Source organism: Helianthus annuus, chromosome 14 (genome assembly GCF_002127325.2).
Source record: "Helianthus annuus cultivar XRQ/B chromosome 14, HanXRQr2.0-SUNRISE, whole genome shotgun sequence".
Classification (NCBI taxonomy): domain Eukaryota; kingdom Viridiplantae; phylum Streptophyta; class Magnoliopsida; order Asterales; family Asteraceae; genus Helianthus; species Helianthus annuus.
The window spans coordinates 94,536,108-94,608,196 of NC_035446.2; the positions used below are offsets into that span (position 1 = coordinate 94,536,108).

General features: G+C 38.0%; 4 protein-coding genes, 2 long non-coding RNA genes and 2 pseudogenes across 28 annotated transcripts; 3 read left to right on the plus strand and 5 right to left on the minus strand.

Moving 5' to 3' along the window:
• Window positions 1-4,178: 4,178 nt before the first annotated feature.
• On the plus strand, window positions 4,179-4,651 carry LOC110906970 (receptor-like protein kinase ANXUR2). The gene is made up of 2 exons (XM_022152018.1): window positions 4,179-4,547; window positions 4,646-4,651. The coding sequence occupies exons 1-2, from the start codon at window positions 4,179-4,181 to the stop codon at window positions 4,649-4,651; spliced, it is 375 nt and encodes a 124-aa protein (XP_022007710.1).
• Window positions 4,652-7,605: 2,954 nt separating this feature from the next.
• On the plus strand, window positions 7,606-7,953 carry LOC110906969 (uncharacterized mitochondrial protein AtMg00820-like). Its single transcript, XM_022152017.1, has one exon. It carries the CDS (start codon window positions 7,606-7,608, stop codon window positions 7,951-7,953), a length of 348 nt encoding a protein of 115 aa, XP_022007709.1.
• Window positions 7,954-11,831: 3,878 nt separating this feature from the next.
• Window positions 11,832-14,988, minus strand: LOC110908712 (protochlorophyllide-dependent translocon component 52, chloroplastic). 2 transcript variants are annotated; one of them, XM_035982591.1, is made up of 7 exons: window positions 14,248-14,988; window positions 13,871-14,058; window positions 13,717-13,800; window positions 13,461-13,635; window positions 13,182-13,379; window positions 13,037-13,101; window positions 11,846-12,419 (listed from the first exon to the last, which is right to left on the minus strand). In XM_035982591.1, the coding sequence occupies exons 1-6, from the start codon at window positions 14,752-14,754 to the stop codon at window positions 13,060-13,062; spliced, it is 1,194 nt and encodes a 397-aa protein (XP_035838484.1). In that variant the 5' UTR covers window positions 14,755-14,988; the 3' UTR covers window positions 11,846-12,419; window positions 13,037-13,059. The 2 variants fall into 2 exon arrangements, with proteins under 2 accessions (XP_022009379.1, XP_035838484.1); XM_022153687.2 differs by lacking the exon at window positions 13,037-13,101 and having other exon boundaries at window positions 11,832-12,419.
• Window positions 14,989-17,331: 2,343 nt separating this feature from the next.
• On the minus strand, window positions 17,332-19,403 carry LOC110908709 (annotated as a pseudogene).
• Window positions 19,404-20,870: 1,467 nt separating this feature from the next.
• LOC110908706 lies at window positions 20,871-28,385 on the minus strand. Of its 21 annotated transcripts, none has more exons than XR_004878186.1 (18): window positions 28,218-28,384; window positions 28,045-28,137; window positions 27,747-27,887; window positions 27,426-27,596; window positions 26,786-26,858; window positions 26,222-26,362; window positions 26,027-26,075; window positions 25,201-25,358; window positions 24,079-24,323; window positions 23,856-24,005; window positions 23,579-23,733; window positions 23,302-23,501; window positions 22,658-22,809; window positions 22,482-22,541; window positions 22,113-22,190; window positions 21,876-21,982; window positions 21,320-21,369; window positions 20,871-21,244 (listed from the first exon to the last, which is right to left on the minus strand). It is a non-coding gene; the product is annotated as an uncharacterized LOC110908706 (long non-coding RNA). The 21 variants fall into 21 exon arrangements; XR_004878185.1 differs by having other exon boundaries at window positions 23,662-23,733; window positions 23,906-24,005; window positions 28,218-28,383; XR_004878187.1 differs by having other exon boundaries at window positions 23,253-23,501; window positions 23,662-23,733; window positions 23,906-24,323; window positions 28,218-28,385.
• A 352-nt stretch (window positions 28,386-28,737) lies between these two features.
• Window positions 28,738-31,463, plus strand: LOC110908710. 2 transcript variants are annotated; one of them, XR_002574816.2, is made up of 3 exons: window positions 28,751-29,030; window positions 29,874-30,019; window positions 30,569-31,463. It is a non-coding gene; the product is annotated as an uncharacterized LOC110908710 (long non-coding RNA). The 2 variants fall into 2 exon arrangements; XR_004878192.1 differs by having other exon boundaries at window positions 28,738-29,030; window positions 29,874-31,463.
• Window positions 31,464-33,873: 2,410 nt separating this feature from the next.
• Window positions 33,874-36,147, minus strand: LOC110908705 (protochlorophyllide-dependent translocon component 52, chloroplastic). The gene is made up of 7 exons (XM_022153684.2): window positions 35,581-36,147; window positions 35,288-35,475; window positions 35,126-35,209; window positions 34,875-35,019; window positions 34,566-34,757; window positions 34,305-34,492; window positions 33,874-34,223 (listed from the first exon to the last, which is right to left on the minus strand). The coding sequence occupies exons 1-7, from the start codon at window positions 36,076-36,078 to the stop codon at window positions 33,968-33,970; spliced, it is 1,551 nt and encodes a 516-aa protein (XP_022009376.1). The 5' UTR covers window positions 36,079-36,147; the 3' UTR covers window positions 33,874-33,967.
• A 29,232-nt stretch (window positions 36,148-65,379) lies between these two features.
• LOC110905611 lies at window positions 65,380-67,320 on the minus strand (annotated as a pseudogene).
• Between the last annotated feature and the right edge of the window lie 4,769 nt (window positions 67,321-72,089).

Here is a 72,089-nt window from a genome sequence, read left to right on the forward strand (position 1 = left end):
TTTTACTGGCCCTCTGGTACGATAGGTGATATCGAAAGCACTGAGTTCTATTGCCCATTTGGTGAGACGTCCGGAGACTTCTGGCTTCCTAAGAATTTGTTGGATCTGAAGATCAGTCTGTACTTCTATATTGAAAGCTTGGAAGTATCTTCGGAGGCGTCTGGAAGCATGTACTAAAGCGAGTGCCAACTTTTCAATCATCGGGTACCGAGTTTCATAGTCTTTCAGGATACGGCTTACATAATAGACCGGGATTTGTGCTTGACTCCGATGCACTATGAGTACTGCACTTATCGCGAAGTGAGAAGCGGAGAGATATACCGTGACGGTTTCTCTGGTAGTTGGAGCAGTTAGGGTGGGCAAGGATCCAAGGCAGACTTTCAGCTCCTGAAATGCCGAATCAGCTTCCGGTGTCCATTCTATTTGGCCTTTTTCCGTTCTTTTTTTCAACACATTCATGAAAGGAACAGAGCGATCTGCCGCCTTTGAGATAAAACGATGAAGGGCGACGAGCTTTCCATTTAGAGACTGAATTTCTTTGACGGTTTTAGGGGGCTGCATGGAGACTACTGCTTTGATTTTATCAGGATGCGCTTGGATTCCGGACTGGGTTATCCATACTCCGAGGAACTTTCCTTCTTCTAAACCAAAAGAGCATTTTTTAGGATTGAGTTTGAGGTTGATACTCCGAAGCCTGGTAAAGGTTTCGAGTATGTCATCTATCATGTCGTGTTCGGCCCGGCTTTTTATGACCAGGTCATCAACATAGATCTCTAGGTTTCTTCCGATTTGATCCTTAAACGCTTTATCCATCAATCTCTGGTACGTGGCTCCGGCGTTTTTTAAGCCGAATGGCATTTTAGTATAACAAAAGAGGCCCTCGTTCGTCACAAATGCGGTCTTGTCTTCGTCTTCCGCGGCCATCTGAATTTGATGGTAACCTTTGTACGCATCTAGGAAGCACTTAAGACGAAAACTAGAGAGGGAGTCGATCTTTAAGTCTATCTCTGGCAAAGGGTAGCAATCTTTTGGGCATGCATTGTTTAGATCGGAAAAATCAACGCACATTCTCCAGGTTTTGTCTTTCTTCGTTACCATTACTGGATCGGAGACCCATGTTTGATATCACACTTCCCTTATAATACCAGCACTCAACAGTTTTCGTACGTCTTCGGAGATTGCCTTGTTACGAGTCGGGGCCATGTTTCTTTTACTTTGGGCTACTGGCTTTATTGAATGTGACACTTTTAATTTGTGTTCGGCCAAACACCGAGGAACTCCAACCATATCGGAGGTCTGCCAAGCGAATACGTCGAGTGAATTGGACAGCAGCTTCCACAACCTCTTCTTGGTGTGTTCGGGAAGTTGAGCCCCAATTGCAATTTTCTGATCAGGGAAGTGTGGGTGTACAGCCCATTCTTCCGTAAGAGCGTTCAGAGGCTCGTCGTCGCCATTACTCTGCCGTATTTCAGCTACGCCGATTGTTGATTCAGAGTACAGCGTCGCTACTCCTGCTTCGGTGGGGAATTTTAATGCTCCATGTATGGTAGAACTGATAATTCCGAAGGCACACATACCGGGTCTTCCTAGTATGACATTGTGGACGGACCTTGCCTCCACCACCAGATAAGTCAAATTGACAGTTCGAACCAGACTTCCTTCTCCCATCGTTGTTGGCAAAGTGATTTGCCCTAAAGGTTGCACCACCTCTCCTGAGAAACTTACCAAAGGCATTGATACTCGGAGCAACTTCGCCTTGGTCTGTGGAGCTAACTGTTGAAAACACTGCTTGTACATGATTTCAGTGGCGCTTCCGCTGTCGACATACACCCTTCGGACCTTGTGACCTGCTATGATTGCAGATACTATGATTGGTCCATCCTTGACTTCTGTCGGACTGATGGGAGGAAAACCGATGGGTTGTTGCATCCAAGCGGCCATGTGCTGACTGGATCGCTTGATGCCTTGACTGTCCGCCCTTCTGATCATGCAAATCGCTGGTTGATTATTCGGATTATCTCCCGAATTCCCCGAAGATTTTCCTTCCTTTACCTCTTTGACCAAATGCGATAGCTTTCCGGATCGCACTACCTTTTCTATTTCTTGTTTTAAGGACCAGCAATCATCTGTATTGTGACCCCGAGCATCATGGTAGTCACAATATTTCTTGGAATTTTTATCTCCCGGGTTTCGGAGTTTTGGTGGAGCGGGGAAGTTCGCACCCTCCGCACTGAGGATTTCACTGGGAGTTTTGGAGAGATCTGATAAGTTATAAAACCTTGACCCAGAGCTTTTTCCACGTGGGGGTCTGTCGTTTCTACTGTAGGGGTGCGGTCGTCCCCGGCTCCCTGATGGGGTTTTATCAAACACCGATCCACCGTTTTTCTTCCACGAAGACATCTTGTGCTCTGACTCCGGAGCTGGGTTGCATGCGTTCTTTCCCCGAGCAAAAGCTCGGGCTCGTTCCATGAGTACCTCCATCGTCTTTGGGAGATTTTCATGTAATTTTTCAACCAGCTGATTGTTCCGGACACCATGACAGAATCCGGAGATACGCAGCTGATCGACTACCCCGCTGATCTGCATACTTTCTCGGTTAAATCGATCAATGAAACTGTCCAAAGATTCTCCATCCCTTCTCCGGATGTTGTGGACTTCGGTAATTTCTTTAGAGTAGTGCCTTTGCTGGCTGAAGTTTTGGAGAAATAATCTTCGGAGCTCTTCAAAGTCGTTGATCTCACCTTCATTCAACGCATCAAACCATACTCGGGCCGCTCCGGTTAGAGTTTGTGCGAACATGAAGCACCATGCCGGCATCGACCACTGTTCAACTCGTGCTGCTTCGTCAAAATCGAACATATGATCATCCGGATCAGTTGTGCCATCATACTTTTTTACTGTAGTTGGCATTTTGAGCTTCGGAGGAAGTTTAGCATGTGTTATACGAGCACTAAACTTTGACTTGGCTGTCATGGAAACTGGATGGTACGGCTTGGTGAGTTCCAGATCGCTAATTACATCCATCTGTGCTTCATTTCGCGTAGTTATTGCCGACGAAGGCCCGGATGAGCCTTGCACATATCCAGTATAGGTTTCCGAAGTGACAACTGTGGAGAAAGTAGGAGGGGTAATCATTGTGGGACCCATAGTCCTTATTGGGGCTTCTTCATGAAAGAGCCTGGTTCGTAAACCGAGGATCTGTTCATCCCTAGCCTGCTGTGCTTTTAACCTTCGTAGAAGGCTTGCATTTTTAGAGAGAAATTCTGCATCAAACTCTGATGCTTGTGAAGTAGGAAGTAAAATAAATGGCAAGGTTATTCCTGGCCCCGAGCTTAAAGTAGCTGAGGTTGCGGAGACAATACTTGCTGGTGCAGTAGTTTGTGTACTAACAGTCGTAGATCCCAGATTCAAAGAACCCGAGGCCGCCATTTGTCAGTTCTTTGCTCAAGAAATTCACTAGAGTGAAGGACTAAGAGCTTTTAGATCGAATGGCGCCAATTGAAGACCCAAAAAACCGTGGTCAGGCCGGAGCCTGTAAACGAGAAGCTGGATCTTGTCAAAGTTTGAAAAGAGGTTCCTGCAAGACAGAAAACCGTTAGGCTCGCCGCAGAGATGGGAGGGCCCCTCTGCGACCACCCTCCGGCGTGAGGATAAGTATTTGTTTTAGAGAGGGAAAATAGAGAGAGAAAGTAAGGACGGAGGTTCAGAAAACTGTACTTGGTTTTGTACTTGGCAGGGTATTTATAGTAGTCAACTGAGATGACATCATCCGTCTGGACGCACTTGAATGGGGGTTCGCCTTCGGAGGTTTTGATACGGAACGGACATGTTTCTGGTGTCCGTCCAAGTGGAGTCCGATCCGTCTCAAGGATCATGTCCGGCCTCGGACATGTATCTTCAGATATTGTTACGAAACGGATGAAAAAATCATCGTTTTCGAGCATAAGTCTCGCGGGAGTCTTGATACATATCTAAAAGATGCTAATCTTACATGGAGGAAATGGATTGAGATATGCATTGATATTGCAAGCGGACTGGAATTCCTTCATCGTGATCTTGTAATGCAAAAGAAGGTGGTACACAGGGACATTAAAAGCGCTAGTATTCTACTGGATGATGATTGGAAGGCAAAAATTTCAAATTTCCAGCCGTCTTCATTGGATTTATTACATCAAGACATGGAGCATGTCAGCGGCAATGCTTACACTGCATTCGGCTACCTTGACCCACAGCAGAAACAAGGTTTCTTAACTACAAGTTCCGATATATATTCGATTGGTGTGGTTTTATTTGAGATTTTATGCGGAAGATTGGCATGGGCAGAGGATTGTAAGGATCACACTGAGTCTTTAGGCCCTTTGGCTAAAAGGGTCTATGAAGAAGGAAAACTTGATGAGACAGTGTTTGAGGGTATAAAAGAACAATTAGGTCCAGAATCATTGTCTGTATATGCAGGTGTTGCCTATCAATGCTTACATGACGAGAGTGAAGAACGTCCAACAGCACGGGAGTTGGTAATACAACTCAAGAAGGCGTTGGATGTCCAAGTAAGTTTCTTTGTTTTGACTAAATATATGGCTATCTTTCAATGCATCTATATTATTAGACAACATTGACCACTGAATTAGTGTTGTAAATTATGCAGCTGTAAATTATGCAATCTGTTCCTCAATTTTCTCTTGGTCAAATATTCTAATTTGTATAGTTATGTCATTTCCTTTTCTGTTGTAACAATTATTTATTATATAAAGTCTGTCATCTAGCCCCATTTGGGCAGAGAAGTATTCTCCTACATGGTATAGAGCCTAAATCGGATCCTCTCTCTCCTTTCTCTGGTTTTCTTTTTCCCTCCCACCACCCTCCTTCCATGGCAACCTCAGATTCCTCTTCTTCTTCCCTTCCAATGGCTACCCTCCTTCACATGATCACTCTCAAGCTTTCACCCTCCAACTACCTTTACTGGAAACATCAGCTTCTCCCTCTTCTTGCATCTCAGAAACTCGTCGGTCATGTCGACGGTTCTCTTCCTACTCCTCCGGCTACCAAATCCGTTGACTCTAAACAGGTCCCAAAACCTGACCATACCACCTGGCTTGAGAATGATCAGAAAGCAATTCTCATCATTAATTCCTCCTTAACCGAGGAGGCTGTTGCAGAGATTCTTGGCCTCACATCGGCACGTCAGATCTGGCGTGCTCTGGAGGCGGCATACAGCAATACATCCCTTGAACGGATGCACCTGCTCCGTGACAGTCTTCGTCAACTGTCAAAGGGCTCTTCTTCTGTTGCTGAGTTCGGCCGGAAGTTTAAAGCAATCTGTGACCAGTTAGCAGCTATAGGGCAACCGGTCACCGAAATTGATAAAACTCATTGGTTTCTCTGCGGTCTCGGACCAACCTTTGAGAGCTGGTCCACTACCATTCGAACCAACCGGGATCCTCTCTCTTTCCGTGACCTTCTGACCAAAGCAGAGAGCCAGGAGCAATTTCTCCAAACCCTTCATCCATCGAATCCTGCCCCTGTTGCCTTTGTTGCTAATCAAACCCACTCTCGAAACACCAGTATGAACAGATCCAAGTCTGCCTCCACCAACCGAAATCCAGCCTCAAACACTTACAATCGGGCTCCTCGCAAACCGCCTCACTACCAACTCTGTAGAACCAACGGACACTATGCAAACAAGTGTCCCAAACTCTCCTCGTTTGCGATTGCCTCTACTGGTGCTGAAAGTATTGCACAGGCCTTCCAGGCTCAGTGCCATGTTACTACGGACGACCCCGATTGGACAGCAGACACCGGTGCCACTTCTCACATGACCGATGATACTGGTAATCTCCATGATTCCTCTTCATACAACGGTAACTCTACTGTTGTCTTTGGTAATGGTTTATCCTTACCAATTTCGCACACGGGTCATGTTACTTTAAACAACCATGTTAAATTAAATGATGTTTTGGTTGTTCCCCAGATAACCAAAAATCTTCTTTCTATTAGCAAATTGACTAATGATTATTCTGTTGACGTTCTTTTCTCAAACTCATTTTTTACTATTCAGGACCAGAAAACAAGCCAACCTCTCGCTCAAGGTCAGTGTGAAAACGGTCTCTACGTGCTTCGGGAAAAGAATCTTGCCGTTGTTGCTTCCATTTCGTCGAATAAAGCCTCTTTTGAATTGTGGCATAATCATTTAGGGCATGTTGCCTTTGATACTATTTCCATTTTAAAAAGACACGGTTGTTTATCTTTTACATCTATTTTGCCTAAACCTAGTGTTTGCTCTCCTTGTCAACTTGCTAAGTCTCATAAATTACCATTTGCATTAAATGATAAACGTGCTTTACATCCGTTAGATCTTGTGCATTGTGATTTATGGGGTCCTTCACTCGTTACTAGTAATGATGGATATAGATTTTATGCGGTTTTTGTGGATGATCATTCACGCTTTTCATGGTTGTATCCTTTAAAAACAAAAAATGGATTTTATTCCGTTTTGCAAACCTTTTTACGGTTTGTCCAAACGCAATTTGCATGCAAGGTCAAAATCTTCCAAAGCGATGGAGGTACGGAATTTGTCAATCAACATGTGCGGAAAATATTTGATGAAAATGGCACTTTTCACCGCCTTTCGTGCCCATAAACCGCCTCTCAGAACGGTCGGGCCGAAAGGAAACATCGTCACATTGTGGAAACGGGTCTCGCAATGTTATTTCAAGCTCACATTCTGGTTACTCATTGGGTAGACGCCTTTAGCATCGCCACTTATATTATTAATCGTTTACCCTCAAAACCTCTTAATGACATGTCCCCGTTTGAGGTTCTTTTTTCCACAACACCCGTTTACAACAACTTTCGTGTTTTTGGGTGTTGTGTTTATCCGTATCTTCGAGACTATGCTCCTCATAAGCTAGCTCCTCGAAGCATTCCATGTATTTTCATGGGTTATGCCCCACAATACAAAGGATACAAATGTTTTGACCCTCAAACATCTCGTATGTATGTGACCCGTCATGCCCGTTTTGACGAAACCGTTTTTCCTTATGTTGGTGACTCTCCCAACACGAATATTACCAATCTGTTCCTCACAACCTATCAAGAGCCTTCCATAACCTCCATTGCTTTGGATCCAACTATACCCAACTCCACCTCTCCACCCGATCCTACTCCTCAACCCTTTTCCCCTGCTCCCACATCCTGTCCATTGTGTAAATCTGACTCTACTCATCTCGTGCCTCACTCGCAGCCCGCTTCTACAGCCTCCGCCGCCCAAAACACTGCTCCAAACAGCCCAAATTCTGTCCAACAAACAGCCCCAAACACTACCACCCAGCCTGTCCCAACTACCTCCGCTTCAGCAGCCCCTACCCTACCCAACCCAATCCACCTCCCATTACTCACACTTACAGTTGAAGACAGCCTGGTAGCACTCAACCCAGTTTTGTCTTCTATCCTGACCATGTTATTACACCCACTGCCTCCACCCTATCTTCTCATTCCTCACCTGATGACAGCAGCCCTTCGCCACCACCTTCCAGCCCTGATTCAGCACCGTCCACTGGTGCTTCTGCTTCTTCTGAGGACTCGGTGTCCCCGGCTGCATCTCCATCCATGACAGCTTCTACACCACCTCCTCAACCCGTTTCATCTCACCCTATGGTCACCCGCTCTAAAGTGGGTTCTTTTAAACCCAATCCCAAGCACAATGCCTCTCTTGCGCACATCATGCAATTTGGCCTTCATGCTGCTTTGCTCAAGTCTCATGATCCTAAAGGGTTCAAAAGTGCCTCAAAACACCCTCACTGGCTCCTTGCAATGCAAGATGAACTTAAGGCCCTTCAACGCAAGCACACATGGACCCTTGTACCCCGACCTCACTCGTCCAATGTTGTTGGTTCCAAATGGGTTTTCCGTACCAAATATCGTTCGGACGGCTCTATTGATCGTCATAAAGCTTGATTAGTAGCCCAAGGCTTTACACAAATACCGGGACTTGACTTCACTCACACCTTTAGTCCGGTTGTCAAAGCCTCTACTATTCGTATCGTTCTTTCCTTAGCCGTTATTAACTCTTGGTCCCTTCATCAACTTGATGTTAATAACGCCTTCCTAAATGGCTCACTTTCCGAAACAGTGTATATGGAACAACCTCCCGGTTTCGTTGACTTAGCCTTTCCGAACCATGTTTGTAAATTGAACAAAGCCCTTTACGGACTCAAACAAGCTCCACGAGCTTGGTTTCAACGCCTTAGCTCGTTCCTTCTCTCCTACGGCTTTACCTGTAGTCGTGCGGATCCCTCTCTCTTTGTCTTCTGTAAAGGCGACAAGATTATGTACCTCTTAGTCTATGTAGACGATCTTATCCTTACGGGCAACGTTCCTAATCTTATCACCAATTTTATAAGTCGTCTTCACAGTGAATTCGCTATCAAAGATTTGGGGAACTTAAGTTATTTCTTGGGTCTTGAAGTAGCTCATCATCAGTCCGGTCTTTTCCTTACTCAAACAAAGTATGCTAATGATATCCTCAATCTGGCTGGGCTTGTCGATGCCAAGCCTGTTCCCACACCTCTTTCTACAACCGACACCTTCACTTCCGATGGCCCACCCTTTTCCGATCCGACCCTATACCGGTCCATTGTGGGGGCACTTCAATATCTTACCATCACGCATCCTGATCTTGCTGGCGTGTCAATTTTTACATGCTCCAACTGACAAACACTTCCAGCTCGTTAAGCGTATTTTACGGTATGTCAAAGGAACCATCTCCCATGGCCTTTTATTTCAACGTCCTCAATCCACGACCATTTTGGGATACTCAGACGCTGACTAGGCTAGGTGTGTTGAAACACGAAGATCCACGTACGGCTACTCTATCTTTTTAGGTGGAAACTTGGTTTCGTGGAGTGCCAAAAAGCAGCCAACCGTCTCAAGATCCAGTTGCGAGTCAGAATATCGTGCCATGGCAAACACCGCAGCTGAGATTGTTTGGATTACTCATTTGCTCAAGGAGTTGCATGCGCTTCCGCCTACTCGGCCTACACTACTTTGTGACAATCGCAATGCTTTGTTCATGAGTCAAAATCCCGTTTCTCACAAACGGGCTAAGCACATCGACTTGGATTATCACTTTGTTCGTGAATTAGTAATGTCCGGTAAACTACACACACAGTTCGTTCCTACCAAGCTTCAACTAGCGGATATCTTCACCAAAGTTTACCACAGCCTCAGTTCGAGAATTTTCGGGACTTACTTCGGGTTCGTGCACCGCCGTTTCGCTTGCCGGGGGATATTAGACAACATTGACCATTGAATTAGTGCTGTAAATTATGCAATCTGTTCCTCAATTTTCTCTTGGTCAAATATTCTAATTTGTATAGTTATGTCATTTCCTTTTCTGTTGTAACAATTATTTATTATATAAAGTCTGTCCTCTAGCCCCATTTGGGCAGAGAAGTATTCTCCCACATATACCAACTATTATTTGTATATGTTAAAAAGATCAAAATATATAAAAAAATAAACAAAAAAGATGTGGAATGTTAACAATATCAACACGGTGTCACGGAATATATGTTTCATGAAATAATATTTCACAAAGTATATATGAAACGTTAAGTCATTATGTAATATAACTATGTTGATTTACTTGAAATCCACTTTTTGTTGGATATATAGAAATATTATGAAATATGGGAGACCCAACTGCCTGAAGACTATAAAGAAATAATCCAGATGTCAAAAGACCCTGAAATCTCCTCTACCACAAATAGAAAGGATATTTATGACATTCTCTCCAAAGGAATCCTCATTCAAGAGGACAAAGTGGTAAATATCTTGATCCCCTAAGTCTTGTCTCATATTTTACACATGATAGAAACCTGCTTTGATTTGTTTGTCTTGTTTTAATAGTGGTTTTCACTCGGAAGTAATGGAGAAAGAAACAAAATGGTATCAGCAAGCCAATTTTCATACGAAAATCATCGGTCACGTAAGTGGCGTTCCGTTCCAGAATCAAGGTCCTCTCTTTTGCTTTGTGTTTGTTTTTGTGTTCGTGTTATATATATATATATATATCTTATAGCTCACATGTATGTGCAGATTTGACAAAGTGGCCGAGTTGTTAGATAATTCCTATGGTATCAATTATGGTGTTCATCTTGTCTTCAAATTTCACGGTGCAAGAAAAAATGTAGCTAAACGGATGTATGTGAACCTAACTTACAAAATGGGAAATGAAACTTTGCATGCATATTTTGCAACATGGAGAGAAGATGAGTGGATGACTATTGAATTGTATCGTTTCTTGAATCACAAGGAATCAGATACTACAGACTTTGAGTTTCTAATAAAGAGCTTTTCACGATGCTATTGTGGAAACCGTGCAATTTATGTTGAAGGCATCGAGTTGCGAGCCATTGACAATGCAAGTTTTACAATACTTTCAAATTTGTTCTTTTGTTAATCATATAAGATGTTGTGCATTACATATTTAGTTATAACGTGGTTTTATTTTATTTCTACAGGTAAAACCTGAAGAAAACACCTTAATGGAAGTCCCGCAGCCAACTAATGATATTCCTTTTGATAAATGTTGCATATTCACTCAATCTCTTTTGAAGTTGTTCAAGCGGAGGAACAAGGGGAAACAATACTACATGCTTTCAGCAAATGAGGCCTTTTGTGACTCTTTTAACGAGAAGCTTTTTGATTGGAAGCCCACAACCAAGTCAAGATCTCAAAAGGTGGGGGAGCTTTTATCAACACAAGTGTTTCGTATCAAGTGCAAGATTGATAGTAAAATGTTGTTGCAAGATACAGAACATAGTTGTTACCTTGTGTTCAAGCTTTCGGAGAAGTGTTCTGGGTTGCATTGTCCAGTGATAGTGCGAGATCTGCGTCAGCAGAAAAATAAACAGATTGAAGTTGTTTACTTTAGATCCCCGAAGCCGTGGAATGTAGATGATGTTAATCGGATTCCTCAAGAGAGGGAAGATGGATGGATGGAGGTTTGTGTGTGGAAATTCAAATCAAATAATGAGCTTCAAAATGATTGTATTTCTATAAATTTGAAATTTGTGAACTATGAGGGAATGATGTCCGGCCTTATTGTATGTGGCCTTGAGTTTCGCCCCATGTAAATTCATAAACAGGATATAATTCTTGCCTTGTATTTCTATATAGACAACATAAACCTTTGACCATTAAAGTTCGTTATTGATGACTACACGAGAACTTAGTTCGTCACCCATGAAACGGCAAACTAATAAAAACTGGTCAATAAATGCACGTAGAGTAAATAAAGCTCGGTATACTATCAATGCACGTAGTAAAATGGTGTCATTTTTCTTATGGTGTTATTGGGCTCTGGAGTTGTTCTTATAACCAAGACCGTTTGACAATGTTACGATACGAAATGGTGATCAAGAGATCAAGAGCTAAAGATAGAGAAGAAGAAGATTACTCTCAAAATCAATAGCTATTTTCCGGGCTCACTGGCATACAGATAAAGATCAAAAGCGCCTGTCAAGGTGGTTGTTGTGATAAATAGATTGTGCTCGTATCAACTTATTAATTGGTTTAGTTACTGTTGGGTCTGGGATTTTAATTTTTGATCTGTGTTTTCTTTGGAATGATTCTACTGCTGCTCCCATTGCCGGGTCTGATGAACCGCTTCATTATTTTGCTGACCATTTGCGGTGGCAGTTGCTGATGGTTGTTATGCACCGCTATAATCAGGTCTTATCCCCTATGGTTTTGTTGCTGGTCTGAGTCAGATTACCGTTAAAGTTGGTTGCTACTGAGTCAGAAACAACTACGCGTCATTAAGAGACATCTAAACGATCAAATGTTTGAATAAAATCAAATATGTGTATAATTTAACATCTTTACATCAATGTATTATGCCTTTTACAATAGCTACATACCACCATTAGCACAATACATTACAACAAACACGAGTTTGAAAAGATTTATCAGTGAAACACAAAAGCGTGATTATAGTCATGGTAACGAAAGTTTTTGTATATGAAATGAGACAACCATTTCGATCCCACAAAACACAAGACTGCAGCAACGACAAGTGTATTTCTTGCCACAACTGATATCAAACCTTGTTTGGTTGCAGCCACAATAGCCACAGAAGCAACCGAAAACACCTGTAGAGCCACCTGAAGTGCATTTAGACTTTTGTATGCCGCATTGCAGCTGCTGCAGTTCACCACATGGCTCCAGTACCGGTCCAGGAGTTGTTCACGTGGCGGGCTCGGTGGAAGAGACCGATCGAAGTTGTTTCCCCAATTGAGTTGACCGTTTGAATATTTCTTTATCCACTTTCTAAATCCAACCACAAGGGCATCGGATTTAGTTGGCACAAAGCATATTTTTTGCCAATCGTTCGGATCGGCTTCCAACACTTTCTTCTCCTGCAAGTTTCATAATCTTTTAAGAACTGGTCGGACTCATGTATTGAAACAAGGGTGTAAATTTCTCACACGACACAAACCTAACACGGAATTTGAGGATTCGGGTCGGGCCCGCAAACAAATTTAGTTGAACAGGTTGTGTTCAGGTCAACCTAGAGGTGTACAAACCATTTTTTTTACAAACCGAACCGGTTTTTTTAGGGGTAAACAAACCTTTTTTTTCCAAACCAGTTCAGTTTTAAAACCGGTTTCCAATGATCAAACCCCAAACTGATAAGAACCGGTTCTTTTACAACCGGTCAGGTTTGTTAACCAGTTTTAAAGATCGGGAATAGGAACTGGTCTACAAACCGCTGGTTCGGATCAGGTTGGAACCGGTTTTTCACAAACCGGTTTTTTTGCCCACCTCTAGGTCAACCTGACAGGTTTGTGGGTTGACCCGTCTAAAACGTTTATTTTTATAGCTTAAAAAATCTGTTTTCTTGTCATAGTATTATAGTTTAAGCGTAATTATTATACACTTGTATTTTTTTTTTTTTTTTTTTGGGAAATTTTAACATATTATATGCAATAATATGAAATTTCTGGCTAGTCAGGTCTTGTTGGTGTCAACTCACGAAAACTCCTGACGTGTTCGGGTTCATATGTCCGACACAATTTTCTGGTCCGTGTCAGGTTCGACCTGCCAACCCGCGAACACGAGTCATTTAACACCCCCATATTTCAATTCAAAACCGTGTCAGGTTTGACTTTTAGTTTTACCTCAACGTGAAGAAGATACAAATCTGAATCGATAATCAAATTCTGGTTAATATGGTACACCCATCTGGGGATAATTCGATCCATCCAAACAGCAAAGTTTCTCGGTGAAGCAAATATCAATCTGCTATTACCCGGGCTCACTGGCATACATATAAAGATCAAAAGCGCCTGTCGAGGTGGTTTTTGTGCTAATTTCCCCTATATTAATCAGATTATACAAGTTTAACACTTTAAATACCAATACAGATCTTTAGTTACACGTATAAATAAAATGTATACCTTTGCGGTTCCATCTGATTCATTCGGATTCCCGCCAAACGTTATACTACCGTATAACACACAAGGAGGTAGAAAATTCCATTTACCGTTTTGCTGTTGTGCAGTATAACCATTTTTGTCTATCTTTGTTACGTTCATTTCAAGAGGTCTACCTCCTTCGCGATCACGCTTAACAGTGAAGGAATTAAAACGCGTGTTAGTCTGACAATTATCTGACGACATGGTATGTAAACAATGTAATGGTATAAATACTTATCTGGGCTGTGGTGTCCACATTATTCCATAATGTGCATAGGGCACATGAGCGGGATCCATGAGATTTTCGATCAAGATTTCATACCTGAAAGTGTAACACTATCAGAACAAATTTTGATTAACGAGTTTGCAAGATATAGGTGAAATGTGCATACCCGTATGGGATGTCTCGGTTATACATTGTGTGGGTAAATGAAGGGTCGTCGAGTTCAGGGATGTATGGAGGTTTCTTTTTTGTGAGGATATCTTTGTATTGTGGGTCAGTGCTGGGCCAAAACCAAACAATTCCGTTTTGCACGGTGCTGGGATAGACAGCAACACACGCCTTCTTGAATGTATGAACCTGCGCGTTATACAATAACGAAAATGCAGTGAGGCATTGTGCATTATATATCAACTATTTAATCAGTTACGATAAACCCTAACTAATATATTCTCTCTAATAAACATATCTTGGATTCTTGTCTCTATAATCTTAATATAAATGTATAAAACAGTTGAAAGAAGGAAGACCGAAAGTGATGTAAATTACCGGAGGACCATCAGGGGGAGCTTGAGGGATCAATTTACAGTCACCAGAGCCACTAAAGCACCAGCCATGATACACACACTGCAACCTGCCCCACTGATCAATCCTTCCTTCAGAAAGTGGGGCCAATCTGTGAGGACACATATCGTCGAACACCTTCCATGCATTCTCATTCTTATCCCACCACACCACAACATCCAGACCCATCACCTTCTTCCCATGTGGGGCCCTCTTGTCCAGATCACACACTGGCATGATCGCATACCACTGTGAGTACCAGTCGAATTTCTCATCTTGATCAGGGGTTTCGGTTTCTTGATCGGGTGGGGAAGTGGGTTCGGTTGAAACAGAGGAAGAAACGGCAGTAAAGGTTTTGAATTTGGGTTTATTGAATTGGGTTAAACTATTTGGTTTGCTTAGAGTGAAGGAGAGAGTGGAAAGGGGTTTGAATGCTTGGGGTCTGATGAGTGAAGCTGGGGAAACAGGGGAGGGAGCTCTGAGAGCTTCCATGGCGGAAACTGATGAATTTTGTGAATTGAAGAGATTATGTGGTGGTTATTGATGATGATAATGATGCAATTGTGGTTGTAATAAAGCCACATGTACATACCAACGGTCCAAGAACTACCATGCATGACTTTTTACTAAAATTCTAAATCATTAGGGTGAAAAAAAAAAAAAAAAAAAATTTCTAAGCCACTTCGTTTCTTTTTGAAAACTGACTCTTGAACCCTTTTCACGCTCATGTGATGTCGAGATACTGCAGAAGAAAAAGAAGAGCCGCATAGCTCAATATCATCATACTTACGTGCATTATTAACCACTCCGATTCAATAGTAAGTTTATTTTGGCTAGAAAACATAAGAATCAATAGGAGTATGATATGTGCTAAAGTTTAAAATAAAGAGTAGGGTATTTTAGACAATCGTATCCTTTCTTCTTTTTTCTTCTCCCTAGTAACTTCAAAACCCACCATCTTCAACCTTTTCTTCACTTTCTATCTCAATAATCACTACATTATAGTGCGATTTTCGTCAACAATCAATGATTCAAATAACCAATCAACGTGTTTTTCAACTTTTTTTGAAGAAACCCAGTTTAACTTCATACAATATCTTATTTTTTTCCTGGGATTTTGAATCGAATCACTCGATCGGTTCGATTCGATCGCTGATAAGTGTTTCTATCATTCAAATTTCGTCATTTGTTGAAGAAATCAGTTTCGATTCATCTAAGAAATTCTTGAATTGCATTTTTACGATCTGGGTTTTTGAATTGAGTCATTGCGTTTTACGATTTTGGCGGGGGTCCGGGGACAGCGCCCCTGGGAGCAGGTCCAAGGGGCGGCAACCCCTGGCTAGGGTCGAAAATTTAATAAAACTGCATCAGAAAATTTAATTTTCTGGAAATTGGCTCAGTTTCGTAGACAGTTTGTGATCTCTACTTCCTGGTTCAGACAGTTTTTGAAGCGTTTTTAGTCCATTGCGTTTTAGGTAAAACACATTTTTATGTGTTTTTAGTCCATTGCGTTTTAGAAAAAAGGCATTTTTAAGTGTTTTCTGGCCATTACATTTTACAAATAAGACATTTCTTTGTGTTTTTTGTGCATTGCGTTTCAGGTAAAACACATTTTTAAGTGTTTTCAGTCCATTGCGTTTTAGAAAAAAAAAAGACATTTTTAAGTGTTTTCTGACCATTGCGTTTTACAAATAAGACATTTCTTTGTGTTTTTTGTGTATTGCGTTTTAGGTAAAACACATTTTTAAGTAAAACATATTTTTAAGTAAAACACATTTTTAAATATTTTCAGTCCATTGCGTTTTAGAAAAAAAGACATTTTTAAGTGTTTTCTGGCCATTGCGTTTTACAAATAAGACATTTCTTTGTGTTTTTTGTGCATTGCGTTTTTGAAGTCATTTTTTACGTTTTTTCTTTCATTGCATTTTACGCAACTGGGTTTTTTTTCCATTGTGTTTTACGCAACTGGGTTTTCGAAAAAAAAATTGGAAAATATAACAATAGTATACTCGTTTTAAAAATAAAAAACGCTCGTTTTTTGGTGCAATTTTTATAAAAAAATAATGTCGTATGAAAAAATTATTAACGTTTAAAAAATGAGGGGGTATTGGAGGAGAGAGAAACTATTGTCCTGGATTGACTACAATGCCCTTACACAAACCCACACGCTTCTTTTCTTCCCTTCAATTTCCCTCATTTAATCTTAGCTCTTGATTAAATCAATTAATGATCAAGATTACTTCCTAGCCAAATAAACTTTCTATTATATTCTAACCCTCATAATTAACTAAATCAATTATGCAACTTCAATTTATATGCAATTCTAGATTTACATAAACAAACAAAACCATTCACATAATTAACTTTTTTACTCTTATTATTTGACTTAAATTTATATATGATTCAAGATTTACATAAATGTATAGAAGTGAGGTAAATTATTACATTAGAATAAAGTTTTGGCTCAAAGTGCAACCCTAGGGTATCATATTGCAATGTATTAAATGACTTAAGGCGAAGCTTAGGCGAGTTTGGGCTCGACTCACCCCTAATCCCTAACTAAGTATTTAATTTGTTTTGAATAAAAAATATATATATAAAAGTTATAATAACTAAAATAAACAAATGAAAATAAATATACAATGAAATAAAAATCTATTTTGAAAATTATAGTTTTATAAATAAATTGATTAACGAATTAATTAGTTTTAGAATAATTTTAAATTGATTAACGAATTAATTAGTTTTAGAATAATTTATATAACCATCTTAATCTCAACAAATTTTGCCAGGCAAGTCTCCAGCACGAACTTTTTATTTTAATAGAAACATGTTTTAACTTTTTCAAGACTTTTTACTTTTACTCTTTCATAAATTTTTAGGTTTATTTGATTTCCATGTTCTTTGATTAAAATATGTATCAATTTATCCTAAAATGTATAATATTATTAGGATTTGGTTAATACAGATTTCAGATGACCAACTGTTAAAAGAATCTTGAAACAACCCAGAACTGAAACATGGTTACACCATTTAAAAATAATAATAAATAAAAAAATAAAAACCTATGAACAAACTTCTTTATGTGATATGTAACCCAAATCTTCATTATGTGAAACAAGTCTCATACAAAAGCATGATTATAGGCATGATAATGGAAGCATTTGTAAACAAAATGAGACAACCATTTTGATCCCACAAAACACAAAACTGCAGCAACAGCAAGTGTATTTCTTGCAGCCACTGATATGATCCCCTGTTTGGCTGCAGCCACCATAGCCACTGCAGCAACCGAAAACACCTGTAGAGCCACCTTAAGTGCATTCAAACCTTTATATGCACCATTGCAGCTGCTGCAGTTCACCACATGGCTCCAGTACCTAAAATCAACATCAATCAAAAAGTGAAGTAATTTCGATATTTTTAACAACAATTTGGTTGACTTTTATGCAAATAACAACCTGTCCATAAGTTGTTCTCTAGGAGGAGTAGGGGGCAACAATCCATTAAATTTGTTTCCCCAGTCAACTTGACCGCCTGAATACTTGTTTAGCCACTTTCTAAATGCAACCACTTTCGCGTGTTGGCACGAAACAAACTTTTAGCCAATTTGAAAAACCGGTTTCCATCAGTTTCTTCTCCTGCAAGTTGCATAATCCTTCAACAGCCGACTAAATCACATTTGCATAATCATTTTCTTATCCTACAAGTTACCTCAATATGAAGAAGATACATATCTGAACAAATAATCAAATTCTGCCCAATATGGTATATCCATCTGGGAACAACTTGATCAATCCAAAGAGCAAAGTTTCTTCCAGTAAGAATGATTATTCTACTGTTACCCGGGCTCACTGGTATACATATAAAGATCAGAAACACCAGCCTAGGTTAGGTTGTTTTCGTGCAGCTGATCGCCCCTTCGTTACACAAGTAAAAGTACCAAAAAGATTAATATAATAGTTCTAAAGGTTAAATACTTAAATATTCTTCAGTTGTATACCTCTGGAATTCTAGAAACTAAGATATTATGACAAGGAGGAACAAATTTCGACTGCTCGTATGGCTCATTTGTAGTAAAACCATTTATGTGCATCTGATCAACCTTCACATTGCAGGAAGGAAACTAACGTTAGACGGGTCAGGTCATCAAGAATACTAAAAAACTGAAAATATAAGAATTATGTGGTTGCATGCATATATATATATGTATATATACTTATCTAGGCTGTGGTGTGCTCATTATCCCATAATGTGCATATGGAAGATGAGCAGGGTCCATGATATTTTCAATCAAGATTTCATACCTGAAAAAGTCACACTTCTGAGCAACAAAACCGATAACAAATTTGTTGATTTATTTAGGTGAAATGTGCATACCCGTACGGTATATCTCTGTTCAAAAACTGGAATGTAAATGAAGGATCATCAACCTCAGGGATGTATGGTGGTTTCTTCTTTGTGAGGATATCTTTGTACTGTGGATCAGTGTTGGGCCAAAACCACACAATTCCGTTTTGCACGGTGCTGGGATAAACAGCAACACACGCCTTTTTAAACGTATGAACCTACACATTACAGAATAATGAAAAGTATTATTGCGTATTACTAGTATTTATCAACTACTGTATTACCAGAGGACCGTCAGGGGGAGCTTGAGGGATAAATTTGCAGTCACCAGAGCCACTAAAGCACCACCCATGATACACACACTGCAGCCTACCCCATTGATCAATCCTTCCTTCAGAAAGTGGAGCCAATCTGTGAGGACACATATCGTCGAACACCTTCCATGCATTCTCATTCTTGTCCCACCACACCACAACATCCAAACCCATCACCTTCTTCCCATGTGGGGCCCTCTTGTCCAGATCGCACACTGGCATGATCGCATACCACTGAGAATACCAGTCAAATTTCTCATCTTGATCAAGACTTTCGGTTGAAACAGATGGAGAAATGGCGGTAAAGTTGTTGAATTTGGATTTTTTGAAGTGGGTCAAACAGGTTAAGGGTGAATGTGGTTTGTTTAGAGTAAGTGAGAGACCGGAAACCGGGTTGAACAATCGGGATCTGATGAGCGAAGGTGGAGGAACAGGGGTGGGAGCTCTGACTGAGAGCTTCCATGGTGGATGATAATGTCACTGTGGTTATAATTATGCCACCTATGCATTCCAACCGTCCAGGCTCTTTGATTATTATTACTTGTATATTTATTTATTTATTTTTATTTTTATTGTAACAACAAAAACCATGGCAGTAAATAGTGTTTCCTAGTGTTAGATCCAGCAAAATTACGATGTTTCCCCGTTTAAATTTACAATTTTATTATTAGTTTTGTTTTTTTCTTCCCAGCTAAATTACAATTTTGTCCTTAGTTTATATTTACAATTTTGCCATCGTTTTCATTTTTCTTTTCCGTCAAATTATGATTTTGCTCCCGGTGTAAAATTAATCATATCATCATTTTAGTTTTTCTTTTTGTTGACAAAAATGTGGTAGTGTTTTCTTTTAATTGGTTGACTCGGTGTAATTTTTATTCGTGTTAACCGGTTGCCTGACACACGCTCATTTGTCCTGAAAAAATACAATTTTTCCCTCAGTAAAATTATAGTATTTCCATCATTTAGTTTTTTTAGCAAAAGTATGGTAGTGTTTTGTTTTAATTGGTTGACTCGATGTAATTTTTTGAGATCGTGTTATGAGTAATATGTACAAGTAGTTGAAACACATACATACATGTTACGAGAGAGAAATATTCGACTTAGCGCCCCGTAACGCGGGCGGGGCAAAAACTAGTTATTTACAAACTTAGAAACATTGAGTTAACCAATGAGACTGGTACGTGCTACTTAAGTTTTTTTTTTTTTTTTTTTTTTTGAAAGGTGAACCTTATGTATAAGGTTACCATACTCTCTAAATTGGAAGGCTCATATTGCCACACTCTGGCTAGACTATTTTGTCTTAACCGGGCACACGCTGGCTCGAAGTTTAGTTTTTTTTGGCGTTCCCGGGGAAGCCATACCGCCGGCTGCCACTTGACAGTCGTTGTGCCACCACAATAGCAGAACTCTCTGGCGTAATACACGGTGTGAAGACCTCACATGCCTAATCCAAATCCTTCATTGCATATTCTCACCTCAAATCCTTCATTACATATTCTCACCTCAATATGATACAAATGAGAATTGAACTTGAATCTCTATTGGAAAACTCAAGCCTGCTACCACTAGACCACAAATGGGGGATTGTGTAATTCGAGTTAATTTGAAAATATTACATATTTAGTTATTTATTAAAAATATTAATATAGCAAAAATAATAGTTATAAGTTACTAGTGGGAGAGCCCGCGCTTCGCGGCGGGGAAAGATCGATGATTTTTAACAAAATTATATAGAAAAAAGCACTACTCAACGAAAATTTTGTATAAAAAAAAAAAAAACCAAAAGTGAGCTTCAAGTTAGGCTCAAAATTGATTTACGTCGACTCGATTCGAGTTTTTAACAAGTCCATATTAACATTAACTTGCTCATATGCGACTGACTCAGTACACTCAACCTAAAATTTTATATATAAAGAAATTAAAAGTTACACATAAAAAGTGAACTATTAAACAAATACATGAGATCTGAGTGAAGCATTTTATAAACAAATAAAACTGTTCATAATTTTTTGGTCAGACGTGTTTGTTCTTGTGACTGCCACAAAATTATAAACAAAAGCCGATTAGCCATCTCTTTTTATTTCGACACTTTTTTTGCTTTGTGTTCTCTCCTTTTTCTACAACCATGAAGTCTTGAGGAACGCTCTCACGCTGCAACAACTTTCAAAGGTGAATTCTTTGTTTCTTGCATTCTTCATCATCATCTTGGTAGTTGTTTGTTTCATGAATACCCATTTGTTAATCTTTGCGTCTTCACGTGGGATAAGTTACTTAGTAGTTATCTATGACCATATCTTTACTCCCTTATATAGCTACAACTAAAATAAAAAGAAAATCATTTAAATATTTTACAGCAAAAACCAGGAAAAAACTATTGTTAGTATTGTATATACCTGCAGTAGCTCTTTTTCACATGAGTTCAGCTTCTGTGTTGTAGTTGAACCTACAACCACATCTAAATTAGCAGAAAATAAACATGCATAAGTTATGTGATAGGCTGATAGCATATGAGCGATCCATTTTGACCCATTCTAGTTTAGCTTGTTTCATATGAGTGACCCTTGTATAATTTGAGAGACCCAAATCAACTCATTTAGCTAAACAAAAATGACCCAAATCAACTCATTTAGCTAAACAAAAATGACCCAAATCAACCAATTTTTTTAAGAACCGGTCATGATTGCCATGTGTATAAGATATCCACGGAACTGTTGTAGTTTTCTGTCTTGATAAATTGCATTACATCTTGTATTGAAAGCTAACCCCCTTGACTATAAAGTCTAACTAATGCTAGTTTGGGGAAAGGGATGGTACATTTCAAATCGATCATGATTTTTAACCTTTTCAAGTTTCAAGAATCAACTATGTTCATATTCAGAAAGCCAACTTTGATCTTAAAGTGACCCACAAACATAAAAATTAAAAAGGACAGCACTAAAGAAAGTGTACCTTTTTAAAACATTCTCATAGCTTGCCCGACTAATTAGAGAAAAAGCTAACACATATGTTTGCACCTCTGTAGCTTAATGGTCTAAATCTGCTATGATCTTCCTCACCTTCAAATCACAAAAAATAAAAGTCAAAAGAAAAGCAATACCCTCAAGGAGCAAACTGATTTATCAAATAACCAACGAACTTGCTACGCTTTACACAGTTCGGTTGATTCAACAGTTTATGAATGAATACCTTTGCCCAAAATCACCCCACTGGAGTTCTTCTTTTCATGTACCGGAATTCATATAAAAATGGTTGCCCACAAAGAAACTGTAAAATAAACTCATGAAAGATAACAAAGATTAGATTTCATGCGTTTTTCTTTAACTTGAAAAAATAGTGGGTTTCCCCCGCGCTTCGCAATGGGAATTTGTTAGGTATCGGCTCGGTTCGTTACGATACCAGCACTCACTATAGCAACGAAATACGAAAACTAAAGGCGTTATATGCTAAAAAAATTTCGACGCGTGTTTTAAATCAATCGAACTTAAAAAATTCATTCAAATCACTGGGCTTACAAAAACCACTAACTTTCAAAATTAGCACTCTTACTGGACTTACAAAGCACTCTTGCTGATTCTTGGATCTGAGAATGCACTTTTCGTATCTCCGTATTTATTCCTGTTTCAGTAACCAAACAAGTTAGCAATTCGCGTCATGTGGATCGAAGCTATTAAGAATTTCAATAAAATTAAAATAAATCAAACGAGTTAGCAACAAGAATAAACCAAACATACCCGACTTTTGAGCAGCAGAAAACGAAGCTTTCGACAAGCGTTCAGGAATATAGATACTGCTACAAGGCACTTTGCGTTGGGATTATACGTTTGAACCACAGCTAGAGCTACCCACTGATTAACATTACCATCTTTATTCTCCTCATCTTCACCTGTTGCACAAACAGGCGTTTAAAAATTGAATGCGAACAATCACGCTAAACAACCGCATTGATCAAGAACTTAGAAGCTGACCAGTAATTTCTAAAAGATGGAGATCACGAAGGAGTCGATAATTTACATCGTTATACTCGTCTATTAGTTTATAAATTGTACATGCCAAAAAACCTATTATCCAACACTTTCATGCATAAAAAAACATAAAAACACCTAAAATACATAAGGCGCGCGCCTCTAACCCGAACACGTTCCGACCCGAACCCAGTTTGACCCGAACCAAAACAACCCCTTTTTAATTGACCCATATTGACCCGAATCCGTTCTGACCCGTACCCGACCCAACCCGACCCGTTTGCCAGGTCTACTATTAAAAAGTCATCAGCCATATGAAACTATCAAAATAATAAAAAGGCTTGAATGTCACCTGGTTACGTACAATTATAAACAAATAAAATAACATGTATAGTTGGATATTATCTGAGCACCTCGAAGAACAGCCTCTGCGCATTTACGGCTGGTCCATAAACCGAGTGATTTCTTCAAAACTTCGTTACTACTGACGGGATCTCAAGGAAGATAATGTTACTTAGGATTTGCGAGGCCTCTTCTTCAAACATAACTTTGCTTACTCGCACAATAATATTACATCTAGTAGCGCTCGCCTGATTAACTTGCCATTCGATACCTAATTCAATGAATAAAAGCATCATAACAAAGAAACAAACAAACAAGGAATTTGATTCTAATATATTAAAAACATACAACTGATAGCGATCCATGATGTTTTTGAAAATAGCGCTAATGTCAACCACAATAGTTCCATATGAGAAAACAAAAAACGACACCTTTCGGCTCTTCTGATGCCACCCTGGTTCCATCTCCTGCACTGGCTCTGGCCGCCGCATTTCATCGAGCACCTTATATGCAAAATTTCAAAGACAACGTGAGTTAATTTAGTCCCATAATCTCAGCTTATAAAACAAATCACTTGGATATATTGGTTCTATATAAAAGGTTATACAAAAACATCGGGCCTCACCATACAAAGCATAAACCAACAACTTATGTAGGGAGACGGAGGCTTCAAACCTGATAAGACAGAGATTCAGGTGCAAAGGTTTACGGCTAGTTTCCATGGCCGGCTTCTGAAAAGGTGGATTCCGGTGACGAGTGGGAAACTCAGAGGATGCTATACAGGGTAGGGTGGATTACGTAACCTTATAGAACATCAAACAGACGAATATGTTATTATGAGTTGTAACCTTCAGATCTGAGATCGAACTGTCGTTTATTGACCACATAAACAACAAATTGACATGATAATCGGAAGCACCAATCATCTTCTCTTACTGGTGCCGGAGATCGTAACATCTTTATCTCCACTTCGTCGAAAAGTTAAAACCGGAATTTCAAATTCAGGGTTTGATTTGGTTTGAGAAATTGAGACAACTGGAGTTCGATTATACAGGGGCAGACGAAGATTATACAGGGGAAGACGAAGTAATCTCTGCACACATAATGAATCGATTGAACAATTGAAACATGAATCGATTAGAAACCGAAGCATTCAATAGAAAGGATGAAATCCCCCAATTAACCCTATGGTGTCTTAAAATTTTGAGTGAAGCCCCTCTAAAATGGCTTAAATATCCATGTACATGGTGCTTCATAACTTGTAAACATGGTAAAATTTCAATCTTGTACATCACTTCTCCTTTTTATAATAGTACTAGTGGGAAACCCGCGCGTTGCCGCGGAGTCGACAATTGTAAGGCGCTAACAGTTCATGGATCGGTTGATGAAATGCATTAACTATAAATAGATTAACCTTCTTTATTCCATATATGAAGATGCATTCCTCATTGTTACTCCTATTTGCAGCAAACTATTATCTAGTTATGATTTTAAGACTCGATTACAAAGATGCGTGTATATTGCTGATGTAATTTTGCTAGAGGCAGTAAAAGCAACTTGGTCAGTCATGGGTCAAAACAGAACTGGGTCAAATGAGCATTTTTTGGTAAGAAACTCATGGTTCAAAACATAAGCGGCATGGTGAGTCATGGGTCAATACGTATGGTTAAATAAACTTTACTAAAAATGAAGTGGGTTAAAATTCCAATGTGACCCATTGGTATCATAGACCCCATACCAGAGAATCTTATTATAAACAAAATGTTATCGAAATGTTTACAATGACGTCATCTATTAATAGTATGAAAAATAGTTTCACTACCTGTTTCATTAACAAAACCATTTGATTTACAAACCAACAAAAAAAAGCAACCGACATCTGAACTTCCAGATGAAAACAAACCAGCATGCTCAAGACAAACAACCCACACAAACAAAATTACAAAAAGAGTATCATTGGTCATACATACTTTATATTAGCTCCACCCTTAACCATGTATGCGGTAACATTTTGAGCAACCCACAAAGCAGAAGCAACAGTAGATGAACTAACAGCAGCCAACATATCATTAGACCCCAACCATGACCTCTATTCCAGACCCTATAAACGTCCTGAGACAATCATGATCTGCATCAATCGATTACGACAACAGAACACCTCATGACAAACTGGCATCAAGTTAATAAAGTTGGGTTAGTTGTACACCGCAGCTTCATCATGTTTGGCTAGTGGGTTCATCAAGCCTTTGTTTGGCTAGAGGATTTGGAATTAAATGGGCTGAAGTTTCACTTCAAACCTTTTTGATTGAAATTATGAAAGTCAAAAGTAATAGGTAAGTGTTCGTGTAAATTAATCAGAGCCAATCGGCCCATTTGCACCCACACCAAATTTTAGAATTAATATTTTGATAAAAATTTGATATATTTAAAAACAGAAACAAGGTGACCAACTACAGTTGCAAAGAAAAGTTTAAAGCTTCCACATAACCGTTCCTTTATAAAAAATGATGCACTATCACATTAACGAACCTTACCCATTCCAGTTGGAAAAAATATGAAAAAATAGATTTAAACTTGACTTAGAAACTTTGAAAGATCCTTCTTTTCTGATATAAATTGACCTTTTTTTCTATCTTTTATCATGCTATCAGCTATGGTAGACTTGTATCATCAAAAAGGATTAGCTGAAGTAAATAAAGAAAGTTTTTTTTTTTTTTTTTTGTTATTGAGCCAAAGTTCTGTGATTTTAGTAATACGTTCTCATATATACAAAAATGATACAAACACATGACATACCATCCCAATTCAACCATGCAACTTCACTAAGATCTTTGGGCCTGGGGTACTGTTGACATATGAAAATTATAATACATAAGGAAATTGGGGATTGGAGAGCTTCCACATACGAGCTCTAGAATAGAAAAGTTAATATAATTTGTAATGTAAAAAAAGGGAAAAATGTTTTAAATAGTTAAAAAAAGAATAATGTACCTGAAATGCCATGGTGGTTTGAGAGCTTTGACAAGATTCTGCAGCTCTTGAAGTATGATCAGTGTCATCAACATTCAGATGATGCATACCAGAGCGTAAGATTGGTTACCTATCATTCCCATTGGCGGCTGGTATTGCCTCCTAAAACCAAAATAATTGTTTATACATCAGCCATCTATCAATCTTGACCAATTTATTTGACAATGGGTTGATTCAGGTTAGATATCTCTCTTAATGGGTCAAGTAAATCACTTTTATTGATCAAGTGTATTATTTAGAAATGGTAAATATTGTACCATATTGTTTGACCTAACCCATCCAGCTAACCCGTTTTACATAAGAATCAACTTTGGGTGACTCCTGACCCCGACCCGTTTGCACTATTTTACATGTTTCCTTTTGACTAAATTCTTCTTATTTTACCCTTCTGACCCATTTGAGATAAAAATAAAATACAATAACCCGAATCGACAGATTCATAAGTAATGGGTCAAATTTGCCACCTGTAATTTAAGCTTAACAATATATTTTAGCCGAATGAGAAATTAAACAAGAAAAACTTACTCCATTAGCACAATCGTATCATTTTCTTCATCAGTGTATAGATAAGTGTAAGATTTGGCTTCAACAAATATTTCTGCACCAAAGGCCAGAAATCAATGTAAACACTCTCCATGTTCAAATCAAACCAGAAAGTGAAAATACATACTGGCAAAATAGGCAGGTCGAGTCGGGTGGTGGGTGAAAACGGGTTCAGGTTGGAACGGGTCGTTTCTTTGGGTTGGAACAAGTTCAGGTCAGAATGGGTTTTGTCGAAACGGATCCAGGTCGGAATGGGTTTCGGGTTGGGTTGGTTTTAAAAAAGGGGTTTTTTGTTAAAATGCTTGCAAAGTTTACATATTTTCACCAGGATTATCCATTTCAAAATTCGGCCTTTCAATTGAATCAAACTTTACACTTAGCTTTTCAATTTTTTTTCAAATAGTTCTTTGATTCGGGTTTCCTGTATGAAAACCAAACAGGTTATTTCAAGCTCACTTATGTTGACCATATTGTCATGTTTTTATGAGATTGTTAAATTTTAGATCTTTTATTTAGTAGATACAACGATAGTTCCTTAATAGTTAAAAGTCCATGCACCAGCTAAAGAGAATGAATGAAAATATTTTAACATTTTTTTTCTGATTATAACATGATTACATACCTAGGATTAGGATTACCCTAAACAACTTTCTGGACAGCTACATGTGGCTCACGGATAGGCTTGACCACCGCCCACTGGATGTTATATCAAGGGTTCTTCTTCAACAATCCAAACTCCTTTAATAACAGATCCTCACACTCACACACCAAATCTAATGTATCTTTGTTATAACTATTATTTTTCAAAATTAAACCACAGTAATAGGCATTAATCGTCACAACAAAGGTTACAAAACAAGGGAGGGAAATCAATACAAAATTTTTCTTTTATATAATAATTGAAAAGTGGAAAAATCTATATGTATATATAATAAAAACGCACCTGCTGCTTCAGCTTTCTGTTGAGCTAATTCACGATCATCAATGAACTCTTCAGTGTCATTCTTAGTGAATGAATTTAGAGCTTTAAGTCGTTGAAATTCTTGCTAGGTGTGTTGAATATCACAGAATTCAAACTAATTTCCTGTGGCATTATGTTTATCAGCACAGAGGACACCTAAACTTCAAATTGTCCGATTACAAAGAACACTTATGTTAATCGAATGAGTTCAGTTTAGCAAAACTGATGTAAACAACGTCATTGAATGTGTTGTGCATATCTATTAGAATTAATTGGTTACCTGATGGCGCAATGGTAGTTACGGTACGACCGAAAGCTCCATCGAACAAAGGTTTACGGCAAAGTGTGATGGTGGCTGCGTAGATCACCAGAACTGGAACAGATTAATAATCACACCGTTATAATAATCATAGAAACAAAATAAAAACAAACCAGGTAGGCGATGATTGGTACCTGAATCGTGATCGAAGTACACAATTGATAAAACTCATGGCGGTGGACGGAGGTTTGATGAATTGGTGTGCAGTCTTTACAGGGATATTAGGGTTGTGGAGGATTCAGTCGTGATGAAGGTGAAGAGATGAGAGGAAACTGTGATTTGGGTATTAGGGTTATATATATTCATTGAGATACGATTCAATTGTCTAAGAAGTTAATGTACTGTTATTCCATGATCAAATTCCTAAAACAGCCCTATGTGTCTTAAAATTTTAGAAAAGTTGCAACTTTAGCCCCTTTAAAATGGCTTCTCTCTATTGTACATAATGTTTCAAAATTTATACGCAAATAAAATTACTTGTCCATCACTTCTCTTTTTATAATAGTATAGATAGATAGATAGATAACACAAGTAATGATGATTATTTATATATACTCTAATTTCTAACATTGCTATGCAATGTTACTTGTACATTTGGCTTTGATGTTGTTTTATGTTATTGTTTGTTATAAGGTCTGCTTAGGAAGTGGGACAGTGGTTTGTGAAAAAAAAAAAACATGCGTTGGTACCATGGTGACTCACTTATCAATAAGGGTGTGAGTCTCAAATTTTGCCACGACACTCACAAGTTTCTCGAAATAGATTGAGAGAGAATACGATAGAGAGAGAAAGTAGAAAGGAGAGGTAACAGACGGCAGCCGGGTGGTTTCAACCTCCGACAACGGCAGAGGTAAGGTCGCATCCTTCACCTCCGACGCCTACAGTCTGAAACTCGAAAGATATTCAAGACTTCGATTTGTTCGAGCTCTGAGATACCAAATTAAATGGTTAGTCATCACTCATCCATCATTTTCATTACCTCTATATGCAGTCCATCATATTCATGTTCGTTGTGATGATTAATTCAACATCATATTCATGTTGTGATGATTAATTCAATTTTTTGGTTATGGTGTGGTGGTGCATAATACCGTTAGTATTGTAAGATTAGGGTTTATGAGGATAAGGAATAATTAGTGAAAATATGTAAACACACCAAAGCTTAGAACAATTATTGAGTAAAGCTTTGGATTTCACTTATGAATTTTGTTTATTAAGATTTGAATTTGAGGCGTTGTTTATAAATTGTCCAATAAATATGTTTTAAGATTAAGAGAAAGTATAATGTACATCAGGGCTTAACCTACATTAACATACATGACAAAAAATATAACGTGCGTTATTATCATAGAACGTGCGTGATTATAGTCCCATGCGTGATTATGTGGTCCCATGCGTGATTATGTGGTCCCATGTGTGATTATGTGGTCCCATGCGTGATTATACCACTGATCCAACGGTTACCATTGTCTCCTACATGATGTATGATAAGGCTTTTTGTATGTTAACCTTACTCTTAAGATTAAATTTATTTATTATAATTAGAAACAAAAATGGTTTGTCAGTTTTAATTTAATAAGCCTTGTCTATGCTAAAAGAGTGATTACATTACATAAATAGTTATCTATGAGCAATATGTGCATTTTAAAAATTGTATTGAGTATATTAATGAACAATAACATTGTTGCTTTCTTAAAATTTAATTTTTATATATACCTTAACCATCTTAGCCCTTTGGTTTTGACTTGCTTTCCAAAGTCTTTACACTCACTAAAAGTTCTCTATTGCAGGAGACACCATTTGTAGTTAGACTTGCAGTTGCTGGTGTTGCATCTGCTGGAACGTATGGAATCCAAGTTTGTAGTTCAGACCAGTCACACATGTAGTTCACAAATTTTATCATGGCAGTTTTCAACCTCAAAAAAGGAGGAACGGAGTAAGAAGTCTTCAATTATGCTACTTCGCACACTTACTCACCGCCACAATCAAGTAGTAAATCCTTAAGGTTTTGACCAACATAGCTTAGAACATAGGCCACTTTTCATATACGCATAAATCTCGTACCACTTAGCCTAATTTTTATGTATTTAGTATAGTAAGGGGGCTGCACAATTTGGTTTCAAAAATATGTTGGATCTCCATGGTTCGTAGCTTAATTTAAAGGGTTGTTTCAGTAGGTGTAAGTACAAGAATGTTTGAGACATACATGGCTACAAGATGTATTAGGCGTAATTCCAAATTCGCATAAATGAAAAAAAGCCTACCTGATTCCAAACACAATACACACCAGGGGGACGATGACAGATTCGGGGGTCCACCCGGTTTCCAAAACATGTTACAACAAATTATGAACGTTGTTAGTTGTTTGTATATTAACGAGAGATAGGGAGCTTGTGAACTAGCGAAACAGTGTATTTGATTCGAATGTTTTATGTTTATCATCTATACTTTTAAACTTCTAATACAATATAATCCATTTTTGCAGTATAAATTAACAGGTTGTAACAAGCCGGCTGAATTTTTTGGCAGATTGCAGGCGACATTACCCGGGCCATATTGCCTCTTGGAATTTCACCAGCTTGCAAGTAAATTTTATTCGCAATGGGTCAGACTGCATATGGTAGCGTAGATATATTCGCAACAAGTTACTTATAGTGGTTGTAGCATAGTGCTAATATAATTATTGTATAATACGAGACACGGTTATTTTGCAACCTGGAATACTACAGTTAGCAATCAACAAACTCATGAAAGGCTTAAACTCATTTAAGCCTTTAGTAGGCGTCAAGGGAGGTAAGCTCTTTAATAACATTAGGATCTACATAACACGAACATATATGTTCTGATTATACTTTGCATATGTTCTTGAGTAACATTAGACCTTTATTGGTATAGATTTTTCTTTAGTTACGTACTCCCTTGTACGTAACACGTAGCCCAAACTAATATCAATTTCCAGTGCGGCTCTAGCCATACTGTTTAAAAGGGTTGCTGAAATACAACCACAGGAATCAGGATGCAGTCGATTTCATTGAGGGCAGGATACTGGAAACTGGCAAACTGCTGGATTCAAAGCAAAATGGTGTTAGGTGATGTTGGATCATGCACATAATATAGGCAAGCCAACTAAGGAGAAAAAGGCCATACACGTGGTCTTTTTGTTGGCTATCCGGAAACTTTGGAATCGAAGAAACGAGAAAGTTCAAGGAGTGCTCCTATGGACGAATAGGGTCAAATGTGTTGTAGTAACTTTGTTCAAGTAATCTGTTGTTTTTTGTTATTTTTTAGTCTTAGGGTTGGTTTGTTGGCTTAGCTGCTTGCTAAGTCCAACTTTTTGTTCGCTACATACTGAATTACTAATTCAAATAACGCATTTGTCACTTTAGTTTTTTCATGGTTTTAGCCCCCGCCGCAACGCGGGGGGTGCTAATACTAGTTTATTAAAAATAATCATAATAATAAGATTTTTTTTATTGAGCTTATAAGTTTAATATCGTTTGTTTATGGTATATACTTTATAATATATGTTATTTACATGTTGTTCTCTTAAGGTTGATATTTGTTCACCATCATAATCATACTCATCAGTAAATCCCACCAATAGCAAAACTAAGGTAGGGTCTAAAGAGGGTAAGATGTAGACAGTCATACCTCTACCCCGTAGGAATAGAGAGGTTGTTTCCAGTGAGACCCCCAGCTCGATAGTAGTTTTGCATCAAGCCTTAGACATAAGGCACATAACACTCAGCAATTGAGACAACTGCATTAGTGCATATACCCCTTGTCTTTCGGCTATCAACGCCACCACATGATACATGATTAACCATCCCCCTCTTTTAATGTTATTTTCACGAAATTAGTAAAATAACGTTAAAATTAGTGTCCTCTCACTTTTGCCCCCCAAGCGCCCACACATATATACATTATATGCGCATATCGCAAACGGGGCGTTTAAGGTTGATATATGTTATATTTGTTAATTGTTAAGATTTATATTAAGGTTAAAGATTGACATGATATTTGTCACCTGTAGTATTTGTTGTGTTTTGTACTTTGTCATTCGACCCTACCCTCTGGTTTTGAATTTCTGATATTCAATTTTGATTTTTTTTAATCTTTGTTCCTGAGTTGTGGTATGTAGAAATTTAAACTATTCTATATTAGTGTACATTTTGGTATTACTAAATTCTTGTGATTTGAAAGCTAGTTTATTGTCACCTTAGGTTATTACACTTTATAACGTTTTATTATAACCAGGGGTTATGTTTTGTGTGTTCTAGCGAGAGAAGGGATTTAGGAGAATAATGGACTTTTGTAAAAGATGGCTTAATTAGTGTTAATCTCTTAGTAACATGTGGGAGTGGCAAACGCTTGGTGGCTCTAGTATCAACGTCCACATGGCCCCATGACCTTGTGCCAGGCAGGTGTGTGGTTGGGTTTTTTCACTGTTCATTCGCTTTCCGTATTATCATATGTAGATTGCACTTGACAAAAGGCTCAATCGTGTTTTCATTCTTTATGCTCAAAGGGTTAATAAAGCTATTGGGACAACGGGTTAATAAAGCTATTTGATGTGATAAACGACAACTTTTATATGTTATGCATTTATAAATTCTGTAAAATTAATATTCAGCCAAACGAGGTTGGGATGTTACACTGGCCATCAAAAGCATATAATCTAACCTAATAGTGATCATGCATAATTTCATATTAGATAACATATTATAATCATTACAAGACAATCAATCTGATCGCATGCAACACAGTTTATACCAAGTTGGAACAAGGGGATGTATGAAACTAGAGGCGAAGCTTGACAATGAAGACGGGTGGTCGAAAACGTATATACCCAAAAATTTCTATACGAAAACTACATATGAGGTGAGACCTGGGCCTTGGGCCACCAAAACTATGGGACCTCCACAATTTGATGAAACCACAGTCCATTTATAAAAGATTTAGGGTGTGGATATCAACAAATTTATGGTTGGTAGTGTAGTGGTTTTGTGTATGTATGGATGTTGGTGAGACCTTGGTTCACCATTTTTTTCCTTGTTTTTAAATTTTAACACAATCTTTCAAATAATTACACTCGAGCCCTTCAAGTTTAACTTTCAATTACATACATTTTTTTGGGAAAAATGCCACGAGATTTTACTTCGCCTTAGGCCACCAAAATGGTTGAGCCGATCCTCCCCCCCCCCCCCCCCCGCGGGCCCTCTTAAGTTGCGCCCCTGTACAAAACGATACACCAGATGGGCAAGTTTTACTGAGGAAGCATAAACTACTTATTGTATTGTGGCATTCATCTTCGACTGGCTGTCAATCTTAGTTCTATCCAACTTTAAAACGTTTAAAAGTGATATTTTATTGGGAAAGGTGCACTAAAGACGCGAGAACCTCTATCACAAATGGTCATACTAGCCAAGTATGTGTGGTTATGACTTATGAAAAACTCCGAATCAGTGGCATTAATAGAGTGATGGTATAATACCAACTTTACTCTTATTCAAACATTAAAGTTCAACTTGAATAGGACAAGGACCCATATGAACAACATGCAGATTTATGGGAGATCATTCGATGTTGGTACGTGTGTCTGTGTTAAGTTGCATCCGATGTACGAACTTCTCTTAGTAACATCGCTACTAATAAAAGGTTTTTGGAGCAGGGGTCTCAATGGGAGTGGCCTCTCATCCCCTCTAGTAGAGATAAGGTTTGCCCTCATCAGAGCTTCAGATACCCTACTAATAAGCTATGTTATTAGTGAGTCTCACTATTCATATTAAATAATATTAAATATATATCCTTATCTTTATTGATCTTTAATAAATATACGGGCCTCAAGACCTCTTCACATCAATGTATTATGACAAAACAAGTCTCATTGAAAAGCATGATTATAATCATGAAAATGGAAGTTTTTGTAAACAAAATAAGCCACCCATTTTGATCCCACAAAGCACAAAACTGCAGCAACCGCAAGTGAATTCCTTGCAGCAACCGATATGATCCCTTGTTTGGTTGCAGCCACCATAGCCACTGCAGCAACCGAAAACACCTGAAGAGCCACCTCAAGAGCCTTCAAACCTTTATACGCACCATTGCAGCTGCTACAGTTCACCACATGACTCCAATACCTAAAATCATCAAAATCAATCAAAACGCCAATTAATTTTGACGTTAATAACATCAATTTAGTCAACTTTTACGCAAATAACCTGTCCATAAGTTGTTCTCTAGGCGGTGTAGGCGGTAAAGATTCATTAAATTTGTTTCCCCAGTCAATTCGGCCGCCTGAATATTTCTTTAACCACTTTCTAAACGCAACCACTTTCGCGTCTGATTTAGTTGGCACGAAACAGGCTTTTTCCCAACTGGAAAAACCGGGTTTCATCAGTTTCTTCTCCTGCAAGTTGCATAACCGTTCAAAAACCTACTCGAATCACATTGCATAATCAGTTTCTTCTCCTACAAGTTACCTCAATATGAAGAAGATACAAATCTGAATCAATAACCAAATTCTGATTAATATGGAACGTCCATCTGGGAACAATTCGATCGATCCCAACAGCAAAGTTTCTTCCGGAAATAAAGATCAATCTGCTGTTACCCGGGCTCACTGGTATACATATAAAGATCAGTAACAACCGTCGTGGTTGTGCTGATTTCCCCTGAGTTTATTCAATTACACAAGTAAAAGTATCAAAATATTAATATAGTTCTCACGTTGAATGAATACTAGGAGCAACAAATTTAATGTTTCACAAGTAAATTGAAATATTTTATACCTTTGGAATTTCAGTAAATGAGATATGTAGACTAGGAGCGACAAATTTCGATCCGCCGTATGGCTGGTTTGCGGTAAAACCATTTTTGTGTATCGGATCTATGTTTATATCTATGGGGGCACCCCCTTCCCGATCGACCTTAACATTGTAGTAAACTTATGTTAGACGCGTTGGGTCACGACTCACAGGTGCTCATCAAGAATACTAGAAAATTGAAAGCATAAGAATTATGTAATTGTATAAATACTTATCTAGGCTGTGGCGCCCTAAATATTCCATAATGTGCATATGGAACATGAGCAGGGTCCATGAGGTTTTCAGCCAGGATTTCATACCTGAAAGTGTCACACTCTCAGATTAAATTTTGAACCGATGAATATGCAAAATATAGGTGAAATGCGCATACTGCATACCCATATGGTATTTCTCGGTTAAACATTTGGAATGTATATGAAGGATCGTCGAGTTCAGGGATGGATGGTGGTTTCTTCTTTGTGAGGATATCTTTGTACTGCGGATCAGTGTTGGGCCAAAACCAAACAATTCCATTTTGCACGGTGCTTGGATAAACCGCAACACACGCCTTTTTAAACGTATTAACCTGCACGTTATATAACAATAAAAACCGGTCAGGTATTGTGTATTCTGTGGATGTATACAATAAACGCTAACTAATATATTTTCCCTAATATGTTATCTAGTATACCGGAGGACCGTCAGGGGGAGCTTGAGGGATCAATTTACAGTCACCAGAGCCACTAAAGCACCAGCCATGATACACACACTGCAGCCTACCCCACTGATCAATCCTTCCTTCAGAAAGTGGAGCCAATCTGTGAGGACACATATCGTCGAACACCTTCCATGCATTCTCATTCTTATCCCACCACACCACAACATCAAGACCCATCACCTTCTTCCCATGTGGGGCCCTCTTGTCCAGATCACACACTGGCATGACTGCATACCACTGAGAATACCAGTCGAATTTCTCATCTTGATCATGGGTTTCGGTTTCTTGTTCGGTTGAAACAGATGGAGAAATGGCTGTTAAAGTCTTGAATTTGGGTTTTTGGAATTGGGTTGAAGTGGTTAAGGGTGAATATGGTTTGTTTGGAGTAAATGGAAGAGTGAAAATGGGTTTGGATAATTGGGTTCGGATGAGTGAAGGTGGAGAAACAGGGGTGGGAGCTCGGAGTTCCATGGCGGATGTGAATGTGAAATGAATTTTGTGAATTGGAAATAAATGCGATGGTTATTGATAATGCAGTTGTGGTTATAGTTACGCCAACAATACTTTCATAGTAAAGCTAACTAAATTTATTTTAAATAAATAGTAAAGCTAACTAACTTTTTTTTATTATTTAAAATTGATTTACAAAATAAAAAAACTCTAGGTCAACCAATCGTCCATAATTCCATATAAGGTTTGAAACTAAAATATTATTAACGTTTTTTTAAACTTAAGTAATGGCTCGTTAACGAAATGGGCAATGCTTTAGTGATACCTGGTGACTTTCGCTAGCGGAGGTCGTCGGTTGAAGTCTCGTTTGTTACAAAATGTTATGTGTGAGTCAACGTTTTACCACTGTAGTCTTTTGAGTTGTGGATTTCTTTTGGAATTAGTGAGAGGCTAGGTCACCAACGCTGTCTGCGGTCATCAGCGTGGATAGGTGGCCTTTTGCCTATGAGGGTATCTGGGTGGACGGGTTTTGTTGGACGTTCATAAAAAAGAAAAAAAAAACTAATGCCCTATTAAATTGGTTAATTTTTACTTCTTTCAAGAAGAGTCAACTCATACGACCTCTAGATCTACTTCTAAATTTAGATTTTTTGTTCATCACGTTACTTAAATAGTTAAATCAGCATCATTCGGGGAGGGGCACTTCTTTCCAACATTTTAGTTTGGGTATTTTGGACTTATATTTTGAAGTTATATTAGTTTAAACATCTTGGAATGTAGTGCTAAAGTCACACATAAAGTTAACTGAAATCTTTAGGACCACGGCGATGGTGGTATAGTAAAGTTGTTCAATAGCAAGTTATGTTTTTTTTCCTTCAATGCCAGAGGCAACACACAAATACATCATTTAACCAAATAGAGATGCCATCAAAAGTAGAATTACAGTAACAAATTATGTGATAGGTAAAAACTATTATAAGATGATCGATTTGTATGTTGGCTGATGAGGCAACATCTAAGTCACCTAACAAAACAATAATTTCGGTCTCCGCAACCCTGTCCGATCTATTCTCCCAATCCAGGCTAGAAGGATCTTTTATAACTAACATGGGTCCAACACCTGACAACGATTGATCCGACCATGACAAATTGGGCCACATTAGCATTCCCACAAGTATAAATACTCCAATGGAACTCCCAAAAAGGGTAATCGTGTGTCTCTCTATATATATATATCTCTTCTAACTTATCTTGTACTTCCCTAGTTCTTATTTTCACGCCCGAGCTTGGTCACAGAGAGGCTCCCCTTCCCGTGACGAGGCTAATGGTGTGCTTTGCGTATCATTGTCACCACTACAAAAATGATTTGTTTAGGCGGTGTAAATGAGGATTATGAGCGGTTTTGTGACCGCCTAAACAAATGTCGCACGAAAAAATGTTTAATTAATTTCAACGGTTAAAAACCCGCCCAAAATAAAACAAGTTCTGCCCAAAAAAACATGTCAATAATTTGTGATTTTGTGATTTTAAGCGATGGTTTAATATCCAACCACCTAGAAAAAATAATGCCTAAATAAAAAATGTTAGCTAAAAATAATCAAAATTGTTAGCTCAAAATAATGGGTAATAGGAGAGCTAGCTCAAAATAATGGCGTCACAGAAAAAATAATGCCTAAATAAAAAATATTGGCTCAAAACAATGGATAATGGGAAGCTCAGCTAGAAAAGTGTATACACATTAGCCATAACTAAAACAAACAACACTCAGCAAATATCATAGAACCTATTAATTACATAATAAGTTCCAAAGTTTACAAAAGTTGTTCTAAACGTAATAACTTCCAAAGTTGTTCAAATAACTACACTAACCTAACCCATCATGATGTATTCAACCAACCTACACTCTTAAAAAACCGCGTCATGATGTTTTCAACCAACATGTTGATCTCCTCTTGTGTTACGCTTGTTATCTGGGTCCAAATCTAAAAAGAAATCAAATAACATATATCAGTTAACCCGAAGCACCAAAAATAAACATAAAACCCGAATAATACAACCTTAAACTCGGATCAATAACCCCAACATACTAAAATCAAAATAGGTAAATTCTAAAAGTAATACTTACATTGTTTGAAAAACGAAATCGCTTCTTTAAAACAAACCGGACCATAAACCAAATCACCATGAACCCACACTCCCAAGACCCGTCTTGTTGCTTAAACTGCATTAAATTTAAAAGAAAAGATCAATTACTAAAATAATCACTTAATTGTATAACATAAGAGTTAATAATACTGATAACATACTTGAACCATGGTCTATGTAAGTCCACTTCCAAAAGAAGATTCTATTGCTCTCGAAAGAGGATAATCATCTTCATTCTTGTTGGCCTTAACCGAAGTCGAATCCAAGATCCAAACACTTCGTTCCTTGGGAGAAGCGATAAACAAAACCCAATGGGCGCTAGAAAAAAGAAAGGTATAAAAAGTAGTGTAATAAAATAAAGAAAATTAACTTGAATACACTAAAAATAATAAAATATATATTACCTATAAAAAAAGGGTGCAAGAAAATATTTTGTGCCCTTTTTTTAAGTTTGTAGACACTTAACAAGTGTTCTTTTACACTTACAAAATTTTCCTCGCACTCTTTTCCAGTTATTTTGTGGATATTGAAGTAGGCAACTTTAGGGTCTTCTGGAACTATTTTATAAAATACTATGTTATACAAATATCTGATTAAACACTCGGATTCGGTCCAACATTATGATTAAACGACATTCTCGTGATTATCAAGGCTTTTAGCTTCACTCCTAACCATGAAGTATAATCAGTCACATTCTTGCCAATCGGTTGATTATCATGGTTAAACTCAATTGTATAGTCACAGTCTTTTTTTAAGAAAGTCGCAGGCCCACGTTTCCCTCTCCCAAGTTTAGACATTTTACACACTAAAATAAAATTATAAAAAAAACAAATTAACAAACACCATATAAAAAAAACTAAACAATATGACCCACAGAACATCATCACCTCATAAAAAACAGTAAACAATATGATCCAAATCGGTAGATGACATAGAAAGTCTCAACTAAAAACCTGACATATATATATATATATATATATATATATATATATATATATATATATATATATATATATATATATATATATAGAGGGGGCTGCTAGAATGAAAACCACCCCGAGTTGTAAGAACCGCGAGAACTACACCCCACGGAGCGCCGTTCGCCATGATTTTTTTTTTTACAAGTAGATGTGTGTATTATAAATACAGCCGTAAAAAATCATGGCGAACGGCACTCCGTGGGGTGTAGTTTTTTACACCACAAGTTTGGTGTTTTTAATTTTTTTTCTTTTTTCTTTTTTTTTTACCAAACTTGTGGTGTAAAAAACTACACCCCACGGAGCGCCATTCGCCATGATTTTTTACGGCTGTGTTTATAATATACACATCTACTTGTAAAAAAAAAAATCATGGCGAACGGCGCTCCGTGGGGTGTAGTTCTCGCGGTTCTTACAACTCGAGGTGGTTTTCATTCTAGCGGCTCCCTATATATATATATATATATATATATATATATATATATATATATATATATATATATATATATATATATATATATATATATATAACAGGGGACCACATGAGATACGCTGATGCGTGTCAGTGTGTATATATTTTAGGTGTATATTTTAAGCCCTTTTTACACTTTTTAGCCAAGTTTTAAATTTATAAACACGATATTCACTAACACTAAACACACATATGGGCAAGTGCACCCATCGTGGACGTAGTATAGTGTTGGTAAGATACCGAGGTCGTCCAAGGACACAAGAGCTTTTAATACCGGTTTATCCTCCACGTCTAATCAAACCAAAATGTTAGAAAAAGGTTTTTAAACTATAAAAAAAACTAACTAAAATGCTGAAAATAAAATAACAATAAAAACAGATAGACAAGATGAATCACTTGGATCCGACTCGTGTGTAGTGTAACCTTTGATTATTTTCGCACTTTTGCACTTGTTTAAGAGATTATCTTAGTTATTGTAGTAGGCCCCTCTTTTGAAGGTGACGTTACCCTCAACCCAGTAGTTTGAGTCAACAAGGATACAATCCTAAAGGGTCGGATTATTGAAAGATAATTAATTAAGTTATTAATGCATAATGTGGTAGGCCCCTCTTTTGAAGGCGACGTTACCCTCGGCTAAGTAGTCTGAGTCAGCAGGGATACAGTTCTAAGCAGCCGGGTTAAAGTTTTAATAGTAGTTTAACTTATGAGAGAATCAAAGAGTTTGGACCCCCGCTATCCAATACCTTTGGGTATTGAAGGAGGTCCTACTAAATTTGACCCAGGTCCTTTGCAGGATCTATACACTGAACAATGGCAAGACTCTTACTAAACTGTTCTCTTAACCCCCGACCAGGTAGCCAACATACCTCCATATAGACCGTGGAGATATGAATGGTGAAAATCTTTTATTTTATATAAACAGTAAAATAATGGCAAGACACCACGGACAAACGATAAGGAAGAATCACCTTCAACATAAGAAACTAGTAATTAAAGTCATTAATACAAAACCAATTAAAAAGTGCAAAAGATTAAAAATAAAAAGTATTACACTAAACACTTGTCTTCACCAAGTGATGTAAGAGACTTAGGCAAACATGGCCTTTGATTGTCAAGAACTCTTACGATCAATCTTGGATCCCGATACGACTCACACACTCTATGATGGACAATGGATGATGCTGGTGGATGATGGTGTTGTGATGGTGGTGGGTGGTGGGTGAAGTGTGAGAGAGGTAGTGTACCAAGGGATGAGTTGCAAGAGCTCCAAGCACTCCTATTTATAGGCTGAACAGAAGCTCGGGCACGGCCCCGTGTCCATCCTCCTCTCTTTCTTCATTAAATGCAGTTTATCTGCATTAGTTGACCACGCCCCCGTGTCCGCTGAGCACGGCCCCGTGTGCAGAAGCATATCTGTACTATCAAGATTTGCCTGGATTTCGCGAATCTTATAGTTGACCATGGCCCCGTGTCCGCTGAGCACGGCCCCGTGGTGGGCGATGGAAGCTTCTACAACTTTGTCTTTTCTGCTAACACTTGGGCACGCCCCCGTGCTCACTGAGCATGGGGCGTGTTCAGTCTTCTGTCTTCTTGTTTTGCTTGGGAAGATGCTGTCGGGAGGTCGGGCGTGCCATGTTTGTTCCTTTTCTTGTATTTATGTTAGATTTTGCTGCCTTTTTGCTTCTTTTGTCTATTTGAGCTTATTTAATCCTGAAAATACCAAAGGAAGACAAAAGCACACTTTTTCCAACATTAGTACTAAAAAAGGGTTAGTTTTATGCCACAATTGATGTAATTTATATGTTGCATTTTGTGCACATCAAAAACCCCACACTTGAATCTTTGCTTGTCCTCAAGCAAAACTCTTTATAATGTGACTTTTTCACTCCCAAATGGAATGGGTAGAAGAGAAGGTTTTTTGGGCTTGTCATATAGTGTCGGGATTTCCAAGATTCTTTATTTAAGTTTTATTTTTATTTATTTACAATCCTATTCGTCATGATTTATTAAAAACGTTTCATACGATAAATTACTTATTAGGGCATAACATGCCTTTTTAAAATTTCATTTATATACAAGTTCACATACCTCACGGGGGATCACTCAACACTCGGCTGAAGGTGTATTTTTAGTGAATCACTCGAGAGCGGCATGGAGCTTACTCCTACCATAAGCTTGCCAAGCAATCAATCCTCATCCTTTTTAACTATATACCTTTGTAAATATCAAGAGGACTTTTTGGGTGAAGGGTTAGGCTTGGGGTAAAGGTGGGTGGTTGGGTTAGTGGTTAGTGAAAGGGCGAAAAGCGTAAAAAGTGTCGGTTTTTGAAAGACTTTTTATTTTTCACAATTTATTTTATTTTGATGAACCATTTCTTTCAAACAAAGTTATTTTTGATAAACTTGTTTGTTTATTTGGTTTCATCATATATATATATATATATATATATATATATATATATTTCAAGTCATAAGAAAAACAGAGCTTTGTTACTAAAAGAAAGGGTAAAAAATAAAAAAAAAAGGTTTAGATGGATAAAAAGGGTGTTTGTTTTTGGGTTAAGAAATGAAAAGGTTTAGCCTCAAAGGGGTTAACTAGGGGGATTTTGGGTAGGTGGTAAAAAAATGAAAAATAATGGTGTAGAAAGAAAAATGGTTAGTCCTAATGCCTTCATCATTTACTTACTCGGGTTTAAGTTGGTAAGGACAGGGAATGCATTGTTGTGGCAAGTTCCAGAGTCGTAAGAACCAAGCGGCTATTCACACAAGAAACGAAAAATGAGCATTTAATATAAAGATATGTATTTGTATGCTCAATAAAGGCTCAAAACTCACTTTTGTGGGAATGGGTTTTTATGTGATCAAGTATATATAATCAAATTTTAACTAAGCTTGTCATGCCGTTTCATAATTTTCTTATGTTGGTTCTTTTTATCACGACGCTATCGGTTGTAAATTTGTAAAAATATAACCTTGTTAGAACTTGAAATTCCCAACTTAAACCTAGACAAGTAAAAAGAAAATGAAAATTTTTGAAAAAAAATTTGGGGTGAGTAGCGGTTCCAATAGAGTTTTGTGTAAGGCTTGTTAATTAGGACTTGCAAGATTCAAAGTTTTAGCATCCCCCCACACTTAAATTACACATTGTCCTCAATGTGTCCCAAAAATAAGTTTTTAGGTTGATTGAATGTGTAAAAGGGTGTTTAAAAGCAAAATTTTATGTTACTGGAACTCTGGACACGGCCCCGTATCGGATGGACACGACCCCGTGTTCAGGTGCTAGTAACGAAAACTTACATAAGGTGGACACGGGGGCGTGTTGGCTGGACACGACCACGTGTCTGGCAAAAATCTGCAGAAATTAAACAAACAGCAGGTCCGGGAGGTGGGCACGGGGGCGTGTCGGCCAGACACGACCCCGTGTAGACAGTCTGCAAGGTTGAAAAACAAGTTTCTAGCTCCGGTTTTCCTGTCTCGGCTTTAGTAGTACTAATGTTTAGTACTCTAAGCCTCGTATGTTCCTGTTTTATCAATAAATACCACGCCAAACAATACCAAACATCCTAGATTACCAAGTTCAACATCCAAACCATCAAGTTAAAAATAAAAAAGAAAAGCAGAAAATAAAAAGAAGTTAGGGAAAGTAAATTGTTTAACACTCGGCACGCAGGCCGGAAATTGTTTGATAGAAAAAGGGGGGTTTAACCTGTGGGATCACCAACCACCTGCTCCTGCTCCTACTCCACCCGCCTAGTCCATGTCTTCATCACTGTCCTCGTCATCACCTCCTCCATGCCCCGCCATGTACTCCCGGATGCTTCCAATATCATCTTGGATATCGGAGATGTTTCTTTCAATGGTTCCGACCCGGTTGTATGTGTTGTTGGCGAGGTTGTAGGTGTTCCTGGTGCACATAAGGTGTTCCTGCAAAAGATCATGTAAACTCTGAAAGTTAGGAAAACCACCTCCTTGTGAGGAGGATTGGCCCAGATCACCGTGAGGGTGGTACTGGTAGTGGGGAGGTTGTTGAAACTATGGAGCGTGAAGGACTAGTGCCTCTTACGGGTTCCATGCATGCCCTTGCATCCTCTGAAAGCTAACCGACCCGTCTTCCGCCTCATAGATTAGGTTCATGGAGCGGCAGATGTGTACATCGACTCGTCCCGACCATGGGCTCCTTTCGAAAGACCTAGGTATGTTCACGAAGTGCTTGAAGAGGCGGTACACCCACCCCCGAAGAAGATAGGGGTTGGTGCACAAGCTAGCCGGTTCAGATGCATGTTTCGGAGTTGGACAAATGGAACATCGAGGTGTCTTCGAGTATGAATGTAGTGAAGGACTATCAAATCTTTCAACCCAACGACGCCACCACTATCATGCCTTTGGCTTAGAGAGTAACTGAGGACCCTATGGATGTATCGGTAGAGTGGGTCCCTCAACTTGGTACTCTTTGTGCTGCTTGGGTTGTAGTGCCCTTCACCAATCTGAGCCCACGCGGCTTGGCGCTCGTTCTCATCCAAATCTCGCACCCCTTCGGTGTTCTCTTCACTCCCCAAATCTTCCTCCGTATACAGCCCAACTATTGCCCCGAATTGTGCCATTGAGATCGAGTACTTCGTTCCACCACATCGGAATGCCACCCCATCATTGTCGAAAGGGTCGCACCTTGAATTGAAAGTGAAGGTGCTATAGAACTCCATAGTGCACTCATGGACGGAACGAATTTTAGTGGATAGGGCAATCCTTAGTGGGCCAGTAACGAGGTTGTTAAACCGGACAAGTTGGTTCACCATGGCTAAGAGATCTGTGCACACTTGTCTTGGGTATTCTTCCGGTCTTGTTTGAAGTGTGTCATATTTGGCCCTAACATCGAGCTCATTTGCGTTGAATCTTGTGAACTTCTTCGACATCTGAAAGAATACACCAAAAGTTAGCACGGAATAATGAAATTTTTCGGAGAAAACTGAAAACAGTGGGCTGGACACGACCCCGTGCTCAGCGGGCACGACCCCGTGTCCAGGTGTCTGTTACTCAAAAATTTCATTTTTCGACCCCGTCCCGAAAACTTGAAAATTTTTGGTCAAGTATGTGCGGTTTCCCCCGAAAATGAAACCCCAAGTGCCGTTTTTCCCAAAACAAACCGTTTACCCCTTCGATTTTATCCTTTTCGGCTCAAAAACAGGGGTTTGGGGTTTTTGTGAGAAATCGGGCAAATCTATTAACAATACAAGTGGGTTTACTTTCCATAACACTAATTTATACTAATGCTAAAAGATTTAAGCAAAAATTTGAGGTTCGATCCGGAAGAACTTCAAGAACCCTAGATTTCTCCCAAATTTTTGATGTTTTAGCTACATGCAAGTAACTAATCTAACTACTAATGATGATAGAATCATACCTTGATGTTGTTAGAATGAGAGGAGATGTCGAAAATCTGCGGAAAATCGCCTGGACCAGAGCGTTTTGTGGGGAAACGAGGCGTGTGGAATGATGTAACTGTTATGGAAAAGGGGTTTTATCCCGACAGTTGCGCCGACACGGCCCCGTGCCGAGCAAAGTTTCTGATTTTTTTATAGTGCTCATGTGAGTGCCCTATTTTTCCAAAACTCGGTTAGAAGACTTATCAGTTTCGATGTTCATCTGCTTGTTCGTAACTTACCAGGTATGATGTTGATGCCTTTACTCGTCAACCGTTTGAAGCGAGATTTCTTCCTCCTCATCCTCAATGAATCCTTGATAGAGTTTCAGCCGTTGGCCATTGACTTTGAATGGAATTCCATTCCGAGATTTAATTTCTACTGCACCGTGAGGAAAAATATGGGTGATGGAAAAAGGTCCTGACCACCTAGGTTTTAGTTTACCCGGAAATAATCGAAGTCGTGAATTAAACAATAGAACTTGGTCTCCTACTCGAAATTCATTAGGTCTAATGTGTTTGTCGTGTAAATTTTTCATTCTTTCCTTATAAATTTCAGAGTTAGAGTATGCATAATTCCTTAATTCGTCTAATTCATTTATTTGACAAAATCGATTTTTACCGGCAATTTCTAAATCTAAGTTTACATTTTTTATTGCCCAGTAGGCCTTGTGAGCTATTTCTACCGGCAAATGACAACTTTTTCTATAGACGAGCTTATATGAGGTTGTGCCTATTGTTGTTTTATAAGCAGTTCGAAAAGCCCATAAAGCATCATCTAATTTATCGGCCCATTCCTTTTTATTTAATCCTACGGTTTTTTCAAGTATTCGTTTTAAACCTCTATTAGTCACTTCGGCTTGTCCGTTTGTTTGAGGGTGATATGCTATCGAGACCCGGTGATAGACCCCATATCTTGTTAAGATTTTTTCAAGTTGATGATTACAAAAATGGGTACCTCTATCACTTATTAATGCTTTAGGTGTTCCAAAATGAGAGAATAGTTTTTTCAGAAATCTTACCACGACTCTTCCATCATTTGTTGGAAGTGCCTCGGCCTCGGCCCATTTAGACAAGTAATCTACTGCCACAAGTATATATTTGTTTCCTTTTGATGGCGAGAAAGGTCCCATAAAGTCGAGTCCCCACACATCAAAAATTTCACAAACGAGAATGCCATTTTGTGGCATTTCGTTTTTGGAAGAAATATTACCTGATCTTTGGCAAGCATCACATGTTTTAACTAGACTTTGCGCGTCTTTGTAAATGGTCGGCCAATAAAATCCTGAATCAAATACCTTTCGTGCGGTACTAGCGGCACCATGATGTCCTCCGTATGGACCTTCATGACAATGGCGGAGAATTCTCCTTGCTTCGTTACCTTGTACGCACCGTCGGATGAGTTGGTCGACACACATTTTGAAAAGATAAGGATCTTCCCAAAAGTAATGCTTCACATTAGCAAAGAACTTTTTTCTTTGGTGATGTGGGCATCCTTTGGTAACTATACCGCTAGCTAAGTAGTTAGCATAGTCGGCATACAATGGTTCTTCCTTGTATTCCACCATTTCTAAGGACTCTGTTGGAAATTTTTCGTTGATTTGCTCGTCCCTAGTTGCCTCCAAAGCTAGATCTTCTAAGCGCGAAAGATGATCTGCTGCTGTGTTTTCTGCTCCTCTTTTGTCTTTGATTTCAATATCAAATTCTTGGAGGAGTAGAATCCACCTGATCAAACGGGGCTTTGCGTCTTGTTTCTTGAAGAGGTATCGAATGGCTGCATGATCTGTATAGACTATTGTTTTAGAAAGAACAAGATAAGAACGAAATTTATCAAAAGCAAATACCACAGCTAGTAATTCTTTTTCAGTTGTTGTGTAATTCTCTTGTGCATCGTTAAGTGTTTTACTAGCATAATAAATTGGGTGAAAATGCTTTTCTTTTCTTTGTCCCAAGACTGCTCCAACTGCAAAGTCACTTGCATCACACATGATTTCGAAAGTTAATTTCCAATCAGGCGCTCTCATGATAGGTGCATTGACTAGCATTTCCTTGAGGGTTAGAAATGCTTGATTGCAATCCTTGTCAAAGATGAAAGGCGCATCGTTTTCAAGTAATTTTGTTAGAGGTCTTGAAATTTTTGAAAAGTCTTTGATAAACCGCCTATAAAATCCGGCATGCCCTAAGAAACTTCTGATTGCTCTAACGGGGGATGGTGGAGGTAATCGAGAAATAGTGTCTATTTTTGCTCGATCAACTTCCATTCCTTCGCTTGAGATCTTATGACTGAGTACTATCCCCTCTGTTATCATGAAATGGTATTTTTCCCAATTAAGGGCGAGGTTAGTTTCCTCACATCGGGATATCATTCGTTCAAGGTTATCGAGACATTGGTCGTATGAATCTCCAAAGATAGAAAAGTCATCTATGAAGACTTCCATTGTCTTTTCTATCATATCATGGAAGATGGCCACCATGCAACGTTGGAATGTTGCGGGGGCATTACATAGACCAAATGGCATGCGTCGATAAGCAAAAGTTCCATAGGGACATGTGAAAGTTGTCTTTTCTTGGTCTTCGGGTGCTATCGGGATTTGAAAGTAACCTGAAAAACCATCCAAGAAACAATAAAATTTATGACCGGATAATCTTTCTAACATTTGATCAATGAAGGGTAAAGGAAAGTGATCTTTCCTTGTTGCTTCATTTAATCGTCTATAGTCTATACATACTCTCCATCCTGTGACGGTTCTCGTTGGTATTAATTCGTTCTTTTCGTTGGTTATTACCTTCATACCTCCTTTCTTCAGAACTACTTGGACGGGACTTACCCAAGGGCTATCTGAGATAGGGTAGATAAGTCCAGCGTCAAGTAATTTGATGACTTCGTTTTTAACCACTTCTTGCACATTTGGATTTACTCTACGTTGTGGTTGTATTACCGATTTGTAGTCATCATTCCTTAAAATTTTGTGCGTGCACATGGAAGGACTTATTCCTTTAATATCTACAAGCTTCCAAGCGATTGCATTTTTGTGTTTTTTCAAAAGTTTAATTAATTTTTCTTTTTCTAAACTACTTAATTTAGACGAAATAATTACAGGTGATTTACCATCTTTGTCTAGAAAAGCATATTCCAAACCTTTTGGAAGTTCTTTGAGCTCAAGAGGTGGGTCTTTAGGAGACTCCTTATTTGGTTGCTCATTTTGATCAAGAACTTTAAAAGTTTGTTCTATGGCGACCTCTTCTTCAACAAAGTGGTCAATCTTTTCACTTGTATCGGGTGGCTCATCTTCAACTTCAATTAGGGGGTCATTGTTGCCAAAAGGATATTTCATTGAGTGCTCAAGATCTATGCTCCTTTTGAATGCCCCTAGTTGAAGAGGTAGATTAATGAACTTCCGGTTTTTCAAAGCTTCGTGAGTTTTTACAAAAGGTCTTCCCAACACTAGAGGAGCGTCATCGAGGATGACAAAGTCGGTTGGGATTACCATTTGATTTGTTTGAACCAAGACATCCTCAACTACACCGATTGATTTTATTATTTTCCGATTGGATAGAAAAATGGGCATTTGAAGTGGAGAAAAATCACTAATACTTAATTTTTCGAAAATGTAGTTAGGCATTATGTTAACACAAAGATCTTTATCAATGGTGACGTTACTAATAAATGAATTTTGAAAGAAACATGGAACTGGTGTAATGTTAGTTTCAAAAGAGTCTTCTTTTATTAGCGAAGTTTGATCATTAGTTAACTTAACACTTAACATTTCGTCAATTTTAGTGTTAGTGTTCAACTCTTTTAAAAACTTAGCATGAGTTGGTACTAGACAATGATTTTCAAAAGAAGGTGACAAGAGATTAATTTCTTCAAAATTAGACTCTTCTTGAATTTTAACGTTATCATCCTCACCCCTTTCGTTGTTTAACTCATGTGTCGGTTTTTCACTTATTTGTTCTTCCATTTTTGACTCTTCAACTATCGTTTCTTTATTTAATTCTTCTCTTGCGCGGGACTCCTCTTCCCTTGCGCGAGATTCTTTTACGTATCACTCGATAGTTTTAAGTTTTTTTAATATCCTATCGGTCACTTCAGTGATAGAAAAAGGATCAGGATCCTCAAAGCTTGAATCCGGTTGTTCGATCCTTGGTTCCTCATAGTGCTCATATGAAGTAGATGGTTCACACCATTGTTCCTCATTGTAAGCATATGATGGATAAGGGTCGTAATTTTGTTCTTCATAGTACTCATATGAGGTGGGTTATTCACGCCATGGTTCTTCATAATAAGAGTATGAAGGTGGTGGCTCATATCTTGATTCCTCAAAGTATGAGTATGAAGGGTCATACCTTGGTTCATCAAAATATGAGTATGAGGGAGATGGTTCATACCTTTGGTCTTGATAGGATGTGTATGAAGTCGATGGTTCGTACCTGGGCTCCTCATAATAATTGTATGAAGTGGACGGTTGAGATGAGTTGTAATATTGAACCGAGTGCGGGTTACCACAGTTAGTGCAATAGTCTCTTCTATAATCATCCTCCTCATAGGTGTAGTTGTAGCCTCCTAAGTATTGATCCATAAGAATCACTCAACAAACCACAACAGAGTCTCGGGACCAGAAAACAAAAATAAAGACGGAAATAGAGGCTGGACACGGCCCCATGTTCAGTGGACACGGCCCGTGTTCAGTGTCTGTATCTGGGCGTTTTAATTAAAGTTACTGGTTTCGTTGACCAGTGGCTCTGATACCACCTTTTTCTGTCACGGCCCCCGCACCCGGTTTGACCCGGTCCAGGAGCCGCGGGACAGAAACCTGTGGTACAGCGGAAGTCTAGCAGGATCGTTTTAAACTTGAAAATGTAGGATTATTATTTTATTTCATAATTTGGGATAAACCCCGTAATTTACAATAGAGGAATTTCATAGGAATTCCCTTATTTTACAAAACATGTTTATTTATTTATTTGAGCCACTACTTCAAGCTTGTGAGTGCTTCGTAGCACCTTTTCTTGATTCACAGAAGATCACCTGAAACATATTTTAAAAATATTTTGTCAGCGGGGAAATACTGGTAAGTCACTCCATTTGATGAAATGACACATAGTTATAAATTACAGCATAAGAGCGATTACAATGGCTTCTATCTTATTTTTATCTGGCGCCGTGTCACCTCCTGGTGACGATGGTCATACCACTATTGGGTCCTTTCACCCAAGTAGTGACGATTATCACTGTTAGGATTTATTAGCCTAACTGTGAGAAATTAGTAATGTGCACAATACCCCACTAGCCAGTGATTCAAGATAACCACGACTTAATCCCTGTAATTATAACTTTTGAAAATAATTTTGGAGTATTGTAAAACATAATTGATAAAAAGAGAATGACTCACATTGCAAGTTTATACGGGCAGGGTTTAGCCTACTAATAAGCCTTATAACCTAATTTAAAAAACAATGCACACGAACTAGGTTAGTAACTAATACAGCATTTACGATAACTCACGAGATACAACCCTCACAACGAGTGACAAAGTGCCATACTAAACATCCATCGAATTTACGACAAATGACAAAGTATAACCCTAATGCGGGCAACGCTTAAACATCCATTGGATAGTTTCAATCGATCGGATATTAAATCGTAGCAGCGATCGAGTTATTACCCAGTTGGTGTGGTAGAAATTCGAGATTGTGTGTGTTGTTGTAGTATTTAGAAGATATCTCAGTGCCTGAATCGAATTTTAACATCAAACCAATGCGTAATTGCAAGTGCCAACTTCCCCAATTTATACTAGAAAAAGGGCGCCCTCGCGTGGCACGAGGGGCATTCGCGTGGCGCGAGGGGTGCTACCCTACCATAGGGTATCCCCGTGTGTTTGTAGGCTTGTTGATTTGGTCGTTCGATAAAATTCATTTACACATAAAACTGTTTAGATATTACCGACTAGGGTTCCCCCCCTGAGTTTTAGGGGCCCTGATCCTGATTCTGATTGTTCTGAAATTTTTAGGGTTTATGCAGGATCACTTGGGGGGTCTCAATTAGGGTTTCCTTTTGGACAAATAAAATAATAAATAATAGTTTTGGTGAGAGTTGTTATATCCTCCCCACCTTAATAAAAATCTCGTCCTCGAGATTTACTGGAATAAGTGAGGATATTTCCGCTTCATTTCCGATTCCAATTCCCAGGTGTACTCTGGTCCTCTCTTTGAATCCCATTTGACTTTGACCAGTACTAGTCGTTTGTGCTTAAGAAACTTAACTTTTCTGTCCTCTATCTGTAGTGGTTTTTCTACAAATTTCAGTTTTTCATTTACCTCCACATCTTGAAGAGGTACTACCAGGGATTCGTTAGATAGACATTTCTTGAGATTAGATACATGAAATACATCATGTACCCCAGCTAACTCTTCTGGTAGTTGCAAACGATAAGCAACTGGTCCTATTCGCTGGATTACTAGGAATGGTCCTGCGTACCTTGGACTTAGTTTTCCTTTCTTTCCGAATTGCACTATTCCTTTCCAAGGAGAAACTTTTAAGAGTACCTTGTCACCGACTTGAAATTCTAGTGGCTTGCGTCGATTGTCTGCATAACTGTTCTGGTGATCTCTAGCCGTTTTCAATCTTTCTTTAATTTGAGTTATCTTGTCAGTGGTCTCTTGCACAATCTAAGGACCTGATAATTGATTTTCTCCTATTTCTGCCTAACAAACCGGAGTTCTACACTTGCGTCCATACAGTGCTTCGAACGGGGCAACTTTAATGCTTGAATGGTAACTATTGTTATAGGAGAATTCAATTAAGGGTAAATGATCGTCCCAGTTTCCACCAAAATCTATTACACATGCCCTGAGCATGTCTTCCAGAGTTTGAATCGTTCTTTCACTTTGTCCATCTGTCTGGGGATGATAAGTTGTACTTAAATTTAATCGTGTACCCATGGCTTCTTGGAAACTTGTCCAGAAATGTGAAGTGAAACAACTATCCCTATCTGATACAATGGAGAGTGGAACTCCATGTAAGGATACTACTTCGTCTACGTATAATTTGGCTAACCTTTCCATGTTGAAAGTTTCTTTCATGGGTAGAAAATGAGCTGACTTGGTTAATCGATCCACAATGACCCAAATCGCATCATTACCTTTTCTGGTTTTGGGCAACTTAGTAACAAAATCCATGGTGATTAGTTCCTATTTCCAAACTGGCATTTCTAATTGTTGAAGTAACCCTGAAGGTTTCTGATGTTCTGCCTTTACTTGCGAACAAGTAAGACACTTAGATACATAACTAGCTATGTCCTTTTTCATTCCTATCCACCAGAAATTATTTCTTAAATCTTGGTACATCTTATTGTTTTCTGGGTGTATGGTATACCTAGATTTATGGGCTTCCTCTAAAATCTTATGTCTTAAATCTCCCTGCTTCGGCACCTAAATCCTTTTCTTGTGGAATCTCCAAATTTCATCAGTTCCTTGCTCCAACTCCTTTATTCTTCCTTTCATTCCTTCAGCATTATCTTTGATTGTTGTTGCTTGAATATTCTTCAATTGTTCCATTAAATCTAACTGTAGATTTAATCTAAGTGCACGAACTCGCTTTTGCTTTTCATGATACTTATGACTTAAGGCATCTGCGACTACATTTGTTTTTCCTTCGTGATATTGAATATCACAATCGTAGTCACTTAGAATTTCCATCCATCTTCTTTGCCTCATGTTTAATTCTTTTTGCCCAAATATATACCTTAAGCTTTTATGATCCGTATAGACAGTAAACTTACTTCCATACAGATAATGTCTCCAAATTTTTAGGGCAAAAAGTACCGCTCCCATTTCTAAGTCGTGAGTCGTATAGTTTTCCTCGTGCTTTTTCAATTTCCTTGAGGCATACGCAATTACCTTTTTGCGTTGCATTAACACACATCCTAATCCTAGCTTAGAAGCATCACAGTAGACTTCAAAATCTTCTGTTCCTTCTGGTAATGCTAAGATTGGGGCGTTTGTTAATTTTTGGTTTAAACTCCTAAAAGCCTCCTCCTGTCTGGGTCCCATTCAAATTTTATGGCTTTACAGGTTAGCTTGGTTAATGGTACTGCTATCTTAGAAAAAATCCTTAATGAATCGCCTATAGTATCCGGCTAACCATAGAAAACTTCTAACTTCAGTAGCCGATTGCGGGGCTTTCCACTTGGTGATTGCTTCGATTTTAGAGGGATCTACATGAATACCTTTGTGATTCACCATATGACCTAAAAATTGCACCTCCTGTAGCCAAAATTCACACTTTGAGAATTTGGCGTAAAGCTTTTCCCTTCTTAACAAAGTTAAGAGTGCATGCAGGTGCTTACAATGTTCCTCCTGACTTTTGGAGTAAATAAGTATATCGTCAATGAAAACGATTACAAATTTATCCAAATATGGTTTACAGATCCTATTCATCATTTCCATAAATGTTGCAGGGGCATTTGTTAATCCGAAGGGCATGACTGTAAACTCGTAATGTCCATACCTAGTTCTGAAAGCAGTTTTAGGTATGTCTTCTTCTTGTACCTTTAATTGATGATATCCAGAGCGCAAATCTATCTTAGAAAAATATCTAGCTCCTTGCAATTGATAAAAAAGATCATCAATCCTAAGTAATGGGTATCGATTCTTAATTGTAACCTTGTTTAATTCCCTATAATCGATACACATTCTCATCGACCCGTCCTTCTTCTTTACAAACAACACTGGAGCTCCCCACGGAGAGGAACTAGGTTGTATAAACCCATTGCTTAGTAATTCATCTAATTTTTTCTTTAATTGTAGCATTTCAGTAGGTGCCAACCGATACAGTGCCTTGGCTATTGGTATAGTTCCTATGATTAGATGAATTCTGAATTCTACTTCTCTATCGGGTGGTAATCCTGGTAGGTCTTCCGGAAAAACATCCGGGTATTCTGATACTATTGGAATATCCTTAAGTTCCTTACATTTGGTATTAACAATTACCGAAATTATATATGCTATTCCTTGTTTTCTTGAATAACCGGCCAACTTCATTACCAAAATAAATTTCAGTGGCTTTTGTGGCTTATCTCCGGTAATCATTATTAATTCCCCTGTGGGTGTATGGATTTCTATGGAATTTTTATCATAGAGAATTCGAGCATGGTTGGCCACTAACCAATCCATTCCTAACACGACATCGAATTCGGCTAAATTCATAGGTAACAAATTTGCAGTAAATTTGTGGCCTAATAGTTCTATCTTTCCTTCTCTCGTAAAACTTTATCTATTTTAATCGAATTCCCCTATGCCGTTTCTACTGTAAAAATCTGCGTAAGGGTGGTTAAAGGTAAATTAAGAGCTTGGCAGAACGAAGTATTTATAAAACTTTGGTTTGCACCAGAGTCAAATAATACTTTCGCATAAATGTTGTGAACTAAGAATGTACCGGCTATGACGTCAAGAATTAGTTCAGCTTCCTGCGTAGTCAATTGAAAGGCTCTTGCGTTCTTTTTAGTAGTTCCTTTTGCAGGTTTAGCCTTGATATCTGCTGGTTTAACTAATTTCGGGCAGTCTGGCCTGAAATGTCCTGCTTCTCCGCAATTGTAGCAGACTGTTGCCTTCTTTTTCCTGCAATCTTCTTCTTGATGTCCTGGAGTTTTGCAGAAGTTACAGTACCCTCCGCATTTTCCAAAATGCTTTCTTTTGCAGGTACCGCAAAATGGGACAGTAGAAGATCGCCCGGTTCCTCTTTTCCTGAAATTACTGCTATTACCCACACGAAATCCTTGGGTAATCTTTTGGGCCACTTCCTTCCTTCTATTTTCTTCTCGCGTGCGCACCAGTCCGTCAGTCAAGGTGTTGGCTAATTCTACTGCATCGTCAATCGTGCGTGGTCTAGCAGCCTTGACAATATCACGAATCTCGCTAATTAACCCCCAAATGTAGTGAGAGATGAGTACTGGTTCTGGCGAAGCCAGAGTATTACAACTTACAACTGAAATACTGTTCAACTAATTTGGCTATGACGACTATGCTCCATATTTATTTTATTACTTCATATTTATTTATATACTTTCCATGGTTGGTCTAGGTTTGGCAGTTTATCTTAATTAAGGATCAAGATTCACTGCTGTAGTGGCTAACATATAGAGATCTGACCATTTTTCATTTAATTCGTCTTCCCACGGCGGGTTTTGCCTATTTCCCGAGTCTCCTTCTTAACTATTACTTCTTTTGAATTGGACGTCCCTATTTTCTCGTGGCTTTTTCTAATAATCCAATTTCTTTTCTTGGTAGTAAGTGGGTTCTCATACTGTGCTTTACGAACAAATATTCCTTCCTTAGTGTTTACTGAATATCTTGAGGAATTTGATAGAGATGAGGTTCCCTTATCCTTTTTGGCACTATCTAGTTGACGATAAATGTCCGAAAGCTTTTGCTTACCCATACTGTAAATTAACAAGTAGTTAAATAACACGAAAAGACCAATAGAGAAACACATAATCACACAAACATGTACAGCCAAAACTGTCGACCTTGCGACTATCCGATTTTATATATTTTATATTATATTATGCATCCGTACACACTGATTATCTTACAAAGTTTTATTTTTAAGCGATTTTACAGGATTTATATTTTTACTATTATTATTATACACTACAACCACACCACACCACCCCATGCTATCCCCGTTAGCTGGCAATTTAGTAACGACGTTCCCTCTCGTCGTACTTCCAGGAGATCTACTCTCCCACCTCCCGGATCCTATTTCCGGCATCCACCAGTTCCTCGCCATAGCGGCGGAGTTTAGCTAAGTTTTCGTTGCTCATTGGTGGGTTTGGTATAGGTTCCGGATCAAATTGAGGGAAGAAAGTATTAGGGCTATTCATAAGGTTCTAAAATTGCCAGTCGGCAGTCCACCATTCTTCCAGTGCTCCTGGTAGAGGTCTAGGGTGAACAATAGGGCCCGGAATGGCAGGTTCTAGGTTAACAGGAAGTAGGGCTTCAGCTGGATAGTTAAAGAGAGTTTCATCGGCAGGTCCGATGATGTCGCCAAGTGTCAATTTATGGTCCAACTCTTCTTCCCAAGATAGCATTTCCTGGTTTTGCCTAGAACTCTCCCCAATCTCTATGCCTTTTCCTTTATCTTTTGGGTCTTCCTTTTTCATAGTTTTCTGTGTTGCTGGCATTTTCTTGCGTACACGCCTCCAGCCTACCCACCTATGCCTCTTTTTCACTACTTTTGGTTTCTCCTGTGGTTGGGCTTTGAATACCATAGACTCCTCGACATCTGCCTGGTATCCAGTGACAGTACCCGTGGTATCCATATCTGTGCTATGGATAGAAAAATTCTGAAGGGCTTCTGATAGTTTGTTCATGCTGTTAGCACACACGAAGACGCACATAATCCTAAGTTAATATTTTGGAACTAAAATTTCACAGAATCACAGAATGACAATCAGATAAATTAAGTATTTCTAAACACTTAATTGGCTTAAACCAGTGGCTCTGATACCACCTTTTTCTGTCACGGCCCCCACGCCCGGTTTGACCCGGTCCAGGAGCCGCGGGACAGAAACCTGTGGTACAGCGGAAGTCTAGCAGGATCGTTTTAAACTTGAAAATGTAGGATTATTATTTTATTTCATAATTTGGGATAAACCCCGTAATTTACAATAGAGGAATTTCATAGGAATTCCCTTATTTTACAAAACATGTTTATTTATTTATTTGAGCCACTACTTCAAGCTTGTGAGTGCTTCGTAGCACCTTTTCTTGATTCACAGAAGATCACCTGAAACATGTTTTAAAAATATTTTGTCCCCGGGAAAATAGTGGTGAGTCACTCCATTTGATGAAATGACACATAGTTATAAATTACAGCATAAGAGCGATTACAATGGCTTCTATCTTATTTTTATCTGGCGCCGTGTCACCTCCTGGTGACGATGGTCATGCCACTATTGGGCCCTTTCACCCAAGTAGTGACGATTATCACTGTTAGGATTTATTAGCCTAACTGTGAGAAATTAGTAATGTGCACAATACCCCACTAGCCAGTGACTCAAGATAACCAGGACTTAATTCCCTGTAATTATAACTTTTGAAAATAATTTTGGAGTATTGTAAAACATAATTGATAAAAAGAGAATGACTCACATTGCAAGTTTATACGGGCAGGGTTTAGCCTACTGATAAGCCTGATAACCTAATTTAAACAATAATGCACACGAACTAGGTTAGTAACTAATACAGCATTTACGATAACTCACGAGATACAACCCTCACAACGAATTACAAAGTGCCATACTAAACATCCATCGAATTTACGACGAATGACAAAGTATAACCCTAATGCGGGCAGCACTTAAACATCCATTGGATAGTTTCAATCGATCGAATATTAAATCGTAGCAGCGATCGAGTTATTACCCAGTTGGTGTGGCAGAAATTCGAGATTGTGTGTGTTTTTGTAGTATTTGGACGATATCTCAGTGCCTGAATCGAATTTTAACGTCGAACCAATGCGTAATTGCAAGTGCCAACCTCCTCTATTTATACTGGAAAAAGGGCGCCCTCGCGTGGCGCGAGGGGTGCTACCCTACCATAGGGTATCCCCGTGTGTTTGTAGGCTTGCTGAGTTGGTCGTTCGATAAAATTCTTTTTACACGTAAAACTGTTTAGATATTACCGACTAGGGTTTACCCCCCACCCCCTGAGTTTTAGGAGCCCTGATCCTGATTCTGATTGTTCTGAAATTTTTAGGGTTTATGCAGGATCACTTGGGGGTCTCAATTAGGGTTTCCTTTTGGACAAATAAAATAATAAATAATAGTTTTGGTGAGAGTTGTTATACCACGGCCCCGTGTCCGCTGAGCACGGCCCTGTGGTGGGCGATGGAAGCTTCTACAACTTTGTCTTTTCTGCTGACACTTGGGCACGCCCCCGTGCTCACTGAGCACGGGGCGTGTTCAGTCTTCTGTCTTCTTGTTTTGCTTGGGAAGATGCTGTCGGGAGGTCGGGCATGTCACGTTTGTTCCTTTTCTTGTATTTATGTTAGATTTTGCTGCCTTTTTGCTTCTTTTGTCTATTTGAGCTCATTTAATCCTAAAAATAAAAAAGGAAGACAAAAGCACACTTTTTCCAACATTAGTACTAAAAAAGGGTTAGTTTTATGCCACAATTGATGTAATTTATATGTTGCATTTTGTGCACATCATACGCATAAACCACTCAAAAAGTATATTGAATCTGACATGTGGGCCACACATGGAATGATATATATCTAGCAAAATCCAACATATATCCAACATAATAACGAATTGTATTCAAAATTTTGCACTAATATAAAGAATTTAATAAGATACTTGATAAAACTAGGGTTTCTTACCAAGGGGTTTGGAAGAAGAATTGAAGGCGACAATTTTGTATGAAATCTGAAAGGGTTTTGTAATCTTTGGATGATACGGGCATGCTACGATCATACCATACATCTTTCGTCATACGGGGATGTTACGATCATACCACACATCGATTGTTACATGAACTAAAGCAAAACAACAAGTACCGCTCGATGGCCAAAAGCGGTGGTTTTGGAAGAAGAATTAAAGGCGCGCGTGGGATAGTGAAAATTAATGGCAGGGCTTTGGGGATAGATCGAATTGAAGAAGATCGAATTAAAGGCCAGAAGCGGTCGTTTACAGAGAGAAAAAATAGAGAGATGGGAAGAAAATCTAATAATAATCTGTTGAGTTTTTTTATTAAGAAATATGATAAAAACCCTTTATTGAGCTAGGTTGTTATGTACGCACAAAAAAAACTATTTTTTGAGCCATAATTTACAACAATTAAAAAAAATCATTTTTTTGAGCCAAACAACTAGGGATGGCAATGGGTCGGGTTTGGGACGGGTTTAGATAATCCCAAACCCAAACCCGATTAGATAAGCTTGTCCCAAACCCGTCCCAAAACCCGTCGGGTTTCTAGCGGGTAAATACCCCTCGGGTATCGGGTATACCCGCGGGTTTCGGGTAAACCCGTCAATTTAAAAAGATTACTCGTTGGTATACTTATCTCAAAACTCATTGGATATCTATCGGGTAACTACTAACCGGTTACATTTTGTATTGTTATTATAATAATAATATATATATAACAACTACAATGTATATGGAATAGAATACCTATATGTGTAAAAAAAATGGATGTACCATATATATACATATTAATAATATAAAAGAAATTATATCGGGTATACAATCGGGTAAACGGGTACACTTTATCGGGTAATTGGGTCGGGTAAACGGGTATATCACTAAATCCCAAACCCGTCCCAAACCCGATTAACTGAAACCCGTCCCAAATGTGTCGGGTTTACCCGTCGGGTTCGGGTTTGATTGCCATCCCTACATACAACTCAAAAAATGTGCGTGTAAATTTATTTGTGCAATGTATGTATGATTTTTGGTTGGTTTTTGTATGTAACCTCCTAAAATAATATTTTTTGAGCTCAGAAAAAACAAAATTTGTACTAGTGTGTGTAGGGTTCACTTATTCTGGAAGAGCTATTCCAATCCACCTTCTAGTTGCTGGTTTTGGAATCTTCAGTAGCGCCATCCACTTGTACTCATTCAAATCCAATTGAACATCCTTCAATTCATGGCGTCTTCCATGCCATCATTCAATGAAATTGCCTCTAGGTTTGTTGTTTCCGCTGCAGCCTTTCCTGCAAGCTCAGCGGGGACGATGCCTACCTCAATTGCCCCGATCGCTTCATCCATTGAAAGCTCTGTTGCACCCATGTAACACCACGTAAAAACGTGTCCAATTATGTAAAGACACGTGTCCTAAACTCTAAATATGTAAAAGTTTGAGTTTGAAGGACTAAAGTTGACAAACGATGAAAATATGTAACTGAAGGGACAAAAAGTGTTAACATGCCAAACTTGTGCCTCTGAATGACCACACACGAAGAATATATTCTTATACGAGTAATTATTCGGATATGAGAAGCCGTTTGTGAAAATAATTGGAAGATTATAAACTACAGGGGTTACACGTATCAACATGTTAATTCTTACCTCCGAGTGACCTTTTAACGAACACGAGGCTTCGTAATATTCAAATATACTCTCAAGATTAAGTGATATCAGTTTCACGTGGTTTTGAGATCGTTATGCAAGTTTTCAAGAACTTCAAAAGTGTCAATGTTCAGAAACTTGTGATTTCGGTGATCTCTTATGGAAACCGGGCCTAACGGAGTTTGGTTACACTCCCAAGATCCTCTACAAACTAACTACAAGGGTTAAAAGTGCCAAAAATGAAGTTAAATAAAGTTATAAAGGACCAGGGACTGAAACTGCCAAACAAGAAACATTTTTAACCTGAAATCAAAGTTGTCGCGAGGCGCGTAGGCTCCCCTTAAGTCCTATGCGGCCCGCGAGAGAGTGTCAGTTCAGAAAAAACAAGACAACTGCTTGTTACAGCCTGTTACACCGCCTTACACACCTGAATTTCGAAACCTGGAGCTTGTTGATGGTTTTAATTTACCACTAGGACACTTGTAAACATTTGGGATCATTCCATAACACCTGTGATGATCATAGATTGTGTTCTTCAAGTATAAATAGGCCTTGTGTTGCACTAGTTCAATTGCACAAATCATTCTTACCATCTCTCCACTCAAGTTCTGGGATTCCTGGTCACAAGGAAGCTCATTTTTAGTAGAAAAGATTGCTAGGACCCTTTGTAACTGTCTTAGCTCCCTCTTTAGTTCAGTTTTGTTAATTAAAAACCGAAAAGTCAAAGTTATCGTAAAATGACTTTGACCTTCGGTTTAAACTCAAATGGTCCAGCCATTGTTCGAGGTGAATATGGTTATGTGAGCATAATTAGGTTGGTGTAAATCTCTTAAAAGGGCACCTCCTAATTATTTCGTTTGCTTAGTTAATTGTCGGGTCAAACTATTTAATTAAAAAGTCAAACTGGACAAATTTGTAAATAATAATCAAAACTAATAATGCAGAGGTTATAAATTATATTTTGTTACTCTAATATCTAATAACTTGGTAATTATTATTAGAACATGTTTAGGAATGTTCAACCCGACAATTCTGAGTTTAGGGTCGGTTCGCAACCGAAAGTCGCAAAAGCTTGACTTTTGCTTTGACTTTCAGTTCTGACCCGATTAAGCTTAATTCTTCAATGTTTCAAGCTTCCATTAGGACCACATTATGTTGTAGTATAACCCTTTGAGGTTATATTACCTGGTCATTAGTATTCTGAACTATATACTAATTTTCGTTATTATGCTTATAAATACCCGGTATGCCCTTATGTTATATAAACGAGATTTTTGAAAATGTGAGAGGACAAAAAGCTTTATTACTGATATATAAGTAAGTCAAATAAATTTGACATCAGTTTTTGGTCTCAAACTAAAGTTAAGCAAGATATAGTAAAACGAAACTTTTTGTTAATTAAATTACATTTTTAGCATAAATCATGTTTAAACCCAAATTTTGGCACCAAACCCATTACCTACTGATATGATATCATTTTTAGGAATTTTTGGAATGTTGGGTCAGATTTGTTACTGGCCATAACATAGAGTTCTTGTATAAATTCCTTAATTAACGATAATGCCCTTTTGGCTAATAAAATGAGATTTACATGGGATTAGCATACCAAACCTTTTTCTATTGACTTGATATGAAAAATAAAATATTTTAAGCATACAAGGCTGATCAAAATCTCAGAATCACATAAACATCTTAAATATCGTCAATTATCAACTTTTACGCTAAATAGGTGCATATTATGGTTTAAAACCATAATTAGCACCCAAGACTTGATACCTACTGAATTTATAAATAATTTTTAATATTTTTACAGTAGGTATAAGTCATGAACTCAGACTTCCAATTATGTCCTTAAAATCATATGTGAAATGACCAAAATACCATTTCGGGGCATAGTTTGGCCATAAATGGTAAACCACACATATGAATGATATCCTACTGATTTAACCTCATAAAATAAATATTTTACTGAATGTTTTAGACAAGAATATCAGTTTACTATAAAACCTCTTTTATAAATATTAAAATGACCAAAATGCCCTTACGGGACTTAAATTGGTTTTAAATACTTTTTACGCATATATGTTAACATCCTACTGATGTATTAACATATTTTAAGCATAATAACATATGAGACCTGTATATAGTTCATTTGGTTACCCGTTAAGCAATTATGCGTACGGTTCGGTTTATGTAGCTAGTGTACATAAATTAGCCGAAATGGGTTTAACCTTATCATTAAATCTTCAAAATCCAGGATGTGTTTAGTTTACCCATATTATACAAGTATCCAAACTTGTCGGATCTAAATCACATTCTATTCCGGTCCCCGCTTAATCTAGCGTTTCGAACCGTAAATTATCTTTCAAACTAACCGGTCTAAGTCTTTGACTTAAATAAAGACCCGTTAGTATCCTAATAGGTTAATAAACCTTCCATACATATTGAGTAGCTTCGGTAGAAGGTATTTACATGAGGCTTTAGGAAACATACGGCTGAGTTACATCTTTCACATCTAGCTCAGGTAAATACTTTTAACTTATTTTCCCTTATACGGGCTTAGGATACGGTATTATAATAATACCGCTTGGCCGGGTATGAAATCATTTAATCGGATTGTGATTAATAAATTTACATAACCCGTTTTAATCTGTTTTGTTTGATAACATAAACATTGGTGGTTAATACGACCGTGTCCTGGATATACTCGACTCATTTCATTTGAAAATGGCGACGACCTATGCACGGGGTGTAGGCATACACCTGACAGATGTAAATGCTAAATAGCCCACATGTTGGGGATAACTCCTTTGTGGGTTTTATAGTGGTGAGTCGGTTAATCATGACCGGCTTCCAAACCGGCCCCATATGTATGACAAACATGTAAAGCTGTATACAAGATTTTATTAAAGATTGTCCCAAGTTATAAATGGTTTTGTGCCTTGTGTGCCTAAATCAATTTTCATAAACTCTTTTCAAATGAGTCGGTTAATTGTATTTACCAGTGTAAACGGACGTATTTTCCAAAGACTAAGTGACAGGTACCTCTCGAAATTAGGCTGGAGCTACTTGGGGTCAAATAAGAGGATCTTGCAAATCCTTAGATGCCTGAAGTCTGTTATTTCAGTTTTCTTGTATTTTTGTTTTATGATCCGCCTGTGGATCTCTATTACAACCAGTCTGTATATTCTTTTATTTGGACACTCGGACACTAAGGTTTGTAATAGTAATTATCTACCAAGCCTTCCGCTGTGCTATTATATTGTGTATATTGACTATGATGATATCAACTACGTCACGATACTCCCCACCGGGCCCACCGGTAATATGTGGAAATATCGGTGTGTGACAACCCATGTCATCCATTGTTCCCACGTCATTTTCAGAACCTCCTCCATCTTCGAAGTTTGATGACGCTTTCCTACAGTGAAATGTTGATCTCCTTCGGTAGCTTAGGTAGCAGCAGCAAAGGAATGACAAGCTCAAAGGTTTAAGAACAAATCTGTTCGGGAGTACTTCTCAAGGTTCCAATTCATTTTCTGTTGGAACGTTCTCCTACGGATCCTCGGGCCCACTTGGGTTGGATCCCCAGCTGCCATGAAGATAATTTCGACCTGATCTTCCAAGCCATTGAAAAATGTTGTTGTTTATTTACAAAAACAAGACAAAGACAATAATTATAAACAACATAATGAAATCCTCCTTTTATATCAAAAATAGTAGCTCGTAATTAATGATAGTTTACAAGGTCGATAACTAAGAACTCAACTAAATTAATTGATTAACGAACCAAAACCGAAAGAGCTAACAAAAGCAAACAAGCAAACCAAAAAAACTTACCTAAGCTAATAATTGCAGTTTGGTCTTTTTTAACCAGTAGTTACGCTTCAATTTCGGTTATATCTCGCTCTAAAACCAAACGGAACCGGATTCAAACAACACCGAGCTTTTTCAAATGTTTATTATTAAATATATAGTTCAAATTCATTATTTTAGGCCAAGAGTTTTATGCCCGAGTTTATTAAAAAGATGATTAACAAAACCTTGAGTACAAAAGTTTTTAGCCGAATTATTTTGAAAAATTTTTACAGGCTCAAATATCTCAAGCCTAAATGAACAAACTCATAACTGAACTGAACCCACACACAAAAACCAAAACCGGACAATAGTCTAAAACTTAAAAACTGGATTTTCGGTTTTGGTTCGGTTTAAGCCCAAAGTTTATGTTGATCGAACCATGCAAATCTATGCAAGTATTAAGTTTCATGTTCAAGTTTCCTCATTAATAACCAACTCATCAAGCCTTGAAGATTCTCAACTTTTTGTAATTTATATCACATAGCAACATGAATGAATAAGAGACGAGAACTTGTCTTATGAGAGACATGTCTCCTACAAGTGCAATAACTATAAACTAAATTAAATTAAACGCAACAAAAATAACTTTATATTTCGCTATGGTTGGTGGCTGAAATATCTAATTAAATCTACGTTCAACGAAGCTTCTTCGTTTTCTAGACATTTTAATAAACATATCGTAGACGCTTTTTATTCGTCTTAAATATCTAATTCACAAAAACTTATATTGAAGGTATTCTATTCTATTTGAGTTTTCAATTCAGTTGCATGATGAACATACCAATTTAAACAAGCCAAAGGATGTAACAACTCAGCAGGAAGAGATACAAGAAATTCCGAAGGACGCTGATCTCGATGATAAAAAATGGTGGTGTGACAATATAGATGGCATCCTTGAGATGTTTAAGGCTTATGATTACTAAATTGATCTCATCATGATGCAAAATACTTGACACTTGATCCTTTATTAGTTTTCAAATTTTATGTTTAAGACTTATATTTCCGTATTCCTGTACTACTTTATATAAATTTTATTTATGTTTAAGACTTATTTTTTCTTATTCGAATGTTACTTTATTGCATTTCTTGAAATACTTGATAATTTAAATTCTAAATTTAATAATTATATATGTTATACTCGCCACTCGGTATCCCCTGTTCACCTGTTTTAAGTATTTTAATACAAATAACATTTATTAATTTAAAATCCTTTAATAACTAATAAAAATAAGATATAAAGATAGAATTAACAGAACTTATCATTGATAACAATAAAAAAAAACATTACATAACAACAAAAAAAGAACATTAACCGGAACTTCTCAACATTTATTAAGTATGTGGGCCTGAAAACCTCTAGATGTCAATTGTCAAACAAGTCTCATTTAAAAGCATGATTATAGCCATGATAATTGAAGCATTTGTGAACAAAATGAAACAACCATTTTGATCCCACATAGCACAAAACTGCAGCAACAGCAAGTGTATTTCTAGTAGCAACTGATATGATCCCTTGTTTGGTTGCGGCCACCATAGCCACCGCAGCACCCGAAAACACCTGCAAAACCACCTTAACTGCATTCAGACCTTTATATGCACCATTGCAGCTGCTGCAGTTCACCATATGACTCCTATACCTATATAATCAAAAAAGCAAATGAGTTTCAATATTCATAACATAAATATTGTTGAATTTCATGCAAATAACCTATCCATAAGTTGTTCTCTAGGCGGCGTAGGTGGTAAAGATTCATCAAATTTGTTTCCCCAATCAATTCGGCCGCCAGAATATTTCTTAAGCCACTTTCTAAACGCAATCACTTTTGCGTCTGATTTAGTTGGCACAAAACAGACGTTTTCCCAATTAGAAAAACCGGTTTCCATCAGTTTCTTCTCCTGCAAGTTGCTTACTCTTTTAAGTTTTAAGAATTGAATGAATCACATTTGCATAATAAATATCTTCATCTACAAGTTACCTCAATATGAAGAAGATACATATCTGAATCAATAACCAAATTCTGGCTAATATGGTACATCCATCTGGGAACAAATCGGTCAATCCAAACAGCAAAGTTTCTTCCGAAAATAAAGATCAGTCTGTTGTTGCCCGGGCTCACTGGTATACACATAAAGATAAAAGACAATCGCCGTGCTGATTTCCCTTGAATTCATCAAGTTACAGAAGTAAGTAAAAGTACCAAATAAATTATTATAGCACTAAAGCTGTATGTATACCTCTGGAGTTCCACCAAATGAGATGTGTAGACAAGGAGGAACAAATTTCGATCGGCCATATGACTGGTTTGCGGTAAAACCATATTTGTGCATTTGATCTATGTTTATTTCCATGGGGCAACCCCCTTCCCGATCAAGCTTAACATTGCAGTAAAGTTATGTTAGGTGTGTTGGCCCATTATACAAACAAAACGAAGATCAATCTAATAATAGTGGATTAATCATTAAGAACACTAGAAAACTGAAAAAAAGAGCTAAGTAATTGCACATATACTTATCTCGGCTGTGGTGTCCTCACTATTCCATAATGTGCATATCGCACATGAGTAGGATCCATAAGATTTTCAATCAAGATTTCATACCTGAAAGTGTCACACTCTCAATCAAAAAAAAATTGATGTACTAATGCAAAAAATAAAAAAAAATAAACTTGGTTAGGGCCAAAGGACGTAGAGTGTAATGAGTTTTCCAAATAAAGGACTGTAACTGTAATTATTGAAGTTAAAGGTCATCCATTGCAACCTGTTACAAACATAAAGGACGAAAAATGTAATTTACCCAAATAAAAAACAGGTGAAATGTGCATACCCATATGGTATATCTCTGGTAAACATTTGGAAGGTAAATGAAGGGTCGTCGAGTTCAGAGATGTATGGCGGTTTCTTCTTTGTGAGGATATCTTTGTATTGTGGGTCAGTGTTGGGCTAAAACCATACGATCCCATTGTGCACCGTGCTTGGATAAACAGAAACACACGCTTTCTGGGACGTATGAACCTGCACACATTTCGTAAGTATGAAATTGTTGGAAATAAAATCACAAGTGAAGTCATTTACCAGAGGACCATCGGGGGGAGCTTGAGGGATAAATTTACAGTCACCAGAGCCACCAAAGCACCAGCCATGATACACACACTGCAGCCTACCCCACTGATCAATCCTCCCTTCAGAAAGTGGAGCCAATCTATGCGGACAACGATCGTCCAACACCTTCCATGAATTCTCATTCTTATCCCACCACACCACAATATCCAGACCATCACCTTCTTCCCATGTGGAGCCCTCTTATCCAGATCACACACCGGCATGGCCGCATACCACTGAGAAAACCAGTCGAATTGGTCATCTTGATCATGGGTTTTGGTTGGAGAAATAGCAGCAAAGTTGTTGAATTTGGATTTTGTAAAACGGGTTAAATCGCGGGTTTTGTGTGTAAATGAAAGACTGAAAATGGGTTTGGATAATTGGGTTGTGATGAGAGAAGGTGGAGAAAAAGGGGATGGAGCTCTGAAAGCTTCCATGGCTGATAAGTGAATTATATCATATGCCAAATATGCAGAATATTATATGGCGGGAAATTGAGTTACATCTACGCCACCATACAATTTAAATTTAGCCACTGTACAAATTGGGTTAAAAAAATTGGTCAATATAATGGATTATTATGCCATCTCATAAATACACATGTAACCTTTTTTTTAACAGTTAAATAAAAGCAACGTTTTCAAGACCATACCAGTCGGACCAAGACTCACTTTTAAACCCTCTATGTATAGGTCGATCGGTTGGAATGGCCAGTGATGGAACCAGTGACTGAGTTTAGTAGATCATACCAGACTTTACTTCTTTAAAGGAAAAAAGATTTTAGTTGCGACACGAAGAAGTTGCTCAAAAGGGGTATTTATCGGTTCGGTTTATAACACAATAATAAACACCCCTTGCTCATATTTGTATTCCATCTATAAGTACTGTAGATTTGAAGGAATGGAAACATTAACCAATGTCGGATCAAGTAAAACAAAGGAAATTAATTTATAGGTGGGGTGAAGGTGAAGGAATAGAAGCATGAGACATGTGGTCTTAGAGTTTTGTTAAATGTCAATTGGTATGCCATTTATTTTGTTTTTTATTTTTTTTTAATAAAAAAGGTAAAAAAATTTAATAAAATGTAAAATATTATTGGAATTTTGGTTAATTTAGAAGACCAAACCTTTAAACTATCTTCAACCAACTAAAAACCGAAAAAAGATTACACCATATAACAGAAATCCTATGAACAGTCTTCTTTTATGTAAGATGTAACCTATATCTTCAATAAAACATAATATTATTGGAAATCTGGTTAACTTACATAGTTACATGACCAACCCTTTAAGAAAAATCTTCAAACAATAAGAAACTGAAACATGATTACACCATAGAAAAACTATCCTACTAATAATCTTCTTTGATGTAACCCAAATACGTTTCATAACCTATATTCGATGTGCTTTTATCCGTACATCCATTGAGACTCACTTTGCGTATCAACATTTATTTAAATTATTATGTTTGTTGATCCTTATTAAGTATAGGGGCCTCCTAAACTTTGATATCAATGCATGATTATAGCCATGATAATGGAAGCACTTGTAAACAAAATGAGACACCCATTTTGATCCCACAAAACACAAAACTAGAGCAATAGCAAGTGTGTTTCTCGCAAACACTAATATGATCCCTTGGTTGGTTGCAGCCACCGCAGCAACCGAAAACACCTGAAGAGCCACCTTAAGTACATTCAAACTTATATATATATATATATATATATATATATATATATATATATATATATATATATATATATATATATATATATATTACCATTGCAGCTGTTGCAGTTCACCACATGGGTCCAGTACCTAAATAAACAAAATCAATCAAAAGGTAAATGAATTTCTGATGCAGGCCCAAGTGTAGAGGATCGGGCCATGACATTTCTGGAGGCCCATGATCAAGCTTCCAAGGGTGTCTTACGAAAACAAGCATAACTTTGGCTACGGGTCTCCGTTTTAGGCGTTCAACCAGTCAAATCGAAGCTTGAAACGAGGAACACGTCGTGGCAAGGGGCCTTGTCCAAGTTTCGCCCCAAAAAAGGCATTCTAATGGGAGTTTTGGACACTTTTTATGTTTTTTTCGGTGTTTTATGCATTTTGTTTTTTGGGCTTCTGTTTGGCCCATGGCCTTTTTGTGTCCATTTCGAATTTCAATCTCTATTTATGTCTTCCTCTTGTAATTTGGATGGTCAGAACTGAATTTTGAGAAATAACCATTTTCACTTCAAATTCTTTGCCCTTTGGGTTGGATTTTGGGGTTTGGGGAAGATCATCACGGGTATTCGTAGAATCAACGTGATTTGTTCTTCATTATCATTTCACACACTACATCAATTTCTATATTCATAACATCAATCTTGTTGATTATTATGCAAATAACCTGTCCGTAAGTTGTTCTCTAGAAAGAGTAGGTAGTAAAGATACATTAAATTCGTTTCCCCAGTTAATTCGGCCGCCTGAATATTTCTTAAGCCACTTTCTAAATGCAACCACTTTCGCGTCTGATTTAGTTGGCACGAAACATACCTTTTGCCGATTTGAAAAACCGGCTTCCATCAGTTTCTTCTCCTGCAAGTTGCATGATCTTTGAAGAACTGACCCAAATCACATTTTCATAGTCAGTTTCTTCTACTACAAGTTACCTCAATATGAAGAAGATACAAATCTGAATCAATAACCAAATTCTGCCTAATATGGTATATCCATCTAGGAACAACTTGATCAATCCAAATAGCAAAGTTTCTTCCTGGAATAAAGATCACTCTGCTATTACCCGGGCTAACTGGTATACAAATAAAGATGAAAAACAACCGTCGAGGTCGTTTTCCTGCTGAATTCCCCTGAATTTATTAAATTACAAAAATAAAAGTAGCAAAAAGATGAATATAGTTCTAAAGTTGAATACCTCTTGAATTTCCGTATATGAGATGTGCAGACAAGGAGGGACACATTTCAATTTGTTTGACTAGTTTGCAATAAAACCATTCTTGTGTATTTGATCTATGTTTATATCTATAGGCGTACCCCCTTCTCGATCGAGCTTAACATTGCAGGAAACTAATGTTTGACGGGTCGGGTCACTTGTGATTCTTTAACAATCATCAAGAAGACTAGAAAAATGGAAAAAATTAATAAGAATTATGTGATTGCATATATACTTATCTAGATTGTGGTGTCCTCAATATTCCATAATGTGCATAAGGAACATGAGTAGGATCCATGAGATTTTCAGTCAAGATTTCTGTGAAAATCTCAAAGGTTAATTTTCATTGAATAGAAACATTTACATGGAACAATATATAGACATACAATTTACACTAAGCACCCTAAAAATATAGATAAATACATACAAGAGATATAATTCATGATTATCTAACATCCCCCTGCAAGCTGAACGGTGGAGGACCAATATGAAACATTTGACGAAGATTGTTGAACTGGGTACTTGGAAGACTTTTGGTAAATATGTCAGCCACCTGAAGCTTGGTTGGAACAAATTTAGTAGCTAATTTGCCTCCTGTCACTAACTCACGTAAGAAATGATAATCAAGATCTATATGTTTAGATCTTTTATGAGCAACTGGATTTTGAGTTAGAAAAATAGCACTTTGATTGTCACAAAGAATGGTTGGTCGATCAGGAGGAAGCGCATGAAGTTCTTGAAGAAGATGAGTTATCCACACAATTTCTGCTGCAGTATTGGCCATAGCTCGATATTCAGATTCACAGCTGGATCTGGTAACGGTGGGTTGCTTTTTAGCACTCCAAGAGATCAGATTTCGCCCCAAAAAAATTGAATATCCATAAGTAGAACGACGAGTCTCTAAACAGCGAGCCCAATCAACATCAGAGTATCCAATTAGCAATGTAGAAGTGGGTCGAGTGTAATTTATCCTAAAGGCAAGAGTACCTTTGAGGTAACGTAAGATTCTTTTGACTTCCTGAAAGTGATCTGTGGTAGGAGCATGAAGGAACTGACTAACTTGATTTACAGCATAAGCAATATCAGGCCTCGTGATCGTCAGATATTGGAGAGCACCTACAATAGACCTATAAAGCGTAACATCTGGAAACACGTCACCGGTAGAAACAAAAGAAACATTTGTGCTTAAAGGTGTAGGAGCAGGTTTTGCATCCAACATCTTTGCACGTGTTAGAATATCCAAAGCGTATTTGGACTGATTTAAAAAGAGACCATCTTTAGTGTAGGTAACCTCCAACCCTAGAAAGTAGTTGAGTTTCCCAAGATCTTTGATGGAGAATTCATTATGAAGACTCAAGATAAATGACAGAATGGTAGGTTGATGGTTGCCTGTGAGGATAAGATCATCAACGTATACAAGTAAATATATTAGGCATGAGTCCCGTTTATAGACAAACAGGGAAGGATCAGCACGGCTACAAGAGAAACCATTATTGATAAGAAACATGCTTAGACGATGAAACCAAGCCCTGGGAGCTTGTTTCAAGCCATAAATAGCTTTGTTTAATTTGCAAACATGAGTGGGAAAGTTATGATCAATGAAGCCCTTTGGTTGTTCCATGAAAACGCTTTCATTTAGATGTCCATGCAGAAAAGCATTATTGACATCTAATTGATGAAGATTCCACTTGTGTATGATACTTAGTGCCAGAACGGTGCACACAGTGGTGGCCTTAACTACAGGGCTAAAGGTATGAGAGTAGTCAAGGCTGAGAATTTGACTGAATCCCTGGGCAACTAAACGAGCTTTGTATCTCTCTATAGTCCCATCAGAACGATATTTAGTACGATATATCCATTTCGATCCTACGACATTAGCATTTGTTGGATGAGGAACGAGCGTCCAGGTGTTGTTTTTATTTAGAGCATTGAGTTCATCTTCCATGGCACGAACCCATTTCTCATCTTTAGATGTAGTGTGAAAGGTACTGGGATCACAAGTAGAGAATAACGCTTGATGAAGAGGGATGGTTTTGGTATGGGCTAAGTCTAACATGTG

Excerpts from the sequence above, each read along its gene's own strand:
- LOC110906970 (XM_022152018.1), top strand. The coding sequence starts at position 4,179 with ATGGAGCATGTCAGCGGCAATGCTTACACTGCATTCGGCTACCTTGAC.
- LOC110906969 (XM_022152017.1), top strand. The coding sequence starts at position 7,606 with ATGACAGCTTCTACACCACCTCCTCAACCCGTTTCATCTCACCCTATG.
- LOC110908712 (XM_022153687.2), bottom strand. The coding sequence starts at position 14,754 with ATGGAAGCTCTCAGAGCTCCCTCCCCTGTTTCCCCAGCTTCACTCATC. Across the intron at positions 13,801-13,870 it reads AACCGAGACATCCCATACGG|GTATGAAATCTTGATCGAAA; the intron begins GTATGCACATTT and ends TTACACTTTCAG. Across the intron at positions 12,420-13,181 it reads TGTATCTTCTTCACGTTGAG|GAGAAGAAAGTGTTGGAAGC; the intron begins GTAAAACTAAAA and ends TGAAACTTGCAG.
- LOC110908705 (XM_022153684.2), bottom strand. The coding sequence starts at position 36,078 with ATGGAACTCCGAGCTCCCACCCCTGTTTCTCCACCTTCACTCATCCGA. Across the intron at positions 35,210-35,287 it reads AACCGAGAAATACCATATGG|GTATGAAATCCTGGCTGAAA; the intron begins GTATGCAGTATG and ends TGACACTTTCAG. Across the intron at positions 34,224-34,304 it reads AGAGAACAACTTATGGACAG|GTATTGGAGTCATGTGGTGA; the intron begins GTTATTTGCGTA and ends TGATGATTTTAG.